Source organism: Coturnix japonica, chromosome 9 (assembly GCF_001577835.2).
Source record: "Coturnix japonica isolate 7356 chromosome 9, Coturnix japonica 2.1, whole genome shotgun sequence".
Classification (NCBI taxonomy): Eukaryota; Metazoa; Chordata; class Aves; order Galliformes; family Phasianidae; genus Coturnix; species Coturnix japonica.
In genome coordinates this window covers 18,766,133-18,838,221 of record NC_029524.1, presented here as the reverse complement: position 1 = coordinate 18,838,221, position 72,089 = coordinate 18,766,133, and the positions used below count along the sequence as shown (strand labels likewise).

At 37.9% G+C, this 72,089-nt stretch overlaps 1 protein-coding gene across 1 annotated transcript; it reads right to left on the bottom strand.

The window, feature by feature from the left end:
* Nucleotides 1–27,957: 27,957 nt before the first annotated feature.
* Nucleotides 27,958–70,966, bottom strand: SI (sucrase-isomaltase). Its single transcript, XM_015872037.2, has 48 exons — nucleotides 70,871–70,966; nucleotides 69,075–69,198; nucleotides 67,974–68,047; nucleotides 64,219–64,339; nucleotides 64,020–64,129; nucleotides 63,597–63,748; nucleotides 61,417–61,588; nucleotides 60,633–60,732; nucleotides 59,837–59,949; nucleotides 59,025–59,150; nucleotides 58,135–58,266; nucleotides 57,838–57,957; nucleotides 57,075–57,188; nucleotides 56,148–56,232; nucleotides 54,901–55,018; nucleotides 54,359–54,530; nucleotides 53,561–53,677; nucleotides 52,730–52,884; nucleotides 52,076–52,160; nucleotides 51,149–51,205; nucleotides 50,385–50,509; nucleotides 49,911–49,999; nucleotides 47,060–47,109; nucleotides 46,395–46,565; nucleotides 45,913–46,062; nucleotides 44,260–44,469; nucleotides 43,218–43,372; nucleotides 42,761–42,929; nucleotides 41,823–41,919; nucleotides 41,598–41,710; nucleotides 41,389–41,514; nucleotides 40,978–41,106; nucleotides 40,759–40,866; nucleotides 40,391–40,453; nucleotides 40,005–40,139; nucleotides 39,429–39,513; nucleotides 38,943–39,081; nucleotides 36,220–36,353; nucleotides 35,744–35,778; nucleotides 35,536–35,652; nucleotides 34,290–34,438; nucleotides 33,127–33,211; nucleotides 32,976–33,032; nucleotides 32,070–32,194; nucleotides 31,723–31,811; nucleotides 30,683–30,732; nucleotides 29,105–29,275; nucleotides 27,958–28,788 (listed from the first exon to the last, which is right to left on the bottom strand). The coding sequence occupies exons 2-48, from the start codon at nucleotides 69,196–69,198 to the stop codon at nucleotides 28,726–28,728; spliced, it is 5,436 nt and encodes a 1,811-aa protein (XP_015727523.1). The 5' UTR covers nucleotides 70,871–70,966; the 3' UTR covers nucleotides 27,958–28,725.
* Nucleotides 70,967–72,089: the final 1,123 nt, after the last annotated feature.

Sequence of the window (72,089 nt, the reverse complement as noted above, 5' to 3'; positions counted from 1 at the left end):
GCATTTTATAGTTTATATAATACCTGGTTTAAAACATGTGCCTAAGGACACTGCTCACACACTGTTTGCTTGGTGTTCATATAAATGAATGTACTCAGTTTTGCTCTTGGTTACATCCTCCTAAACCCCCCAGTACGCTTGCAGTTATTGTAAGCTATTGTTAGCTTTGCAGTACTGGGATGGGGAGCTCAGTTTGAGTTACTGTGCCCTAACATCCTTTCTGGTTGTGGTGGGCAATGTTGTGAAATGACATTGACTTCATCCTGGTTTCTGGAGGTGTATATGACAGTGAGCTCCATCTTTTTGTGTCAGTTTACATGTTTGGTAACTCCCTGCTTTTATAATCTCTATCAATCTTACCTCAAATTAAGAAAGAGATAATGCTATTAGTTTTATAAAAATAGAAATCCATGTAGAGATGTGAGGCCCCTTTATATATCCCACTGTTATAAAGGCTGTGGTTGCACTCACCTTTTATTGTTTATCAGGTAACTTACACGAGACATCATCTTCAAACGTAATGCTTATGAAATTAGTTCACGTTACTTCAGCTTCTCACGTGGCTCCTTGTTTTATGATTCCCTTCATCACTTGGTTTATAAAAAAGATAATAAGAAAAAACAAATAAGCAAGCTAAAGGTTTTCCATGGGCACATTATTCTGAGATATTTGACATACATCCTCAACTATTTTGGATCCTTTTCATTAACTTCAGTAATAATTCAATTTTTGTTAGAGCCTACAGACTTCTAGGAGGATTTTGGTGCTAATACCCTCTGAATTCAACTGAATTTGGCTAGGGAATTCTGAAGATTACAAACCCAGTGTTAGTCTCCTGGAACTCATTCTGTTCTCACTGTTGTCACAAGATGTTTTTTACGTTACCATTATATAACTTAAATGAAGAACATAGATCTAGTCATAGTCATAATCAATTTTCTGATTATGCAGAGAAGGAAAAAATGCTGGAGCATTAAAAATTTTTTAAAGTACATTTAAATCATTATTCATTTATAGGGTTGCATTAATTTCTGAATAATGCAGCATTGCAGATGGATGATTCACAGCGATGTAAAGTCTTTTGTAGTCATTTAGAGCCTCATTATATGAATATATCACTCACTGTTTCCACCCACAGACACTTCATGAAGTGATGAGGCAAAATCATTATCATGCAGATGAAAGGGAGTGCCTACCAAAACAAATAAAACAACAATTTTAATTAGGCTAATGCATTTAAATTCCCACAAGGATATAAAAGCACACTTCCAGCCTATTCTAACACAAATGAATCAGGGCTCAATTCTACCCAATTTGAAAAAGGGAATACATCCAACTGCAGCCCCAACAACAATCACGGTTCTCCTTAATATGAGTCTCCGGTAAGTCAGCTGCAAGAAAACAGCGTATCCAAGATGACTGAAGAATATGCAGATTTAGCAACCTAAGACTTATTTTGGCATATAAATTTCATTAAGAAGCAAAACAAAATCCAAAGAGAACAGTAATGACAAAGAGTAAAAACCTTGCAGACCCAATTAAACACAAAGGAATGGAGATTTGACTCCCAGTTGCTGACTCTTGTGTTGTCTTGCTTTATTTCCATTTGATTAGTGGAGGGATTACTTCTCTTTACTTTTTGCACTGATTTCTTTCACCTTTGTTTTCTCTTTGGAAAAAGCAATAATCTTTTGAGATAGGAGCATGTTCTTAATGGAAGGATTTACCTTTTGGGAGAGGCTAAAAGGCTTCATGAACCTGAAGCAATACATGTGGTTTTGTGAACATCCCCAAGGATAAGATGAGAGATGAGCAGATCCAGGTGAATTACAACAGGCTTTGAGCAAAAGAAAGAAAAAAGTGGTAAATTTCATATGAACCTTTTTTAGATCTTTGAGTTATTACATGAACCATTTGTTGTTGTATTTTAATATTTTTGTGTGTGTGCAGTTAATCATTTTTCACACTGAAACTATGAAAAATAGGAATCTCCATGTGTTACCTTTGGCGACACTTGCTTGAAAGAAATTTTATGGTTCAAGCAGATTTTGTTCAACTGTATAAATTTTCTGAAGAGATGAAGCATTTAATTCCTTTATTTTTAGCGAACAGTTCACCATGTCTTCCTGTCACAAAGGTACTTGAATTGTAAAAAAGCTTGTTGCTCAGAATCTGTCATTGTCTCTTCTTTCATGGCTATATTTAATCTGACACAAAACCTGTATTTACCTGTATCGAGTATTCAAGAGGCTGGATTCTGCCACTGGATACAAGGGTGAAACCATGTTTGTTTGCTGAAGGTACTACAATAATCCTGAACATAAATGCTCCTGCTCTTATTAGTTTGGTATGAATGCAAATTGGGTCTCATTTGGAAAGTGTGCATCTAGCAAAAGCTGTTCTGGCCATTAAGGGCACCATTAAGGGAAATGTAATATTCCATGTTCTAAACCATTTTCTATAGCAGGAAGTGAACTAGAAATTATTTAATTTAGATAGTCCATTAATTATGCTGTGAACTAGCTTTCACAGCCCCAATTTCTCTCTGGATTGTCCTTTGCTAGGCAGAAGGTCCATTACTACTCCACACTTCCACTTCTCCCACCCTTCAAAGCCCAGTGTGGAGCCATGGCTTCTTGCATGAAAAGTCTCGTGCTGCAGAAGTTGTTTCCTCTGAATTAAAAGAACTTGGTGCAATTTTTGGTCCCTCCTGATGATTAGAATATCACCTGATGAGCCATTATTTCAATATGCCTAGGTACCTGCTTTCTGCTGGCATGCAGCAGCTGCAGAAAAGGCTGCTTCCAGGTCCACACTCATGAAAGGCAATCAAGACTTTACACAGGTGATTGATGTTAAGGGGCAAAGCTCTTAAGGGTATTCCTGATAAGGTAACATTTGAAGATCAGGAAAGATCAAATCTATGCTATTACTGTAAAGCATGTTAAAAGCAAATAACGCAGGCTTACTGGAAATAGCTATTGATACACTTGTTCTGAACATAAAAATACGTAGAAGAGCTTCATACTGTTTATTTGCCCTAGGTAACTGGGCACAGATATGCAAGTGGCATAGACCAGATCCCATTGGTGGTAGTGCCGTCCTCAGACAGAGCTTCCTGCATACAATGATCACTATGGAGAGATCTGGCCCCAGTAATCCCAACTCTGCTACCACTTGTCCCACAGTGCAGGAGGAACAGCGTATCAGCTCAAGACTCTTCCTTCTCAAGAGATTGCACACTGATCTCTCACAATGCTCACTTCTTCCTCATGCTTTACCCCCAAATGGTCCCTGGATGCTATAGCCTTCACATTCTCAGAGAGATCAAGGGATAGGGAGGAATTTGCAAGTAACTGCTCCAACCGTCTCCCATGTAGCGGTCAACTCAAACATATCTTTCAGAGTATTTTAAGAGATCATATAACAAGATGGCATGGCTGACATGGTCTCTGTGGTGTTAGCACCAGCTACCTCAGATCACTGAATCTGGAAAATCTCAGTTGCTGCATAAACAAAATTATTATTGCTCCTCCAAAATTAATCAAGTGTGCACAAATCAGAAGTGATACATGAAAATGTAAATGATGCAGAAGGCCACTAATAGTATAAAATTTTGCAGCTTAGTGCTTTGCTTGGAAACCACAGCCAAACAGACAGCAGATTCATCTCCCCAAGGAAAGGCACGTTACAAAGAAGTTATATTTCTATTACACAGCATTTGCATGGAAATGATTGCTTCCTATGGGGCTTGATGCAGAAAGACCAGAAGAGAAAGAGGAGCTGCAACTCTAAAACACCATGATACCATCATTATTTTTTTAAGCACAGAAAGGGGAACTTGTTATACCCGTATGCAGTGTTAACAGTGGTGTCAGTATGAAGATAAGCTCAGATGTAATCACCTGGAACTAACACATGTTCATCACTTGTTGCTTAAAAAAAACTAATAATGGTTGGTGATGTATTCAGGAGAAAAAGGGGGGGGGGGGGGGGAAGTGTATTTTTCAATTCTTAAGGAAATCTGAACTTGTTTTTACATCCTTAATGAAATATGCAGTAGACAAGCCAGGAACAGAACACGATGCTTTCACACTCGCTTATCTCCTAGGCATATTTTAGGCACATGAGCAAGAAAACACTAGAAAGCTTCAAAAATGCTGCTCATGAAGAATTAAAATCATTAGGCACATTTCTGACAGGGTTCATTAAGTATAGAAATGCTCTCTGGGAACAAAGAATTCCTTAACGGAGTTCACTGACATCTGTGCAAGGAGGCTGAAAAAGTCCCATTGAGGTGAGTGGCAGTGGGATGGTACCAGTGTCCTAGCACAGCCTAGAACAGCCAGGACATCATTGCAGCTTCAAGGGGATGGATAAAACAGCAAGCTCCAAGCATCTTTGTCCAAGAAAAGGCTGTTTTTTGGAATATTACAGAGGAAAAAATAAAATGAGATGGTTTTGCTAATGGACACGCTTTTCATAGGGGATTTAAAATCTTGTAGTCTAGACAGGTTTGCTTATCTTTTATTTGTGATTGAACAGCATTTCTTTCCTAATTGCTCATTGCCTACTGGAGAATACAGCTATGTGTTTTATAAACCAAATGGGAAGCAGCAGTCATGACAGAGCAGCTTGAAGGCAGGCCAGGTGATTCGATGATTCAGCACAGTCACTTTTCTAATGGAGAGCTGATGGGCAGAGTGATCGATGTGTGAATTTCTTGAGAAGCATGATTTGCTGGCACAAGATGAATACTTTATGGACCTGAGACAGAAGCATATTTCCCCTCACTGAGGAGATTTTAAAGATGAGGAGAATATTCTCGTTGCAATTTTTGTTGTCAGGACAGATAACTTTCTCTTTTTCAATCCTCATTAAAAACTCTATCAAAAAGAAGCAGCTTGGAATGTGAAGGCACATTTCTTACAATTCACTGTGTTTAGGGTGTAAGAATCTGATATTTTTTCTACTGCTCTGTGATTTGGCTGACTGACTACTATTTCTTCAAGTCACCATTCATTTCTCCACATTGCAAAGAGATGTAATTGAGAAAGAATTACATTTACTCATCAGTTCTTTTAGCAGTACAGGTCAGACGTGTCCTACTGTACCACTGTAGTTAAGTAGTATTAATCATAGAATTGCTCAGCTTGGAAAAGACCTTAAAGACCAACAAGTCCAACCACAACCTAGTCATCCTACCCTAACTCTAACAACCCACAGCTATTAATCACTAAGTGAACCTACAAAGCAACCATTTCTTTTTTAGGTGTTTATTTTTTTTCAAGTTCATGATAATGAACAATGCAAGGTTGATTTCAGACATGAAAACTAGTGATTGAGGCAGAAACTCACCGCAGAGGAGGCTTTGCAAGACACCCAAGTGTTGGCTGCAATTTTAAAACAGCTGTTTTCAACAACTAAATGGTCTTTCCACTCCAACAGCATCCTTCTCTTTGCTGAATATCCCAGATAAATTTAATGAATTCTATAAACACTTTCTGACATACTTTTCAATTTCTTAGCGTTGCTTTTCATAATTCTCATAATTTATGCGGCCATTGTGCAGAGTGCAAAGTATATAACCATTAGCAAAGTAACTCTGGTGACATATTGTCCTAACCTCCGAGTATTGCCAAGATGAAATCCTCTCCCTAGCTGACATTTATATTAAACTATTTGTGGTATTTATTCGTGAATATAAGTACTGAATAAAATCAATTCCAGTTTAGCTATACAGCTTCTGCCTTGGAAGCCACAATATCCTGATAAAAACATATATCCAGGGAGAAGATTATAGATTACATGCACCTGTTTGTGAGCTTGCCGGGTTTGTCAGATCCAAGCACTGTAAGTTAATGTAAAATACTACCAGCATCCTGCGTGGATGGAATTTTTATTAATAGCATAGAAGAAATGCTGTGAAGCTTAGTTTATCTTACAACAATCTGGTATGTCCTCTCCCCAGTGCTTATGGTTTGGCAGAAAAAATACTTGTTTTAGAGGGGTTCTCCAGGTGTGAACAGACTGCTTTTTGGATTTCACTGGCCAAAGACACTTTAAGTTCTTACTCTTGTTGATGCTGTAATACTAACACTTCTGTGTAATAAAGAGAGAACAACATAGGCAGAACTGCTACCTCTGGTATCAGGAAGAGGAAAGCAGAGTTTGCTGTCCAGTATTGAGTCTGGCCTGGAGACCAGTCCCCACTAGTAGTTGAATGGGAAGTTTGCTGTGTGGACTGGTAGACACTCAAAGGTCTGAAGCCATTTCTGGAGGTGGTTTTCCTGGTTCCTACTTTGGGTTAAAGTTCCAGCATGGTGCAGGAAAGGCAGAATAAACTGCGTCCAGAGACATCAGCTCCACACTGGGAGCACATGCAGCCACAGTCACACCACAGAGTTATTCCTGCTGTTGCTCACCAGTTTTACAGACTATATTTGGCGTAGAGGGAAGGGAAACTTTATTCCATAGGTGGACTTAATTCTCTACAGCTCTGCCTGCAGCTTCTTGAAAGAGGCATTTATTCACATTTAAACAGATGAATGATCTCAAACATTCCCACACAGTCTTTTCCTAATTGTCCAACAGCAGATCCTCTGAGCCATACCTGCAGGAGGACAGGCTTTGCTGCACCATGCCCAGCAGTCACAGCTGATGCATTGGTCTCCTGAGGACTGATACCAGTGCTGGCACTGGCCAGTCTGTACTCAGGGATAGTTTATTGTCTGTTACACCGTCCATTAGCACAAATAGGAAAAATCTACAGCTTTACTACTATAGGATACTGTGGGCTTGTCAAGGTATGCTAATTCCAAGGCTATGTTGCAAAACACCTCAGAAAGCTATGGTTATGATGTAACATTTTTTTTTTCTATTGATAGCTGCTACTATGTACACAGAAGTGCTCCCTCTACAGAGTCAGCCACAAGGAAACACACCCAAGAATCTGGTGACAGTATTACAGCCAAAAAGTTCAATGAAACACACATCAGGTGCTTACTTAAAAGAAAAAAAAAATGAATTGAATAACCATTATAGCTAATAGACCAAATTCCTGGATGTGTCTGTAACATAATAAAAAATAAACAGTGACAGCAGAGCAAGAAGACCCCAGGACACAGAAAGCAAGGACTTGCTCAAATGCAACAGCAGCAGGTAAAGAAATAAAAGGGGAGAAAAAAAAGCAAACTACTTATCTTCAGAAGGCCTCAGGCACATGGAGATCTCCAAAAAAATACACCCTTACCTCCACTGCCAACCCTTAAATGAGATCTGGGGAGGGGTGCATCCTGGCTCCACCTCTTCCAGTCACTCAGGTTCATTGCATTGAATGCATCTGAGCTCTTCTGTGTTGGCCCTGCCTTCCTACCAGGTGCTCAAGCACTGCTTCAAGCCCTGGCTTAGCATTTCCACTAGTGTCCACATTCAGAGGGAATCTGAACACAGTATCTTGTAACTCATACCTTCCCCTTGGCGTCTCCATGCAAACGTGATGTCAGCTTTGAGTTTTGAATGTCCTGGTGAGCTCTCTCTCACCAACTAGTAGCCAGCCATGTTGTACCCCTATGCTAAAAGTCAATCTATTCCTGCATATGAAAGAAGCATTTAACCCTCATTTGGCATGAGGGTTAAACGTTTTGCAAGTTGAAATTGGTGATTTTTCATGTACCTTAAACACCACTCTGTGACATGAGCCCCATGGCACTTTAGCACCTGCCTAATGCTCTCATCCCCTCAGTTACAGTTAGTGATAAAGGTGAAGTGTTGTAATTTAGCCTTAAATCTCAAAGTTTATAATTTCAACCGCTTCATCTTCTGAATTTATTTCCCGCTATAAATTCTCTTCAGAATTCATTGAGGAAGCTCTGAGGCAGATAACAAGAATGATCCATCAGTTTTTCAGGCTCGGAAACAACATTCTGTTTGGGAGGTGAAGTCGCCATGTATGTCGTCTAACAAATTAGAAATTATTCAGTGAGCTCAGAGAGTTTAGTTATTGAAACAGAGTGTTTTGGAGGGACCGCCTTCTGCAGGCACATGGTTGTGAAAGCTTCTTTTTGTTCCCCTGCTCCAATAGATTAGGGGAAAAATGAATGAAAGAGGTTTTTGGATGAGACATTCAGGGTAGGAGGTGTGGCAGTGGACAGATGGGAGAGCACTTGACTTCTCCACAGGGGTAGAAGTTTGGGCTGGTTTAGACATACTGGTGGTCCTGAGTGGCCTGAACCATCTTCTACCTGGTATCAGCAAAAATCCTTAAGGAATCAGTGTTTCCAACCAATCTGTATTTGCCTAACACTTACTTTTCTCTTGGATGGATTAATGAATCTGCTTTTTTCATTGCCCTGATTGTTTGAAGCAGTCATAGTGAAACTGAGTGCCTAAAAAGACTTAAAATCCAGAGTGTCAGGCGAAGCAAAGCATGAATCCAGACCTGGAAATGAAAGATGGGCAAATGGAGTATCAGAAACATCTGAAGTGGTTAAACATTTTTGTAAGATGAGGTACAATATGCACAGTTCAATTCCCGCAGTAGCTTTCTGAAAAGTGAAATAAGATTTAATGTTTTCATTTGTTTACTTACATGCTTAAAGCAGTTTATTTTTAAAGTGGCTGTAGCACACATCGCTGCTTGCTGATGTAATTTTCTTAAATTGCTGGCTGGTTTTGCAAGCCTCTGTCTTCATATTTTTCTTTCAACTCTACATTTCAAGTCTGTGTAGAAAATTGCCCACAAACTGAAGATATCTTCTCTGGAACTTACAACTTTTCTGTGTCTTCACTCTGGCAAAGAACAGCAAAGACTTTTTCCCTTATAAATGAATGAGAGAAGTCATCACAAAAGATTTATTTCTGCGGCCCCATTTTTCTTATTTACTCCTAACATTCTACCCATTTGCCATGAGCTTCTTCACATTTACAAAACAGCCAGTCTTCTGCAAGGACAAATTGTGCTATTTACTTCTGTTCTTGGAGGAAACTAATGGTGCAGTGGGTGAAATGTCCAGGACAATAAGGAGAACTGGTTCTGTGTATCCCCAGCTGGAGAAATATATCTTAAGTAAATTGCTCTCAGCTGAAATCATGGGATGTCGTGAAAGCAGAAAGTGATTTGTATTCTGCTCTTTGTGTTTCTTCAGCTCAGAGCCTGCCCGTGGGGAGGAAAAGGAAGGCCTGGGCATCACTATGTAAATCACTCGCTTTTGCAGGGGGGAATGGCAAATGGCAAATGGATTTCTATTGTATTTTTCAAATGCAGTGTTTACTCTTTGTCTTTAATATATTTCTGTGTTTAAAGTCATGTTTAAAGTCAAGAAGGGAACAGCAAATTATAAAGAAAAAAAAATTTAAATCGTTTGAAATTGCAAGTATATCTGTGCTGTCAACAGCTTAGCTCCCTGATTTGGTCCAATCCCCAGTCCTCCATGCTTATCGGTAATATTTTTGGGCTTGCTTGGTAAGGTTTGGCTTGCTTCAGAGTACAGCAAAATCCAGGATTTTTTTTCTTCACTTTATTGGCTGACTCTGCATTGTCCAGCACTGTCCCAATGCTCCTGTTGGTACACTTCTGGTTTACACCTGTTCTGAGCTCCTCAGCTAAGTCCCTGCATTTCAGATGTTCTCCAGGCTGAAAACTCACCGTCTCCAATTCATAGAAACACAGAGAGGAGATCTAGAAGATGCCTAGCCTAGAAGGGGCCCAGGTCAGAGTCTATGACATGGTGGCTCCAAGTGGCCAACTCCAAACCACAGCAAGGATACAGACCAGGAAACAAGGACACCAGTAGCCAGCACTAAGTGGGGTCACAGATGGATTTGTTTAAATGCCAGTTCTACTCCTTACTGGGCCAGGTCTGAAGCACACTGAAGTCAAAGAACATCTCCAGCAAATGCTCCTGCAGTCTCCAATATGCAGAGGTGATGTTGCTGTGTGGAGCCTGCCTGGTTCATTCTGCAGCTTTGAAAAGGTATTTTTAGATTTGAAGATAGAAACATAAAACGGTAATTTCAAAGGTGCGTAGGTGCAGTGAGGCTCTTCCTGCAGTGTTTCAGCAGTGCTGAAAAGTCATTTTCAAAAACCTCATTAGGTACCTCCACACCTTTGAAATTCAGGCTTTTAGTGTTGCTATGTGTACTTAACACGATTAGAAACGTCTCCCAAATGATCTTTTCCTACACTTCCTTTGCACATTGCATAATTTCATTTGACATTTTGTTGACAGTCACTGGTATATTCTTATGTTGAGTCTGGCAGCAGGTGAATCTTGATTAGGAATTTGCCATTTCCTTTGCAAATACTTACATCTGTATGCTAACATAATACGACTCTTGATGTCTCTGATATATAAAGAGTTTAATAAACAGGAAAGCTATTTCCATCATGAACATGGTTATTATCAGAATCTTTTTTTTTTTTTTTTTTCTTTTTTAATTGTAGGAATGAGCTGTGGCTGTAAGATTTCAATTGAACCATTTCTGTTTTCTGTTTCCTTCCAATGTTCCTTCCAAGATGAATAAGTTGTGTAGTAAGAATAAGACATACTTTCCACAGAGCAGATGCTCCCTAAGCCTAGTGTGGATTGCCAGGATTTGAGCGCAGGCCAGGCAAAATTCATTTCCTAAATCCAAATAGAATTCTGGATGACTTATAGTATCAGGATGTATCTTCGAGAGAAGTTTAAAAGTTGAGGAGCTCGAGTTTTGCTTGAAAAAAGAAAACCTGAATCAACAGCTTTTCTGGGTAGATACTGAGAAGGGAAAAACTCGAATTTCTGAAGGCCACATTTCTGCTTGCCCCATCTAGGATTTGGGGCACATTAGGGCAGCTGGAACCTGGAGTTTGCTGAGTTCTCTGCCTCTCTTGGGCTCAAACACACAACTGCAATGTGTCAGCAATTAGTTCTCTGTTATTTAATGATTTTCTTCACCTAACTCTATGTAAGTAACTGTAAGAAAGAGAAAAGGAACGCTACACTGGGTGTAGCGTTCAACACAGAAAATGGCATCTTTCATTGAATAAGAAACTTCTTTTGCAACTTCTAGGATAAGAATATAGCAATTCCTATTTTTTCACATGTCTTCTGTTCAAATTATTTACTATTTGGAACAAAGGCTGTCATTTGTTATGCATTTGAACAGTTATTCCTGTAATTGAGTCTTTGAATAGTTTAGGGGGTTATTTAGAACATAAATCATAACTACGCATTCGGCAGAGGGAAGAAAAGGTTTTATTTAATTTTGCATACCCACAGACCTGTAAAATTAAACAAATTGCAGAAGAAAACCAGTACAGTCCTCCTTCTGATATTACAGTGCAACAAACATGCCATCTGTTACCAGCGCTCTTCTTATCCTCTGATGAGTCCCAGAGTACATAAGAAAAATGGTCTTTGTGAAACCCTCTGAGAAATGTGTACCACCAACTTGAGAAATTGAATCAGGATAATATTAGAATGTGAAGATTCTGCCATGGAAATCCAGTTATAATCTCTTACAGGATTTATTATTGTTGCCTTGAGAACTTAGTGTGGAAGCAAGCCCTTCCCAAAGAGCTCAGTTAGCTTGGTTGCTGGTCTTAATGCAAACACTATGAGAAATGCACTCTTATTACTTCTGTTTCTTCCTTTCCTTTTGTAGTATTGCTCTTCCTAGTGAGCTTTATGGAACTCTCCATAAAAATGTAGCAGATCTTGCTGACCCTGACATCTCAGTGGGAGCATTTAACCGTATGACATCAGAATATTGTGCTCATGGAGTTGACTTGCATTATTTGATATCAGCTCTTCAAAAGTAAGGGCAATGAAACTCTGTGCTTTGAGGAATGGAGATCAACTTTTTAGCATTTCTGTGTATGTACAGACCTCCTCCTTGCACATTATATGATGAGACATATGATTGAACTTTACTTATCAAGAGGTAGGATATAGTTTCTTCTAATGTCTACTTTCATTTGAAGTTACAAAGTGATAAGCTCAACTGATACTTGTGTTGCTAGGTAAGCCCAAACCACCCCAGACAGCTAGTGCCTGGCTTCATGTTAATCTAAACCTATTTTCATTAGCTTTTCTAACAAAGCAAAGATCTTAAAAACATCTTCATGTTTTACTATTTAAAAAGAAGTACTTTGAAATGAAGCAGTGGGAAGTAAAAAATAGAAACAAATTTGTTTTCAAATGTCGAAACAAAATAAATAAAACACTTTGATGTCTCCTAAAACTTTTTTCCTTAGAGGAGCCAATCTTTTGAATTGTATACAAATAGTTCATTTGGCCTGAATCTGCATTTTTCAACAGATGCATTCTTAGACCAGCCAATAGTAAACACACACATTTAGGTGGTCTGTTTGAGCTATGGAGAACGCTGCATTTATTGTGTTGGTTTTCTTTAATGTTAAAAACAAATGTACAGGTGTTTTGCTATAAGCAAGCTTTCACATTGTTCTGCAGAAGAAATTGCTGCGTAGAGTACTTGGGTATATACCACAAACTCTTCTGACAGATCCTCTGTAGTTCTGGAAAATCCTGTACATACACCTCTAAATAAAGACATACATGCCAGGATAAAAGAATCATTTGTATTTATGTATATGAAAGCAAACCTCTTTTTTCAAAGCAAGATACTTGTGTACTTTCTATTTTTTGTTTTATTTACTTTCTTCTATTTTTAATATCCTTTTCTTTAGGTTTTATATAACGTATGTATTTGACAACATAGTCTGGCTGAGACTAATTTAATGGGAAAGGCAGACATTCTTATTTTTAGATACGTGATCTAAGTAAATGTTGAAAAATGTACAGTAAAGCAAAGTTTTCTCTTACAGCATTTCTATTCTCATGCTATTTCACAAGGTTTCTTGTTTTCCTGCTTGTGAAGCCAACACTTCTTGACATGTTGACAGCTTATTTTATTGTTAAGGGGGACACCTAAAGACAAAAATACACACGCCGATGTATCTTCTTATCACTCTCTCTTAGCCTCACAAAGCTTATTATTAATTTGTCACTGCCTGTAAAAGATTGTGATCTGCTGGATCTTTTTCTATATATGCAAAATAATGTTTAAAAATATTCATTAAAAACCATGCATAGCTATGCATGAAAGCCTTGATCTGAACTGACAAAACGCGAGGGATCCCGGTTAAAGCAGCTACAGATTTTCCCATTTTGTAGCACATCTGTTTCTGTAGCCAACACACATTTCTGGCCCCATAATACCTGTCCTAAATTGGATAAACATAAGGTACACTGACAGTTTTGCATAAATGACTCCAAATAGCACAATGTTAGTTCAGCTGAGGCCACATCTTGCAGCACTACTACAGGGTCCCAATTTTTTTGAATCCAAAGTACAGAACCCAAATAATGGAGCTGTATAAAAATATTCTAAGTCCAAAATTAACATTGTATACATATATGCACATATACAATATCATGCTACTTCTTGCTTTTATTTGTGCAGGTACTGAGTGCATGAATTAAATAATCTTTTCATATGACCCATCTAATGACCCGTCTAATCTAAGAATTTAATATCACAAACTCCTACTGAACAAACTGCTGTCATGTGGTTTTAAATTCCTTGAGATGCTCTTTTTTCCTAATGGCAAGAACACTCTAAAATGTTTATGAGGTCTTATTCTTTTCCCCGAGAAACTCAACGTGTAATTATATTTCATAATTATCTACCATTGCCTCTAACATCACTGTTCACCCTCTGGACCTGTTGTTCTGTTGCTGTTCTACCTAGCACAGTGAAATTCTCTTCAGCTTATTTAAACAATATTAATCCCATAAAAAGTGACTCAGATAATGCCACCAGCAAAGACACAGCATTCTCATAATATCTTGCTTATGCTGTGGCATAATGTCCTCTTGGGTGTAATTAAGTTATGTCATGAGGATTGTCAATCTGTGGCTGGAAGCACAGGAGTCAGGTATGAGGTTGTTACATTTGTTCCTTGGATACCAGTTCAGATGAGCATTCACCCTCACTGTGCTTCAAGGAGTATTTTGGGAGCACCTTCCTGTCCCTGTGTGGGTGCTGAGCACCAGGCTGGGCCTGCATGGTCTGTGGGAGGTTTGCCTATGAGGCACTGGCTGTCCTGCCCCTTCAACCACATACCCTGCATGAAGAACAGAAGTACTGTTCTGGCTTGTATTTGGCTCTCAGGGTCCAAAATTTGCTTGTAATTTACAGGAGTAGTGCCACTAATCATATGTGGAATATCACCCACTGAAACCAGTGTTGGGAGTAAAAATGATTCAATTTGGTCATCTGTTAGTTCTACTAGAGTACCGAACCTGTGATTCATGTAGCACAGAGTGCTTTAAATGCCAGATTTAGTAGTTCATTGTCTACTTAAGACTCAAAGTGAACTATTATATTCACTGTATTCTCTTCTTCAAATTGTAATTATTACTTTTGTAGCTGGCAAGAGCTTTGGATGTGCTGTACCACATCCTTTATTAGTGGTAATTCTTTATCTTATGTAGCCATCTACTTCTTTCAAAATGGCAAAGTACTAACACAGGTGATCACAATTCCTAAAGATTCAGGAATTTAAACCAAAATATTTTACAAAGATCATTTTAACACAATCTTTGCCTTTTTCCTGGAGTCAACTTCTGAGTTGAAGCATTTCGGAAAACAAGATGCTTGTGCATTTATGAGGAGTTGAGTCTGTTTAAATTTCAGCTACATTGTAAATTAAAGGTCTTATGTCTGTTGTCTTTAGATACATCCAATTAAAAAAGAAAAGAGGCTGTGAAATTGAGGTGAAATGTAGAGTTCCAGAATTTGAGGTGAATCTGAAGGTTGTCTTCCTTCTTGTCTATGCTGTAGTCTTTGTAAATAAAATGACTTTTTATTCCACGTCTTCACTTTCTGAAAGCCAGTCCTGGTTTCTGTTTTAAGAACAAGCTTAGGAATTGGCAGTGAATGCAAATTAAGGTTCTTGGTACTGGATGTACTGTCCATCTCCTTTTTCAAACAGAAGTCTTTTCTTTGTGAGAAGTATTTAAGATCTACATGAAATTCTGTGGGTGGCATTTAAAAACAATGTACTCCAAACTGAAGTTAGCTTTCATTATTGTTAACTGCCTCCCACAGAAGTTCAAGTGGATTTTGAATTGAGGAAGGTACAAGAATATCTGAAGTGTTCTGGTATTTAAAAAAAAAAAATTAAAATGATTGACAAATTGCACTTGTACATCAAAAGCCCTAACATGTCTTTATTAATCGTGTAAACTACATTGTGCTTTTCAGAAATAAAACTTCATTTCTGAGTGTTACCTTATTTAATCACATAAGACAATGATAATTCTTCCCTTTCAGAATATTTTATTAAGATGTTGGAAAACAGTCAAACACCTAGCATATTTTGACTGTGAATAGGGAAAAACTATTAATATTTGATGATAATATTTTTGTTGTACACCAAACAAAATTCTCTGCAGAGTGAAATAAAATGCACAGTAGCTGAACCTGCAGAGGAAATGCCTTGAAAACAGTATGAAATATTCTCATTTTTAATAATGTGAAAAATCATGTGACTACTATAGCAAATAATGTACATAGTGGACTTGAATTTTCCATACATCATTTTTAGTTTCAAAATGATCTGTAGGCAGAAGGGGAAGATGGAAAATAACCAGAGAAGGGCTGGAAGGGCAAAAAGTATCTTCTGCCGCAGCAGTGATGCCATATACAACAAAGCCATCAAATCTACTCAGTCTGTCTGTGATCTATAGAGATTACAACCACAGAAAGAACATGTCAGCTTTCCCACAAACAAGGTATATTTTGTAGCACTTCTAACATAGCCAAAAGGGTGGATTTTAACTTGAAACTTGGCACTAGAGTTTCCACCAGTGCATTTTGCTTTCTATGTTGTTATACAAACATAGGTTCATGTAAGACTTTTAAAAATTGTTTTATTTTATTTTGTGGTAGAAAGAAATAGAAGTGTGGGGAAAAGGTCACCAGATCATGCAGAGTTTTTAGGAGCTCTCTCAATACAGATTGAAATGGTGTTAGTGTTAAATATAAGGAATGCAAGTAGAAAAGCACAAGCACGCTTGCTTAAAAGATGATATTGTGCATGTCTGTCTCTTTAAAAGTTTGAAGGGAGAAAAACGTGAAAAATTAAAGCATAAAGTACAGCTGCATTGTGTTGGGAAGTATCATCACCCAGTGTGTGGGTATTTGCAAGTCAAGGACTTCTCACCTGTGGATTTTCTGCTTCAAATTAATAAATGGTGCACCTTTCTCCAGGATGAGTTATTTCAACTATAAGCATAGATTCAGTTTCTCAGATGGGCTCAAGATACCATTGTAGGAACACAGTGTGTCTTCACAAAGCTGTTTGGAGATATATATTGTCCATATAAGTTCTGTAACATGGATAAAATTTCAAATTTACTTGTAAAGAAGTGATGATTTCTCCCTAGGTTTATTTTCCCCAGGAAATCCTCTCTTCTGTCACTTTTTATTATTTAAGATATTCCAAACTATTTTAGTCTGTTTTTTAATCATTTTAGCCAAAATTCCTAGTGCTGCTTATCTGTGTAAAACCCACGGATGTTTCATGGTTGCATCGGGAATTCATAAAATTCCCACTGTTCTTCAGATGTCATATCATTTTCAGGAGAAGAACTCCGGCAGCTCTAACAGGGAAATGATTAAAGAGCTCCACAGCAAGCATATAAAATAATTGCTGATTTCACAATACTGAGGAGAAAAAAAAAAAAAAGTAATAGAATCCCACAATATTTAGCAGAAAGGCAATTGGATTTATTACTCCCAAAACCACTGAGTCAGCACAGTAAGCCTGCACATATCTCTTGATCACATAACCTCACATTCCTATAAGTAAATGTGCATTCTGAGCTCTCCGTTTCTTCTCTTAATACTGCTTCTAACTGCAGGTTCAAACCTTCAGTGAGACTGAGTATTGGTTTGTATTACTAATTTGCTTACCAATTTTCTAGCCTGTTCAAACCATCTGTTGCTGCCCTGCACCCCACCAAGAAGCCATGAAAGCTGTTCAGTCCTCAGTACCAGTGACCACCCAAGAAACCTCTCTGCAAGATTTACAGGAAGATTTGCAGGGAACTGACAGAGGATCCTCGACACAATAAATGATGTTTCTCTCAATATTCACTCGTGTGCATTCAAAGTGCCTGAGGACAGCCAGGATGTGTGATGGATTTTGCTATAGGGGCTGAGCTCTGGTCCTCACTTGTGTGCATAAGCAGAAGCAGTGAGAAAACAGCAGATGTTTGGTGGTGTTTGGTAGACTTATCTGCGGCTTTTTTTTTTCTTTGTTAAAAAAAGAAATAAAATCAGAAAGGACTGGAAGTATCTCACAGCCAGCCACTGTTCAAGAGCTAGTAAGGAAACGCGGTGAAAGGATTTACTTTTGCTTTCTCCTCATCAGTAGCAAATACCGTTAAACCAAAAATTCCCAAAGAAACAGAGAAGGAAGGGAGTTGTTTGGAAAAGGCTGTCAGAGAAGGACTGCTGGGCTGTGCACATCTTGAGGAGCAAACCAACTTGGTGCCATTGAGTGTACAGGGTTTTCATTCACTGCAGTGGAAAGCTTTGTGTCTGTCATGCCATTCCCTCCATCCATCACTTAGCCTCTTCACCATGGGCTAATAGAATAGCCTTGTTTGGGAAGTCAGTGTGTAACTTGCACAGGGAAAAAACTGCTGCAGTTCAGCAGTACATCAGAATGCTCGAAACCGATTTCTGTTGTCTGTTTGAACACATCATCAAGAAATAAGAATAAAAAGCCATTTTGCTCTTTACTTCCTCAAGCATCTCTGTATTTGCACCACAGGTCTCTGTAGTAGGTTTCTGAAAGCCCAGTGGTTAATGAAATTAAATGTTAGGAGTGATTTTGACCTCATGATGAATGCCTCAGAGTCTGCTTATCGACTTCTTTGGAGGAGGTCATAAAGCTGTTAGGCCATGCATGAAGTTAAAATCTCCCATTTTCTGCTCTTTGCACTTTAAAGAGGTTTTATTATATTCTTTCATTTTTCTCCCCCCATTTCTGTTTTGTAATAATACTTTGTCTGTTTCACTAATACGTTCTGGCATGTCAAATTTATTACATTCTTCCCATTTTTTCCCAACTCTCTCATTTTATTCTTAAAAAATGGGTGGAGTGGGAGGACTTTCAGAGCTCGCAGATGTTCTGACGAGACAACTGCTAACAGTAAATGTGTTTGCAGGGTCTAGCAACTTCCAGAATGCAAAGCCTTAGTGGGTAGTGGTAGGCTTGCATCTAATGTGGGCCATTCCAATGGGAAGCTCTTCCTCCTGCTGCTGGATGACGTTGGGAGAATCCAAGGTGATGGAGTGGTGTTTGCAGGATTGGTCTGAGCCAAGGGGCTGAGTCCTCACCATATCAATCTAGAGCAGATGACTTCCACTTTGGTGAGAAGGGAACGTGGTTCCACACAGCTTGACTAGATCTAAAATAGCTGACATGAGGTGCTGGATTTCTGGATATTCTCCTCCAAACCCAACTCTTGGTGAAAGTTCCAGTGCCAAATGATGCTGACCTGAAAGCAGAGCCATTCTAAGTAACACATTAATCTCCCAGCTTCCCATCCTGAGGTTATTTCTAACCCTTTTCTGCAATGTATGCAGCCTAGCTAAGCTATTAAATAAGGAAGAAGCTGCAGAGCACTAAAAATATTTAAATTGCTGCCTTTTCACATTCTGTCACTGCTGTCTAATGGGCCTTCAGAAGCAGGTTCATTGTTTCCTCAGCACATTGTGCTGCGAGGCCTTGCAGGTAGATTTCTTTTGCCCCCAAAAGTCCTATCTGTGTCCCGTCGGGGATCGAAATGAATGCTGATTTCAGACTAATAAGCAGGCTGCATTTTCTGACAGCCCATTCACTGCAGTAATAACATCACCTATTTCTTTGGATGGGTTTGTTTCCTGAGTTGTCAATTAGCTGAAGAGAAACTGCCACTCTCCCACCATCTTTATTTCTGTGGCCAGATCCTTTTGGGTATGTCATTTGTCAACATGTCAGTGATGTGAGCTTGCTGGGGGTTTTTATGAGCCTGAAAATATTCTTAAAAGATGTTCTTTCACTATTGAGTGCAGGTTAAACCAAGTGCTTTTGAAGTAACGCTGTTAGGCTTTGGAAACTTCTGAAGTTGACAACAAAGACGACGACTTGGAAGTTGAAATTCTTTTGTTTCAGCAATAATGCTGCTTTTTTTTTTTCTCATGTTGTCAAAATGCGCAACTTGAAATTAAAAAAAAAAAAAAATTGGTCTTCGTCTGTTTTTCTGCAGGAACAAAACTCCTTTCCCACTGACAGATACTGGGGTGCAATGCGGTAAAGCTCCGGTCCCAGGCAGTGTGGTTTTGGGATGCTCTCCTTTGGTTGACTGTCCTCCTCTCATATATTTTCCTGTCTCTCTGGCAGCATGGCAGTAAAAACTTTAATTGTACCTGAAAGTTAAACCAAGTAACAGCTCGGTCATCTTGCAGTAAAATCTCACTTTATTCCATGGATCCTGTTCAAATTAAATATTTATAAGGTACCTATAAAGTAAATAAGAATAAAAGCAAGGTATGTGCAGTAAAGGGACCAAGGGACTAAAGTTTCTCAGCAGCATTTTCTCACTGCTTACAGCCTTTCTTTGCTGTTTGAAAACTGCTGCAGGTTTGGTATGGAAGAGCACTATTTTCCTCTACAACAGATATCGAGCAGTATCTCCAGTGAGCATCTCAGCGTGAGGATGATGCTCTCATGCACATCTTCTGATAAGTGCATAGCTGCTACTTTCTATTTTATGTAACAGTGAAACAAATGCAAGGATTATATGTGTGTATATATATATATATATATATATATACACATACACACACACACAAGAAATTGAAAATGACTTAAAAATCATAAAATATTGGTCTGTGGGAATTACTCATTTTATCATTGTTATTGAAGGTAATTACAAAAACACTGAGACTATACAACTTTAAGCTTTGCATTACAGAGGAACAGAGGCATTAAATTCCTCGATAATTTTAAACAAACTCCAAAGGACGTGGAACGTACACATACACCTGCACAACCAATCAGGGCACTGGAAAGTTATCCATACTGCCACATGGCATGCAGATAACTGTTTCATTCTAAGCATAAACGTCCACAAAAAAACAAATATCCTCAATCCCTAAACATGTTAGCTTCTTACAGACTCACCATTATACGAAAATAGTGTTGTTCGTAACACTACAATAAGTTATTATCTGCATTATGCATATGCAGAGGGAGAGAGAAATGGCATCTTTTGTCTGGCAACTAAATGTTTCCCAATGGACACCATCAGTTTTCTGGAATATGCAAATAGATGTCTCTGTGAGTAAATATTTAACATCACAGACAATTTTTGTAAAGGTATATGCTACACATGAATATGCAATCCACATTTCTAGCAGTTGGAAATACTCCCTCTCTGGGGCCTTGCTGCCACACGATTTAAAAAATGAAATAATCAAAAACAAACCCCAGGACATTATGATTCATTACACAATGTGTAAAGGAACTTTCACACTACCTAAGTTGGAAATGCATAACTTAAAATTTTGACATTTTCAGTGTCCAGCCATTAAAAGAAAAGCTCATTTTGATTTTCTTTCTTTTGATTACGGAAAAATGATTTCCTTTTTCACCCATATATTTATGTGTGTTCTCATAAATATGCATTATGGTTTGCTGGAAAGGATATTTGCTATCTAACATCTATTAGTAATAAATAAATAAAAGTCTCAAAGGAATTATCTAGCAGTAGGTGGATAATTCTAACTTTTGTTCTTCCCTTGTAAGAAATTACTGAATAGAAGGAAAGTATGAATTACCTTTTCAGGACTGCAATGCAAGGCTCGATAAGAAATGCATTAAAATGTATTATGAGAGGCAAAAACCTAACCCAAAATTCTTCTCATAAGATATTAATGTGCGGTTCTATTTATATATAATATATCATCTGTTTAGAACAAGCCTGGCTGAATCAAGTTTATAAGTATATCTTCAGGTGTAAAAATCTGTGGTGCATTCAGCATACCTTTTGAACTGAAACATTCAGCCTTGTCTGTCAGATGTTCAATGACAAAATGCACTGAGACTTCAGTTGACAGTTCAGTTTCACATCATCCCATCCTTCTGGGTCTGCTGTTCTTATGTGCAGCTCCATCATTTGATCTTCTGAGAAACCATTCTCTCCATGGAAAAAAAACATAAACAATTTTATAAGCAGAACTATGTTTATTTTTACATGCATATTAGGTAAGGAAACAGTCTTCACATAGGAGATGATAGTGGAAGAACTGGGGTGGGATATGTGATGAGAATATTTTGCTTGTATTATTTGCGTAACCACATGTTCTTTGGAGTAGTACTACTAAACCAGTTGTTTAAGGGAAGACTTGATGATACATTGGCAGGAATGTTTTCTAATAGATAAAGAATATTTACTATTCATTAATAGATCCTTTCTGTAAATAATAGGTAATTAGGGATTGGTACCTACCTAAGTAACACAGCTGGTTGCATGCCACAGTACTCTGGCTGCTCAGTGTGAGCAATTTAAGAGCTGTTTTCCCATACAGCCCCTTTTTGCATTAGCAGTCATCCAGACACTTGTCACCAGGAGAAGCACGCTTCAGATTTGTATATAAAGGCTTCTGAAACCCAGAACAACCCAGGTGTCACTTTTCCCCCTCTTACATCACCAGAGATTGTTTGCAGGATCAGAGGGAGGCAGAAGAGACAGACACAAGCAGGTGTAAATCTGAAAAAAGTGCCAGTCACAATAAGCAGTTTGTCATCGTTTTCTTTTAGCTTTTATTGCTGATTTAGTCATCTTGAGTTTTCTGAGTCCCAGCAGAAAAGTGGAACATCTTTAATGGTGTCTGTCACCCAGAGGGAGTAACCTAGAAGCACATAAGGAAGTGGGGTGTTTCATCCCTCTGCTCCCACTGGAAAGAATGATCCCTCTAGCCCCTCTCCCTGCATTCTGTCCATGCAGAATGAATTTTCTGAGTGGAGCAGGCGTGTAAATCTAGTAATAGACGTAGCTCTTTGCTGACAGGCAGTGCCAGCTGGACCTCTGATTTAATCAGTGGGATCAAGTGAAAGCTCTGGGCAAGCTGACCACAGCCTGTGGAGTATGTAGGCCCAAGTCCATCCCTGGATGGGTCAGGCAGTTAGATTTGATGATCTTTGTAGATCCCTTCTAACAAAACTATTCTGGTCTATTCTACTCCATTCCATTCATTAGTATTATACCCAATATTTCTTCAGTAGTAATATTCAATAACTAAAGAAAAAACAAGGTGAATAAGACTATCCTTATGGGGAAAACAAAAAAAGAAGTTATTTCACATAATATATAAGGTGTAGTTATGCAAGAGTTACAGGAGAAATAGGACAAGGATACAAGAATGGAGTAGCTATCCAAGAGTTCAAAGGTAGACAGCTGATCAAAGGTTAAATACAAAAAGGAATTACTGTATTCAAGTTGAAGATAGAACGCGTTAACCTAAATAGATGTTTGGCTTCAATTAAAACTCTTGGAAAAAGCTTTTGTGCTGTGGGTAAGTTCTGAAAGTCAAGCAAACTTTTTTATGACTTGAAATGTTATATGGAAAGAGAGCTAGAGATTAGGCTATCAGTAAAGGATGGGATATCTCAATTTTCATTTGAAAACGCTTTGAGTTATAAAAGGTAGAGGGCAGAACTGATTAGATCCATTTAAAATTGCAGTGTGTAGAGGTGGCATGAAAATATTTCCTTTTCTTAAGTTAGAGGTGGAATAGGTAGAACTCTTAAAAGCATTTTCTCAAGACTGATAGCAGCATAGAGCGAACAGAAGGCAAAGGCTTGCAGTGAAAATGAGAAAAGGAGGAGCTGAGGGAGAGATTAGCTCAATTGTGAGAGGAATTTCATTAAAGGAATCAGATGAAAACTTGTAGAGAAAACAAGAGCTGCCTGGTATGAAAAATAACAAAACATGCTTCCTAAGCATCACTGCTTGCTTTAAAAGAAAATGATTCTGAGAATATCAAATAGCAACAAATTAATCTGAGATTTTGTATATACAGTGCAGGATGTTCTATTTTCTTTTCATTCATTATTGAATATTGGGGGGAAAAAAAGAATTTTGAAGAGTCAGAAAAGCCTGTGATTGGCCCTGCTGGAAGAAAGTAAGTAATTCAGGTTAAGCCTTCAGACATCATCTTGATGCAAGGGCAACCCACAAATACAAGGAATTGGAAGGACGTTGTTGCATCATCAGTTGTACTCCCATCTTGCATGTCTAGTCTATGACTACCCCTAGGTCTGGATGTTCAAACTTATGTAACACTTGAGCATTTTCTATATTACAGGAAAAAAATGTTAAATTCTTATAAAACTGTATGAAAATATGAATAGTATTGCCCCTCACTGGAGCTGGGAGAAGCTTTAGATCATCCAAGCAAGCTGTGTTTTTCAGCACCTCACAATGCATCAAACACAAGGAGGTGGAAAGTGATAACTCCACCTTCCAAAAGAGAGGTAGAGATCAGCAGCTTGTGCCAGAGCAGAGCAGAGGTCTGAATGATGGAATGGCAGTCATGTCCACAAGCAGACCATGCACATGCTGTATTTCTGAATGTCACTTTACAGCTGCTACTTCCCAACACCAAGGAAAAATCCAATGAACTGCGTGTGCATGTTGCAACCTCATTGGGATCAGGCCCAGCCAAGTGTGCATTAGTTGTCTCTAGTTTTTTAGCAGCACAATTGCTTCTACTGAAATAAGATAATTTCATGGATGTAGAACTGATACCAGAGGTAGTGCAAATGAGAGCAAGAGAATTGCTTGTGGTAAAGTGCCAGAGCTCACAGCCTCTCATCAGCTTCAGCGGGATTTTCTGTGGCAAACTGACCTGAATGCCTCAGGGTGCCTCCAGGCTGCAGCTTGTTCCTCCCTTCCCTTCCTGCACTCGGTACATTGCTACTGATATCCTTTGGCTGCACCACACAGCAGGATAAAGGATGATAATTCAGCAACACCTTTCAAAAGGACAAAATATATAAATAAATAAAAGCACCTTGAGTACACGCTAGTCCACAAGAACCAGAAGCATTTATAAAAGCCATTGTTTAGGCAGCACATGCAGTTACAGAGCAGTAGCTGTAGCATCTGTCACCTCCCCAAACAGCAATAATGTCAGGTGTGACATTGCAGGAATTGACCCTGCAGCCTGGAGGCTGAGATTCTGACCCCCAAGTATCCTGGTAAGACAGCTATTTTGCTGCTGTGTCCATAGGTTTTAAGTCAGAATGTGTTTAAGGTAACTTACCCTGTGTTTATTGCTGGGCGTCCTCTGAAAACATCCTCCAGCCACTTGTCTGGCAAGGATGTAATTTACAGACCCGTCACCTCAATAGCACTCATCACGTTATGGTTTCTAGGAAGAAAGCTCCAAGCTATTTCCAAGCTTGTACTTCATGTGTTTTATTGCTGAGGAATCCTTGGATTCTTCCACTCTCAAAGTATTGGAAAGGTAATTAACTCTGAATATCAGTCATTGCTACAGCCATGTAACCATACTTAAAATATAAACTCCTAAGAGATGAGTGCACACAGGTGCAGTACACTTCCTGTTTCAGAAGCAGGCAGGAAAAAAGCTAAAATGAATACACGCTTCTGCCATTTCTCTGCTTTTAAAGACTATAAGCAGTGATTTCTTAGTGGGACAGAAGGGAACCCCAACAAAAGCCCTACCTTGGCCTAGCACATGAACAACAGGACTTTACAGTGTTTGGAAAACCATAGGAAAGGTATTTAAAGGGCAATTCCAGGTAGGCCAGACAGGGTGGGCAGTCTTGTCATCATCTCCTTCCTGCCAGGTGGAGGGATTGGTATTGTGTCCAAAACATGCAGTACTGAGGGTCGTGCTGCCCACCATTGTAGAGGTGACACTCCCTCCATCAGTGAAGTAGCTATGAACCTGGCCTCCATCAGTCTTGTGATGGCTGGCCCATGCTCATAGGGGGAAATTTAAGCTTTAGAATTTGTTCCCTTTAAGGTAGTCACCAGTACCAGAAAAGCCAAGGGATACTCTCTGGGCATTTTCTCAGTATCCACTGCTCCCTTGTAGAGATAATACAATTGTTCATCTTTCAGAATAGTATGACCTTAATCTGGACAGAACTGTATAACCACCATTAAGAACAGTTGTGGTACTTAGCTAACTTTTTTCCTCATCCTCTCTCCTGTTTCCAAACACACCTTGTGCCAAGAATAATTTTTAGTGCAAGCTGTCTCCATCCTGTCTGTTGATCCTCTGCTAAGGGCTCTGACCATTAGGCTGAACGGTTATAATGACTCTGCATCCACCTTTAATGTGCAGAGATAAAGCAACACAGAAAATATAAAGACAAGAGAATGTAGCAGGGGGAGGACTGAATTTTTTGTGAAACACCTGTGTTTTTAAAGAAGTCTGTAAAGAGAAAATTCCCTGTAAGAGGTAATCTTTCTATGTAGCTGTTAGCTCTTTCATCCCATGTCTGAAAGCTTTTAACACTGTTAATATTGCGAATGTGGTAGAGAAATGAATTCCGGTGCAGGGGATCAAAGGTACCAATGCATGAGCTTTTGCTTGAAGATACCTAAAAAAAACCAGTAGACAGAAAAGGGAGACGTGGACTTGTAGTCACTATGATTAATCTTTGGGCTTTATGTTCTGGACCGATGTGACATTCAGTACAGGAGGTGGGTACTAGCATGTACCTGAAAGGCCCTGTTCTGATCTTACTATCTTCTGTTGTAGCCCCCATGATACCAGAAAGTTCCTAAACAAAAAGAACCCAAGCAAAAATAAACAAGAAAGAACTCACTAATGAGGATCTCCACTTATTAACAATGAAATAAAAGATAAACATGTAAATATATATGTTTATATGTGCATATATGCATATCATTACATATAGAGAGAGCTCTTTATAAAAATATAGACATGTGTATACGTATAGATTGAATTACATATGTTGCTATTAGGATGCGCACACACACACACACATATATATATACATGTAATTATCTGTATGCATACTCTCTTGATATCAGATATCAAAGTTCAGTTATGCATATGACACCAAGACCTCTATTAAAATGCTCAGTGTTCGACCTCCAGGCTGATAACGAATTAAAAATGCCTCATTAAGAAGTTAACTCTCTTCTTGTCCACCTATACAATGGTGTAGATAACTAAACTAGGTACTATTCTAGAGCACAGAGCCATGTTTGCCCAGTATCCCATTTCTGGCCTGGTTTCTGACCAGGATGCATGTCAAGTGGTGTTTTGAATATACCTACCCAATTTCCAGCAGTCTGTTGGGTCTTCAGTGCTATTAATCTCTTGGAAGTCAGAAGCTAGTCTTCCTACACTCTTCATAAAATAGTCTTGATACTTTAATACTAGGAAAAATTGTGCTGAAAATTTGAATATACCAAACATATTTATGGCTTCTTTCAAGCATAGTTTCCTCTGATTTGTTTATTTTTTTAAAGCATGCCCAGAACAGTAGCCAATAAAGTTAGGCAAGATTTTTAAAGGAAGAACTTCATATCTTTCTGGGAAGATGCTGTGCCTTCAGTAAGAATTTTCTAGCAGAATGTACTGCAACTGACAGCAGGATTACATCAAAACTCAGGATGTTGCTATGGTATTCTACAAGTAATTTTTTAGTTTTTTTTAAGTGCCAGAAAGTCAAACTGCTCAGGGAAAGAGTCAAAAATTGATCTGCTGGGAGAAGAGATAGGAAAAAAATATATTCTTTGTTAACTTCATTGTTAGGGACCAGTAGTGGCACATGAGCTTACCCAGTCTGGAATTATTTTGCTATATAATTTGATGATTAATTCCAGAAATCTCAGCTTGCCAAAGAAGAAGAAATTTATGACTCTTCTGCTTAAGCAGAAACAGCTCTTCTTTATCCATGATTGTTGTTCAGGTGCAGGGAAAGCTGATGGCAGATAACCAGTTCTAAATTACCAAAAAAGGGTGATAGTCATAATCCAGATAAAGAAAGAAAGATTTTCTCACCTATTCCAAGGACCCAGGCTTGCTGAATACTTCAAAAGGAAGAATCTCCAGGTAGGGAGCCTTGTGGCAGCCAACCCTTAAATGAGACTCGGAGAGAGGTGAAAGCTGGTTCTACCTCTTCTAGTCATATAGGTGAATTGCTTTCACCAGTGCTCCCAGGGCTGACTGTGTCCCTTCACCAAGTACTTGATCATTGGTTGAGGCCATGACTTAGCAATTCCAGTACACCAGGGTTCATTTCTTACCCAGGAGCTGTACCTGGAAGGGTTTTGAAGACTGGGTGCAGTGCATTCATTCTCTGAACCACCGTGCTTCTAAGATGCATAGAAAGGGCAGATTCGGCCAACTACTATTCGACTCATTGTGCATTGGCAGTCCTCTGTCACTAATTCCTGTTTAACTAACAAAAAAAATCCAAACAAATGCAATGGAAGGCAGGCAGACTCTTCTTGCTCTGCATCCTATGCATGTCAAAGGCTGGGTAACTTTGATGTCCCCTTTCTGAAGCAATGGGAGTTGTTCTTGCTTACTTATGTAGCTGGTCATCACAAGATCAAGAGAGAGTGGAGTTTGTTCTTTTGGACAAAAATATTTATTAAAATGGTGAATTTGGACTTGGGGAGTTTTTCTTTTATTTTGCATTTCCAATTTCGTTACTTCAAAGGGAAGTTCCATTAAATTCAGTCCCGTAAGTACACAGATCATCTTATAAGATGTTGGCTACTTGGCTGTATTATCACAGAATTTCAAAGCAAAGAGCAGCTTTTAGATGATTTTTTAAGCACAGTCACTAGAGATTACTACTACCTCTGACAGCAGTTTATTCCCATCAAATTTAATTGTAAACATGCTGTACCAATCTGTGTAGATCATATGCTGCACTCTTGGGATACAGAAAGCTGTTAACATGAATCGCTATTATAGTAAACATACAGCATTAACTTCAGTGAAACAAATCTCAGAGTCTGATGTCTGTTAGCTAACCTTGAAACTTCAAGTTTAATTCTGCAACTTCAGCACCAGGGAACACAAATGTCCATCTGAAGTAATACAAAATATTGGAATGACTGTCACAGTTCCTCAGTACCTCATAGATCAGCAACTGGCAACACTTCCAAACTAAAACCAACATCTGAATGCATTTACTTTGTCTGCCCTTAAATACATCTCAATAGTTGTGCTTACATGGGTGGAGTTAAAATCAAGGGGATGGAGGAATGGATAGAGTTATGCCCCAGCTGCATGCAGAATGCTAATGGGGAACTATATTTGTTCACAAAATTGAGAAAGCATGAAGTCAGCCAGAAATTCTTAAACAAAACACAGAATTTTATGTTCAGATTTCCGTTTTGAAAGAGGACACATTGACATTCTATACTGTTTAAAACATAAATTTTTAATTATATGGAGAGCTTATACTTAGTTTTCAACAATACTAAACCATAATACCTTGATAAGAACTGAATACAATATATTTTTAAAGTACAATGTATTTTAAGATGCCTAAGTGGCAGGATAAAAACTGAAAGCCAGTTCTAAAACAACAACAAAATTCAGCAGTGTGGCTGAAGCTATTGTGCAGGCTTTTTAACTCCATTGCACTGTGTAGCTTTGTCCTAAATGAAGTTGAAGCTGGGTGATTCTCAAGACCTGAAAAGGAAAAGAAACAACCCCAAATTAGTAATTATACCTTGATGGTATAGCCATTGGGTGTTGGTTTTTTTCAGTATTTGTCAGAATACAGTGGGTTTTCAATAAAGATTACAAGAATTTATTCTTCCTTTTTTGTGTGCACGTGTGTGTTTGTGTCATTGGTCATTTTAAACAGCATACATTTCATATTTCTGATTCTGATATGAATATTCACATATAAATAATGTATATTTGAACGGCAGCTAAATCTCCAGAAGTTTAAATGCACACACACAGTTGTGAAGGTGTTGCTACCCCAAAACCAGCATCTCACCTGCTTGATGCTGTCATATGACGCAATGTGAGGTGATGGAATTATCACACCATTCTGCGTTACATTCACCTGCTGAACATTGGTGGGCACACCCAGGACTTTAATTTCAGTAAACATCAGGTTGTTTGGATCACTGTAGCCATGATGCTCAACCTTGATCTCTAAAACATTCTGAAAGGAAAAAAGAACCAAATAGGATGTGGTCATTAAGCTGGTACAAGTTCACCTGAGTCAATTGCCTTCCTCCCTTTCCATGTGCACAACGACAGCTGTACAGACAAATCTGTCCTCTGTTGTCACAGAGACCTCTTCTCTCAGCCTCTGCTACACCTGATCCAGGATTAAAAGACATTATTTCATCATTCTGCATGCCACCATTTGATACTTTCTATTGAGCTGACTGGTTCTGAGTAGGGCCCAAACCTCTCAGATCCAGTGGAAAGAATTCTCTGTTTCTACAGACTGTTGCTCATGGGAGCCCCTCTGGTTCCCCGTTGGAAATATGTCTTCAGGGGAAGAAAGGAATGTGGAAAGGGGGAGAAATTTGTATCAGCAAATACAAAAATAGAAGTCTCTTAATGTTTCAGAGATGTTTAGATGTCTTTTTGTTCATCTTTTTTTTTTTTTCTTTTTTTTTTTAACTGCCTTTCTTAATGCAAAAATATTGGGGATGGATTGCAAATCATTTCAGACCTCATGATATACAAGTGTGAAATGGGAGCAACATTTCCTAGATCAGTTGCTGTAATTTTAGGTAGATTATGGGCACACATTTTCTATAGAGTCTTCTCAGTTCCACCACTGAGTCTCCAAAGGTCATGTTAAGCTGCTCAGAGAGGGTTTCAGCTGGTTCACAGCCCTTGTGTGGGCCCATGAAAATGTGCTGTGATACACTTATGTATATTTAATGCATTCGTGGTGAGGCTATTTATTTTAGTGTGAGCATTTCTTGTTGTTGTTCGATTCAGGTTCTCTTTAATTAGGCATTTTCTTACCAGCTTTCTGCAAGAGCAGGAAAAGGTGCATTTATTTTATAATCTCTTTGCAGCTACAAATAGTAACTATTAGCAAAACTCACTTCTGTTCCTTGCCAATTAACATCCAATTACATGATAAAGACAGAATTAAATCAGAAAGAACAGCTGGCATAAAATAATCAGGCATTTTAGCACCCTGGTAGACGAATGAAATAAAGTCTGTTTTCTATTACAATATTGGGAAAAAAGAAGAAAAATAGTCCACATAATTCCTGATATTCAGCCAGTTATAATAAATATTGAAAACCAACTACTCTTCATGAGGATTTACAACATGGCAAAACTCACTGTCCCCTATAGAAAACCAAGAAGTTTCCGTAGTATGGGTTGAATGGAATCAGTGCAGTCATCCTAGGGTGCCTGCCTAGGATTTTATTACAATCCCATTTTTACCCTACTGAATAAGAGTTAGTCTGTCGTCTAATATTAACGTTAGGGAAAGATATCTAAACTTCAGATACTGATGAAGAAAATATCGACAGTGAGAATCATAATAATCACTTAGCATAACTATTTCGAACTTGGAGCTAACATTACCTACCTGCTGAGCACTGAACGATGTGAGTAGGTATGCACCGTTTTCATATGCATCTGACAAAAAGAAATAATAAAATAAAATGTATTCACATTTCTACTTAGTTATGTATTGTAATAAATTCAAGAAGTGCACTTATATACTTCTATCTGTGTATCTTTGTATATATATTTGTATACAAAGGAAGCAGAACCGTATTTGCACAATAGATGCTTCTAGATTGGAAATACTTTCTTGTTGTCTGTGTGTGGACAGTCACACACAGATTGAATGAGGACCAAGGTAAGACAAAAAAAGGCAAACAAACACCATTAGGAGGAGGCTGAGACTGGTAAGAGAGTTTGTTTCTCACTGAAGGTGGCATGGGTGTCATTTCCCAGCTCCATCTCCAGACACTGTCTAATTACATATGATCAAGACAGATGATCACATTGATGCTTCCTTGAAATCACTGTTGTATATCTTATCAAGCCTGTTGTTATTTAGCACTAAATGAACTCAGTGTAGTGCTGGTGATAATAGGCAGTGCAGATTCTGCCTTGCCAAACTACAGCAAAGAGATCACAGAGATCCATAATATTCTGTGTTACTTCTTGTAATTTCAGGTAACAGCTTATTGTTATTATAGGGGTAATAGGCTCTGCATAGACAGGATAAACAACATGTAAATATCTCTTACCTGAAGACAATTTAGATTTAAAAATACTGAGGAAACTAATTAAAGCTTTCCACATTGCCTATTACGGTGCTTGTAGACTTGAGAATAAATCTTCATTATAATGTGCATCCCTAGGCTCAGGAAACTATTTCATTTATAGAAAATATTAATTCTATAAATGATAGCATTCTGTGGTTTCAACCAGGAACAAAATCAGTTTGCTAATTAATGCCAAGGTGGAGCTTTAATTTGAGTTTTGTCTCTGAAGGCACTCTCAGATAGGGCCTCCAGAAATGGGATTGCTTTGGCCAGCAGCATCTGGGCATCCTGTCACACCACCCTCACACCTGGGAAGGGTTTTTATGATGGCAAGAAACATCATACATACCAATGCGAACCCCATCATCCCAGTACAGCTGTCCTTCTGCAAGCAGGCTGTCATTCAAAGCAGCAGTAAGTCCCATTGGGTTTCGCCGGCTGTGAAGAACAGAATAGTTTTTCCTCAGTTCTATCAGTTATTCCCATTTCTTCTCTCAAGTATTAGAAATAATGCCTGCCATTGGACTGGTCTCTAATACTCATATTTTTGATCCCGTTGTATTAAAAATAAATCATTGGGATGAAAATGAAGAGAGAAAGCATCCATAAAGCTTACATAGCTTCTTTAATCTATAATAATAATGATACAAAACAGCACAAAATTGTATTTCAGTTTTCCAGTTAACCCTATCATACCTGAAATAGGTTGTATTAGCAGGTTCTTGCCAAGCCAGGATGTAACCACCTCGGATATGAAGATTGATATGTTCCAAAGGAGCTGGTAAAATTCTGTATTCTCCCCTAGCATTAATAACTTCATCCTATTCATGAGAAAATAATAGAAGACATCCTCTATTGAATTACTTGTTTTAAAGGTTTTTTTTTGAATGAAATAATGTTTTGTTGCTGGTGGTTTTTTTGTTTGTTTGTTTGTTTTACTCCAGATGATAGTAGGTGAACAAAGGTGACTGTTCAAATGAAATAGAAACTTCAGTTTAAGCTGGGGAAAAGAAGGAAGAAAGGGCACATTCGGAGTTACAGCATTTGTCTTCCCAAGAAACCATTAGGAATGACAGAACCCTGCCTTCCTGGAAGAGGTTAAACATCTATTTTCGAATTCGCAGTACTGGACAAATTCCTTATTTTGCTCTGCTTGCATATGCAACTTTTGCTTTGTATATTTAACTGCTCATATAGAGCTCAGCCCATGAGTTCTCTTACATTTTGTATTGTCTTCCCACCCTACTGGGAGGAAGAAGGGAGCAGATCTGTGGTGCTTAGTTGCCTCTCAGGGTTAAGAAGTTGTGCACATCATTCAGGGGTTAAAACTGAGTGTATAGAAGAACTAAAGGCATTATTTCCATCTTTTTTTTTTTTTTCTTGTTCTTTTTTTTTTTTTCTTTCCCTAACTTTGGTCATGTTAAGCATTGCAACACAAGAAACAGTGGGCTGTTATAAGAAATTAGCTTAAGAAGGTGTAGCTGTTATATTACCAGGAAGTGATACTAAACACAACTTTGTAAAGGGGAAATAGAGGCTTCAGACCCCACTGTTACCTGAAGAGCATGGTAAAAAATGCATGAAATTTTGAAGATTACTTACTGTGTGGTAATCATACCAGCGGGCATTGGGTATGTAAGCATTCACTGTTACAGCACCCTGGAATTAAAGAGACATATTTTAGGGAAGTTAAAGCAAAAAGGAAGCTTAGCTAAAGAGACTTTAAAATTTTCATATGCACTTCATGACATACCGGAGTCATTACAGGGCTGATGAGCAGTGCAGGTCCCCAGAGGAATTGCTCAAATATATCCCAGGTTGTTCTTTCTTGTGTAAACCTGCAAATTAGCAGAGCCATGATTAGACACTGGGCGCTGAACTCTTCCAAAGTGTTCCCTCTTCAAGACATTTATTCTGCTAATTTAATTTACTATTCTCAGTACCTACTATTTCCTCATCTGTATTTATTGTGGTATTAATGGTAACTGAGGGGTGATTAAATATGTATTATTTATTTATCTATTTCCTTTTAAATACATAATTAATCTTTGCCAAGTATGCATAAAGATCCTAATGTGAAAATCATTAGAGAAGTGCAGGCTACTACTTAGCTTATTTCTTTTTTCCCCATTAGCTTGGCAAATAGATTTTTCATTCTATCTAGATCACAACATTTAGAAGATCAGTATTGCTGAGGAGGTATAAGCAACAACAAGCAGACTGGAAACCACTTTCAGATTTGTAACACCTTCACCTTGGCCATGTGGTTTGGAAAAAATCAAGACAATGCATGTAAACCAACTTGATGTTTCTCAGCCAAGAGTAGCAAACGTATACTAGACCACATCTAGTATGTGTAGTGCAGAGTTGGACCTTTACAGGCACTTCTCATCCTGATCAGAAACAAAGAAAGTTTTGTGCCTAATAATATATCTTTTCTGAATCACTCTATCTCTTCGGACAGCAAAAATAAATAAATAAATAAAAGCTTTTGCATGCATACCTCTGGCTTATAGCAAAAGTCTCTCTGTATACTTAAAGTTATTGTCCAGGTTTTATTTTACGTATATGTTCACCATCAGCTAAAAATTTGTTATTGCTTTTTGCTCAGGAGGCTAGGGTTCAGCCTTAAGAGGTACAGAATCATAGAATCGCCAAGGTTGGAAAAGACCTAGTCCAACCATAATGAATTCCTCCTAAACAAATAAATGATTTTGCATGGCTTAAAACTGAGAAATACTTGTGTTCAAGTGACACTCAACAATAAAAGCTCAATCACATTATGTACATTTTTAGGGGGGGGTTGGGGGGTGGGGGGGAAGGGCTTTAACTAACGGAAAACTGCCATTAAGAGGACTATAGTCCAGAAATTGTAGAGGAAATTCCTGATAAGGAGGGCAAAGGAGCTGCACTTACTCATGGAGCACGGGGCGGACCACGGTACTGCCATGGACATGGGCTTCATGCAGTAAGGTGTACAAATAGGGCAACAGAGTGTATCTGATATTCATCACATGCCGGGTAATGTTCACAAATGTTGAGTTCCAGGAAGCAGGATCTTGCCTCTAAAAGAGAGGAAACTATTGTTATTCAGAGTGGACTGTTGTGTTTAGAACAGCTATTAAAAAAAAAAAAAAAAGGAGAAAAAAGGAGCTATTAAAAAAAAAAAAGGATTTGTTTACATAAATGGACTTTATGTAAACCTTTTCCATTTTTCTACACTCATGACTTCATATAACCTATTAGTAGCAGTTGTAATTACCAAGGATGTGTCAAAATCAGCATAGCGAGATAGAGATAAGGAAATCCTAGAGGTCTTTGTGAATTCCTCTGTCTCAGAAATAGAGCACCTCCATTTATTTGCTCTTCATTAAGGGCTACACGAAAGCAAGAGCAGTAGGTATGACTGTCATCTCAAAGAGGGAAAACTGGAAGGGAGGAAGATGAGAAAAACCTGTGGGGAGCATTGGAGAAAACGTTTCATGCAAGTTGTCCTGAAGGCACAACACATCCTGTGTGCGTAATTCATTACCCCTCTCTTCTGCAGGGCAGCACTCAGAACTTGCAGAAAGAGACCCAGGCACTAATGACTGATGTCAGAGAGCACTTCCAATCTTTACTTGACGTACTGAACAATACCCTGGCAAATTGGGTAAGACTGGAAGCAACATGATAACCCAGAATCTGCATTTTTAAAGGCTTTAAAATCCAATTGAAAGGTGTGCTGCAGCAAGATAAAGAACATAGTTTTTGAAAAGGAGACTTTAATTCATTAGACACGTGCCATAAAAATAGCTCTACTCTGCTAGACCTGGAGCTTGAACTGAAATCTACGTACTGTTTCAATTTTTATTTTTCTACTTATCTAGTTTTACAGCTTTCTACAGTACTTCCCTCAGCCAGCACAGGCCTACATTTAGACAACTATTTTTATTTTTTTTTTCTTGAAGAAATAAAGTATCTGATGGTGGCAAATGCATAAAATATCTAAATTCCTGACTTCTACTCCATGGTTGTTTTTATTGTTTGTTTGTTTGTTTGTTTCATTTCTGTTTTGCTTGGAATGTATTTTTTCAAGGCTGGATGGATTATGTAACATTCATGCTGATTTCTACATTTGCACTGCCCAGCCATCAACTGCCATTAAGAATTTGCAACTCACCCTCGTTCCCTTCTCATTGTGGTTCCTTGAATATGGGTAGAACGAACCCAGCTGCATCCAACGAAGACACAACTCATACTCTGAGTCATTAAAGAAGCCACAGATATCAGCTCCTGTCTGAAAGTTGACAAATAATCCAGTTGGAATGCCATAAATTCTTATATGTTATCAGGAAAATTAAATATTAGGTAATAACTCCTTAGCTTACATATGATATTCCAAAGAGACTGAACTCCATCATACCTGAAAGGAAAAGTAATTCAATGTTACCAGCTGTTTTTCTTTCCCCTTTCATATGCTAATAGCTGTGCTAGATAATATATAATATAATGCTGAATGAGAAACAAACAAACAAAAGGTTTCACTGTTTCTCTGATGTTTCATTTTTTTTTTATTTCTACATAAAGATATGGGAGCTGATTTGTCAGAAGCAGCCAGAGGTGTTGGGCAGCAGCACCAGGAGGCAACAAGAAAGGAGGTGGCACAACACAGAGCAGGAAGATGATGGAGGAATAAAGGAGATCTCAACACCCAGTGGAGAAGCAAAGAGGTCAACAAGGAACTGATGGCTAAACAGAAGAGCTTATTTCAACTAAAATCAGTGGGTCCTAAAAGTAAGTAAATCAAGGAAAAGGAATTACTGTACTGCATAAACTGACTGCAGATCCTCTTCCTTCTACATACCAATAATCGACTTTGACAACTGATCCCAAGCTGCAGCATTATCACCCAGCCAATGTCCTGCCCATCTTCCACTGCTGGGATATGTTGAACGAGTGATGACAATCCCACGTTCCCTCGTGACACTCTGCAATGCTCTGACATTGAAAATAGATGAAGAAATAAATTATCTGAGAATTTATTACATAAGATCTTCTTTGAAAATAAACATAGGGGCTTATATTTTCAAAGTACATGAATATGTATGCATCCAATCCAGATGTGCTTTTTATGACGAATCACTGAGATTTAGATATATGTAAAAAATCGATGCAAGCGTCAAACAATCTATGGTTAGTGAGCAAACCAGCAAAACAGAGAGGTACTAAAATGCAGATTTTCATTTGAAGATAATTACTCTGTGGGAAAACACAAGTGTAGCCTAATTTGCACATGTAATAGGTCTACAAGATGTGGTATATAGGACACATCATTAATTTATTGCAGAACCTGAAAACTTGCAGCACTGGTTGAAAATAATCTTAAGAAAAATACAACCAGGAAGATAAAAAGGGATTTAGAATACTAAATGTGGTGGCATAGGTTCACTTTCCAAAAAGTTAGCAGAACAAAATACAAGCGATAGAGTTCTGATCACATCAGAAACACCAAGATGCCTTCAAAGACTGATGTGAAATGAGCAACATGGACTTGTCCAGAAGCAGATATATTAAAGCAGTCTTTTTCATCTCACGACAGGTACGGGGGCCTCACAGTGCAAGCAGGACCATTGGAGGAGCCTGCCTTGATATTAGGTGACCTCTCAATCTGGCCTGATCTGGCTTTCTCGTAAATAGAAGAGATTTAAATTGAGGATTTACATTAGTTTCCTTCCGAAGACGGTGAAACTTGTTCTTCTCTCCCAAAACAAAAGCAAGACATAATCAGGAATGGATCACGCCTTGGATTGCTAGTGACTAAAGAGAGAAGCAGTACTGGGTCCCCCAGAGTTTGATTGCCAGTCAGCAGGATGGGAAACTGATTCACCAGCCAGAACAATTTCTCAAACAACATAAAGAAAAAATTATTCAGACTCTTAAATAATGCCATTCCAAAATGTGCCATTGCCACAAAATACCACCAAATGTAACCAAGTGGCTTTATGGAAATAATAACAACGACAACCACAACAAAAAATTTAGCTGGGCTGAGATGAATTCACTCTTCTTAACTGCTTCACCAAGGATACCAAGTAATGCCTTTCCCTGCAGCACACGCTGCTAGTCTGCATGGGGATGCAGAGCTGCTCGTATCTCCTAAAGGAGCTCCTTTGCAGCCATGCACTCCTACTGTGAATCGTTATCACAAAATGCTGAACTGAAATAGTAGTTAGCAAGCCACACTAATTGAATTGCACTGCTCTCCAATGCTAGCTCCACAATAACTGTCTCAACAGCTGCTTTCAATAAGGCACTATTTATTTTTCTTCGGGATTTGCAGCTTTAGTGATGCTGTAATTACAGCAAAAAAAAAATTAAAAAAAATACACAAGTCACTTAAATGACTGTAATAATTAAACTAGACTAATTTGCTGTAATTACTTCTTCCAAGACAAACAGTAAGTTTTCTGGTACCTTTTATTTCTCTGTAATATATTATCAAACACTTTGAGTTTGGTCTACCTTGCTTCAACAATGCTCTGGGACATGTAACTCAAATTTAGCATGTAAAGAAAGTGTATGCCATGCACAGAGTTGCTCAAGGATGAGTGTTTTGCTGACTCAGCTCTCTGTTTCAGGACTGAACCAAAACTGTATTCCTGAAAAGTAATTCCTCATGTTACTAAGCCTTAGTTAGACCTCAAAGTGGTTACTGGATTCACCAATAAAGGTTCTGGTTTTTATGTCTTTGCAAAAGCCTCAGTACGAAGAACAGCCTTGAGTTAAAATGCAGGAAATTTATCTAACTATTTAACTAAACTAAATTATTTAATCTAACTAAACTAAACCATAAAATATAATAAATTATATTATTAAGTAACAATCTGTTGCTTGTTTTTACATTACAGGCCTTTGAAGGCTTTTAGATGCAAGAAGCCTTCCTGTTAAGATGGCATAGTATTAAGGTAAACTATTATTACCATATATATTCAGTGTCACAGTTATTACTTTGGTAAGCACCAAAGAATAAATCAGGAAATGAAACCCTTCTTTTTTTCTTTTTAATCATTTTATGTAAGTTTCAAATGTGAAAATACTGATACAAGATGTGTCATTTATGGTAGCCATCTCTCTTAAACAATAACGCTCATAACAGAAGAAAGTAAAGCTATCACACTCAGAATGAAGCCATGTTGAGACAGCGAGTGATGCGCTGCAGGTGTAGACATACTTGAGTTACATTTTTCTAACTGGTTCCAATAGCAGAATGCCTTTACATACCAAAACTATGGGAGCATGGCCTCAGCTCGTAGCTGTGAAGGCACACCTTGCCTTCTCCTGCACATCCTTTCCAGCAGCTCAGGTTTCTCCCACCATTCTTACCAACTAACAGGAATAAATAAGCTGAAACTTTAATCACCAAACTCCACTTTGAACTCAAGTGAAGAACCAAAGCTATATGGATACAAAGAAAGATTTCTTGGACATAGTAAACTCATGAAAATTTGGGGTATAAGAATGAAGTCACTCATTATTCACTTACAACATATTTTGGAAATAGCAAGGAAGTGTGCAAATCTCACTTACTCAAGGGTTGGTCTTGTTTGAGCCCATCCATAAAGGCTGTGAATATCATAGTGTCTAACCGGGGTTCCATCTGGGAGGTATTGCTGACCTTCCATGCATGGACTTTTGTAAGTTAAGCCTTGTGATCGGTATCCCAAATCTAATAGAAAGGGAACAAAAATACTTGCCTTTTAATGAGGAAGACTCAATAACAAATTGTGTTACTTTTTGTTAGTTCTCATGATCTCTCTGTTGTGTTTACTCCCTTTCAGGCATCTATACCGATGTCTCTTGCTTCTTACATAAGAGCATTTCCATTTTCATGAAATAGGATATCTCCAATCTTTCTGCGTAGGCATCAGGGTCAGCAAGTGTGTTAATAGCTGGAAAGGCTCAAAGAGTGGTTTTATATACCTAATGTCAAACATTTACACAGCATATATCACATTAGAAATTTCACATTAGTCAGAATGTCCTCAAACTGTTTTAAGGAATGGTCAGACTTACGAGGCATATACGGTGGGTTATTTAGGATCTCATTTCTACAGCCACCAAATGCAGCGTTCATAAAAGTTGCCGGTTCATTCATGTCCTAAAAAATGTAGAGCAAAAACTTGATTGTATTTGCTTCCATCATACAAAACACAGTAAATTCTAAATTACAACAAGCAGAACTGTGGGTGCCCTAGGGAACCTTGCAGCTGCAATCTCAGTCTGCATCTCCACACTTGCTTGACACATATTCACACCAGGCACAGCACAAGGACAGGGAGCAGCAAAGCGTAAGAAGAAAAGCCAGTCTGAGTTTGGTTGCATCCATTCAGTGTCAGAGCAAAAGAAAGAAGTCATGACTGAAGCACTGCAAATGCACAGCCCAGAGCTAAACTGGTGCCTTCAGCTGGAAGCTCAAGTTCTGCCTGGAACTCCGCTTCCTGCCCCTCCAGCCTAGTTCTTTATTTTATTTAATGGCAATTTAGCACCAGGTACTTTCTGAACATGAACACACACTGTGAAACATGCTGATTTCTGCTAGTGTCTGGCAGACCAAAAAAAGAGAGAAATAAAGTGTATTTCTCCACTTACAATCCACAGGCCATCAAACTTAATACTTTTTGAGGGATCAGTGGGATTGTCGTAGAACTCCGTGATTTCTCTCTTCCACCACTGTACTGTGGAATTCCGGAAGAAGTCTGGGAAGGCTGCATGTGCTCCATAGAGCTGTAAAAATAGTAGGAAAATAGAAGAGATACAGAAGTGAAAGCATCCCACTGTTGTGATACCAAAACTTTTGTTGAAACACAAAATAATCACTTGTTTACCTTTTTTTGTCTCTAACAGAGAACTAGCCACTTTCTGCATCTTATTCCAGACAGGATTTTATCAACTACTTTGCTGCCATTTTTCTTAAATAATGTGCTTTACTTCTCCCTCTATATTTGAGTCAATAGTCAAACTGTACCAATATTTACCTGTATTTGGGTTTGCTCAGGCAGTGACTCATTGACTGTCACATTGGGAAGAAACGGCCAGACCTACAGGACAAAGGATATTTTGAAACAATCCGAACACCAGCATATGAACTGAGCACCAGCATCAGAGAGAGAAAACCATTCTTCACGGCTATATCTATGAATGACAATGCAAGATGAAAATAATTCAACTTACAATATGTGTTTGATGCATCATTTACATTCAGGAATTAATGTAGTGAGCAATTACATGATTCTATGACTAGCAGACTGCACTGTGCCTATGGATAGCAATGAATTCCAGGCTGGCACAGTGCTCAAATGGATGTGATATATCTTTACTGTTGTACAATTTTTAAGAACAGTACCCTGGAATATATAATGTCGTTGCTGTTTGGCCACTTCATGAAGACATCATCAGCCACACCTCTTGAGAAGGTAGGATAATTAGTTTCATTTCCAGAGATGGTTGGATCCTAAAATTCAATGCAATAACCCTTTAATTTGTGGTCAAACAGGATTAGAAATACTGTTAAATACGTCCCACATTGATAATAAGCAATTGAAAGCCATTATTCAAAACTAACCAGTATAATGATAAATCTCATTCCTTCTCCTTTTATTTTGTTAATAAGATCCGGTAACCCAGAAAAGCGTGCACTAAGAGTGAAATCCAGTTGCCGTTCCATATGGTCAATATCTACATATTGGACATCCTGCAATTCAAAAAACAACGAATAGAAGTTTCAGTTTCAAAATACGTATTTACAGATCATCTGCCCGAGAGTCACTTTCATTTTAAACTGCCTGGACAGAATAATGCTGGACATGGGTACAGCCTAGAAGATGAGATGCTGAAGAGCAGCTCAGCAGAAAGAGATCTACCATGGCAGTGGGATACAGGTGTTTTTTGCTTCACTTTTTGTTTTTAGATGGTCTTAATACTCTGAAGCCAGGAGTGCAGCCATGAGCTCAAACATTAAACGCAACCAGCTTACATAGGGAATTTGAGTTGCCTTCATCTCCTCCACCAGCTGGGCAACTTCAGAATCATTCCTGTATCCATAGCGGCACAATTGGAATCCCAAGGACCAGTAGGGTGGCATCACTGGTCGTCCAATTAGCTGAAAATGAGAGGGTATTTGTGGTGAATAGGTGAAAACCAAAAAACCAAGGAGAGCAAAGTGGCAATGGGTAAGAATCCTACTTCAGTGTACTCCTGAACAACAAGTTCTGGTGTTGGGCCCAAAACCATGTAGAAGTCAAGAATTCCTCCAATGGTGCGGTACGTCAGGGCAGGGGTTGGCTGAAGAGTCACATCTGGAAATGGGGAAAGTGAAATGAGAAACGGATGCCTACATTAACACTTACTGCAAAGCACTGAATGTAAAAATAAAATGCACTGAGGAAAAAAAAAAAAGTGTTTTCTCACCCATTGCATTGCTGTTAAGCAAGAGAACTCCATGGGCATTGCTATCTTCTTCAAGAGCCATGTAAAAGGGGTGATAACCATAGGAATTCAAATGGTCCTGCAAAACGAAAATAAAATGCTGTCTACAGCGGAAACTGCATAAGCAATGACCTATTTACATCCATTAATAAATTAAATAAAAGATGAGACACATAACTGCCAAACCTACAACAAATAAGCTTCAAAATTATATACTAACAACCTACATGCCCAGAAAATACACCTACTTTCAGCTTGACATTTGGAGCCAGTCTTATTAAGAGTAACCAAATAGGTAGGAAATCTTTAAAATTTGCAAATAAGAGCTTCTCCAAGGCAGAATTTACTTATTTCCCTCTTCCCCCTGCAACAGTAGAGGGTATCTACATGATCAGAAGATGCTAGTGATGTTCTACTGTTGTTCCAGTGTATTTCAATATTCTGAAACCTACACAAGAAGTCATAGATGTAATAAACAACCATGGGTCATTCTCTGAAAACTGCAAACATTGTATATGCATAGACATAAGGTTTCTGATAAGGTTTCTGATTTATCTCTCCAAGTACTCATTGAATCACTAAGTAGTGTGAGCCTCTGACTCATACCTAACTTTCAGAGTAGCTCATTGAGAAGCACAAAAAAAAAAAAAAAAAAAAAAAAAGGAGCAATGGACTGTAATTTAAAAGCCATTGGTTATCACCTGCTGTATAACTCAGAGTCTGAGTACCACACAATTTGTTTTGCTGGTCACAAACAAAATATAGGCTTAGAGAAAACCATTGCCATTGAGATGCCATTCAAATAATAAACTTCAATAAATATGATCAGAGTCAGTAAGTGCCTAGAGCCAGCAGCAGAAGTCTTCTGGACTATCAAGTCCTACTCAACAATTCTATGCATTAGATTCATTTCTTCTTACAGCAGGAGACTGATCCCTTGTGAACATTCCCCAGGTGTTCCAGTTCATGTTACGTCGATATGTAGTGTGCTCAGTTTCCCCAAATCCATATATGTACTGGGATGGCAAGCGGGTAGTTATCTGGATGAACATGTCGCTGAAGGTGAAGGTGGGAAGAACCGAGTCCCAGCTGAAACAGAAGTTAAAGCATATTTATCACTGAGGGCACTGTCCAAATGTCTCTTGAACTCTGAAAGCCCTGGGGCACCAACACCCTCACTAGGAAGACTGTTCCAGTGTTTGACTATTTTCACAGTAAAGTAAACAGATCCTCTTGGATTCCTGAATTACTGCTTTACCAAAATCCAACTGCAAAAGTTGCTGAAACTTTGTTTTTTTTTCTCCTTCTTTCCTACACTGTTTCCAAGACCCCCAAGGCGGGGGGGGAGGAAGGGGGTGGTGGTGGTGTATAACTTACACAACTGTCCCCGTGCTTTTGCGTCGAATCTGTATGCCAAATGGTTTTTTCTGAACTGACACGTCATAGAGCCGCCCCTCAGAGGTACATGTTGGTGAGGTTGGGAGATTTAATTCTATAGGAACCTCATATCGTGCATTCTGGTAATCATAAATCTATGGAAAAATAAAACAATAACAGACAAATCATGTCAAGGAAATGTTTGAAAACTTATCTATTGTGTCAGAAACTAGAAATAGTTAAAATGAAATGAACCGATGAATATTTTTGCTCACATGAATATTTTCTTCCAGTACATATCTCTTCTCCAATTCTATCACAGTACTTGGGCTGGGAAATAACCCTTAAAGATGTAGATATGAATCAGAAATGACCTGTTTAATTATTCAAGTATGTGAATTCAAAGTATGTACCTATATTTGAAATTTCATAAATATTTTGCACTTTTTAAAATGCAGATATATGCACGTGTGTTAAATACCTTTCTGATTAATCTTGTAGTCAGCTCTTATATATATATATATATATATATTTTGTTGAGTTGTCTATTTTAAGTTTTCACCATCCTTCAAGCTGACATGGATTAGTTCTTGATACCTGACTCTCTGTGCATCTTATCACATTCATCTCAGGCTTATCAAATGCACAGTGATAAATGATGGTCTAACCAATGGTGTATTCAAATTCTAGAATACAGGCAGATTGGTTAGTGGAAAAATAAACATTACAATCATGATAATGCTTACAGCACAATTTACTTGTACACCAAGAAAGTATCTTTAGCTCCAGTGTTTCTAGGTGATGTTACACATATACATTGGCAATGTACCTCTGATATGTATAATTTCATTGTAAATGTAGTACAAATTAGGGCAAAAAAACCCCCACAGATGTGGCCTAAAGGAAATATCAACTGTGTGATTAAAAGAAAACAGTGATATTGTTCATACGATACAAAGTTGTCTACAAAAACTGAAAATTACACTAATAGAACCATTTTTAACAACAGGATACTACAAACTACTGTTTTCAATAACGTTACCTTAAATTGCAGCATGTTGTTGGTATGATATTTAACCTCCAATCGTAGCGTACTAATTGGTGCGGTGTAATTGTCATTAGCTCTGGTATTGGCACTGTTTAAGATCAGGTTGGCTGCCAAACCCGATGAGGAGTATTCTACTGATTCAACAGAATATATGTTGTCGGAGGTGAAATAGCAGGATGGATGATTCGAGTTTGACGGTGCCTGCTGTAAATTGAAATAGATTGCAAAGTAGAGAGCTATGCTGGGAAGCTGTATTTAATGCTAGTAGCATGAAATCCAAAGCTCCCATTTTATCTAATGGCTATCACATGTTGAATGTTGGGAAACACTTAAGGCAATTAGTGAACAACAAAAATAGCTATGCAGATCCCAGAGATCTCTATACTAAAATTCAGTTACATAAAATTTGATCAAGACTGTGCCAGTAGTTCAGTCAGGAAATCAACAAGTGGCACAACAACGATGGATTTAAATTCCCTTTATCTGTCATCTTCAACTCAATACAGAACACAGCTGAGTTTTTGCTGAACTCCACAGAATTTAATTCCTTCCTAATCCTGTTCTCCTCCATCTGCCTTCAGGAATATATACCAAAACTCAAGAGATATTCAAGGCAAACCCAGACTAGTCCTTTCAATTAGCTTGAAAATGTTCTTATTCATAAGATTTACCCTTAAAATACCTACTGAGAATTACATCTCATTTATCTAATATCTCCTGAGAATAAGATCAGAATTATATAGTTTCCTGCTATAGTTCTACTTAAACTAGTTATTCCAAGATTAGATTAGCTGATGTAGCTTAATGGATTAGTCTGCCTTCCAACTTGGTATACCATCAGTCCTGCCTAGTTTTTCAGACTCAACTATTGTGTGCTCCTCACATCTGAGCTGCTAATGAACATTAATTTATCTGTTGTCATCAAAATTAAAGCATCTTTAAACTTGAGCCAACATTTAAGACGTACTCAGTCCATAACAGGACCAGAGTTTGTTTCTCCATGAAAAGACAAGCCCAAAGATCCAAGATCACACCAAATATTCTTAATTGTGGAACAAATTCAGTGAAGTCCATTCAGTATTTTGAATGCTGCTGTCTCAGGGTAGCTAATAGAGATTATTTTTTGTTCATATTTGGGACACACATCCCAGTACTATCAATTGGATATGCAGCTATCAATAGAGAGGAATAATTTAGTTTGTGCATGAGACGATTTCCAAAGGATTTGGGCATTACTTCTCAAGAAGCAATCCAAAGGAGTTAGTTTGACTTAAATTGTGCTTCTGTGACTATGAAGGCGGGGGTTAAGCCTTTAAGGCTGAGGTACCTTCAAAGCACAAGAGGCAGTTGAAGATGCTGATCAACTCTATTCTACTTTTCCCAGTTCTGTTATTATTTCCTACTACCTTGCAAAGAATACCATGTTTGTCCTCAGTTTCTGGAAGAACACGCTGTTAGCAACTACCTTAGTTTCAATGAAGTAAATAAAATCTGCTAGTACAGGTCAGCTGATTGGCTGCACCCCCAAGTGAATTAAGTCTGACCAATCTGCCTGGCTACTTCTTCCTCTGTACTCAGTGTAGAAGGAAAACTATGGTTCTGGAAATGTTCCAGTCATGTCAGTTTAGGAAAATAATTGTTGCTTACATCCCAGACACAGCCAAGTTGTTCACATTTTTCTCTTGTTGGATCTATGCCGGGATAACAATCAAACCTTTCGTTGACACTCTGTTGTTGAGTCCACTCAATCGTGTAAGATCTTCCCAGTTCCAGCTGAAGCCCTGTTATATGAGCAACCTACAAATAATAAACAATTTGCTAATAAATCCAACACCACATAACTGCATGGAAGCACACAAGGCACAGAGCACAAGTGGTCAGAAGAAGTTATACATTTTGATTTTGAGCCTGTAACTGAGATAATCAGATGCTTATAATTAAAGAGAGTGTACATTCTTAACAAGTTCAAAACAGCCTCTGTGATATCTTTAGAGTGGGAAAGCATTTCCTTCAATACTTCCCTTTAGCAGCAGCGTGTAATATATTTAATGTATTTGCACTTTCTTTTCAATGTATAAAACCAAGGTGGGATGATTTCAAGGAATCACATTTGCCTGTTACTAACTTACCTTCTCTGTAGGATAGTAGGTGATATTAGGTGAAGGGGTTTGCACTGCATTGTTCAGGTAGACAGTAACATCTGTTATTTCCTGGAGCACTCCCAGGATTTTGATTTCTTCAAATCTTAAGTTGTTTGGATCAACATAACTGCTGCTAATGGCATTCATTTGTAGACGGTTCTGAAAAATAAGGTTATCATCTCACTTGCAGTCTTTGTCATATGGTGGACAGCACACAGCAGAAAATGAATCATGAAGCAGATGCTGTGGGTTCAAACATGTTGTAGGTCTTCCACTCCCTCTGTGGAGACAGTTTTTCAGTTCAAGTACAAGAAGTTTTTTCAGTTTAACAATTTCTTCAGACTAACAAACACTACACCCACCTTCTTTCTGGCGCTATAAAGATTCTGATGCTTTATACTAATCTCACTCAATGAACATTGCAGCTAAGTTTATGAAGTGTTCTTTAGATGCTACAATTAATTAAGGGAAGACAAATAAAAGACTTTCATCCCACTTAAATGACAGCATTTTGAAAATGCCTTCTCTTGACAATATTAAACACTTTGCTCCTCAGTAAATAGTGGAGGAAAATAAGGAGGAAGAAAAGAATGCTCTTTTATTATATATTTGATAAAACCTGAGAATAAGATCATTTAAAAGAGAATACTTACATTGGAAACTGTAAACTCATAGTAAGTGTAGTTGTTTCTCTCAATTGTTCCTATAAGGTAAAGAAAGAATTTAAATTTGCAGTACAGAAAGGAACAAATAAAACCCAGGACTTTGTCACCAAGCAACTACTTATCATTATCTTTATACCATTCGGAAGCTGCACTGAGCAGATTGTGCACAAACTACTGGTGGTCTCAACTTTTATTTTGTATTCTTCTTAAAGACCATGTAGAGCTCAGAGTTTGAGATTACCTGAATGCTTATCTTAATGCTTGCTGTAGAGGACTTCCCATTTCTAAAAGGAAGCAATTAAACAATTCTCTAACTGGACATGTCGAAGGTTATTTGCCATTGAAACAGTATTTTTGGACTGTGTGCACACACATATATTTGTGTGCCCCGGTGGCGCAAGTGGTAGGAATGCCACGTTGCAACACCGGTGGCCCTGGGTTTGAATCCCCCCTGTGGCGCAAGTGGTAGAAGTGCCGCTCTGCTACACAGAGGCTCGAATCCCGGGGGGTTGGACTCGATGATCTCTAAGGTCCCTTCCAACCCGCACTAGACTATGAGACTTTCAAATACCAGTAATATTTCCTCTTATTTTTTCCATTTAGACCACACAACTTTTCCCCAAGAGACGTAATAACTGCAAGACCTGTAACCGATCTCTACAACATCTTCTGGTCTTATTTATCTATATTCATCCAGAGGAGTGAAATTTTGAGGCAGGCTGAGCTTTCTAACTGAGGCCCAGCAAAGTTAAGAGGAGTGATTATTCACAGCATTTCTGCTATAACCTTAAGAACTGGTATCCTGGCCAGCAATATGCTTTCTGCACAAATGAAGGAATGTAAACTAGATGTAAATTAACATAGATGAAGGTTAAATATATTCCAAAGTGACATGATGCGCTCTGCTCTCTCCATATGTTTTCACTTTGCAGGTAAAAAAACAAGCTTATGAGTTAGACAGGTTAAGTAATCACTATAATTTCCATCAGAGAGGTTTATATTTTACTCTTACCATCTTCTCTTTGAAGATTAGAAAGTTCTCCTTAACTACTTTCTTCATAAGGGCAAAAATGTTCCAAAATTACTTAAAATTACAGAACATTATTTAAATTACTCTTCCTAAAATCCAGGGTATTCTTTTTTTCTTACGTTCTCCTTGATCCTCTAGAATGTAGATATATAATTCAAAGCCAGATCTTCTAAATAATCAAAATAAGAGATTCAAAAAGAAAATGTACAAAAAGAAGAAGAGATACAAAAATTGACTGCACTTGTCATTTGTTTTTCCTTCAAATAAAAGAAAAAATTATTTTGTTGCAACCAAACTGTAAACTACTTCTCTAAAAAGACAGCAACCTGTAAATCTGTGCCAGGAAATAAAATCACTACATGTTTTATTGTTTTGTTACTCAGCAGAAGTGAGTACAATAAGAGCTGAGATATTTTAGGTCTTGACAAAGCAGTACATACAGCTGTCATACCAGCAGCCACCCAAGGCCTTCAATACTTATTGCTGCAGTAATCAGCCAAACCACTGCTCTATTTCTTCAGAGCATCCCAAAATTTGGTAAAAGTTTTTTTAAAAGTTGAGGCTTCCAAATTTTTTTTCCTGTGAGTTGTAATCTATAGAGTTAAAATAACAGAAGCGAGTCCTACAGGTCAAATGCATAAAATCTTCCAAGTTATTCTCTTTCCAATGAATCTTTGGGCATTTTCTGCAGCTGTCCTCCTGTCAGACTGCACAAAATGCTCCACCAACATCTCCTGCAGCATCAGGGTGCAGAAACCCATCAAACTACAGAATTGTGAGCTAGGATTTCTGATGTGCATGTCCTAGTAGGAGATATCTGACTGGGAGTTCTCCACTTCAAGGGGACTAAAGGCTCTGACAGAGGTCAGCAGGGCAGCGCTGCTTCCTGGCCTTGCTCCCTGCAGCAGCCCATCCCAGCCTCTCCAGAGTGAAACCTGACAGCGTCAGCTGAGCACAGGGAAGGGAATATGATCGCAGCTTCCCTCCAGCTGCTGGTCTTGCAAACTTGCTGACCTCTGTCACAGGGCAAAGTAAATATCAAATTAGGTAAAGGGGATGCAGTTCTTGACACCAACTACTGACAGGATAGGACATGAATTAGAGAAGACATATTTTCAAGCTTCTTGCTGATTTCTCTGTTATATATAATACAGGACAAATACTGCAAAAACAGCCTAAGGAACTGAAGTACTTCAAGTAATTTTAATTTCATGGAAACTGGACACTCATCTAAATCTTCAGAAATACTATTGAGTCTGGCAACATGACAAGTATGGCCTATACATGCCTACTCGTGTGCTTATGCACCAGATGGCAAGGCAAATTTTGGCTTTCGTACAGTACCTTTGAGTTAAGAAAACTGCTACTGTTTTTACAAGCAATTTAAATAATTCCAGATAGTTAATAAAAGTGCTACTTTTTCATTTTCTGCCTATTCTTGGTGTCCAACACTAATTATATGCATTCTTGCACCCGTTGAAATTAATTTGGATCTATACCAGAATATATATCAATCTTGACACTATGGTTTAACAGTCAGCATGCTAATGTGCCAAAGCTGTACATGCTGAAGGTTATGTTGCAACATGAACACACAGAAAAAAAAAGAAAACAAAAAGAGAAGCAGGCAAGGTAAATAACATTTACTCTTTTATACATATAAATGATGAACAACCAATGACTTAAGAGTCACTATTAATTGTTTGTTACCTTGTCCTCAATGGCTCATTCTTACTCTTATGAAATTAACTGGAGAATAGAAGTCTGTAAGTATACTCTTGTTTATTTATTTCACCAGTAATAACTCACCCGTAGATTCTCCATCATCCCAGAATAACTCCCCAGCAGCTGTATTGTTCTCATTCAGGGCAATTATAAGTCCCAGTGGATTCAAGCGGCTATCAAAAGAAAGTCATTGTCTTACATATATAACCAGTTGCTAGACAGTTTTAACAAATCCTTCTTGTTCGTGTTAAGAATGACACTCTGCAGGGTTGCAAAACTTTGTCTTAGATTAGTCCTTTGCTGTCATTCATTTTCATGCAAATGTATTAAAATACATGGCAAACTGACAAAATGCTATGCAAATAAACTTTTAATTAATTGCTACATATTTAATGTAAATAGAAGCAGAAGGGAGTTGTGGTTTACAATTATTCCCAAGTCTCAAAACGAAAGCATTAAATTTGATGGGCTACCACTGATTTGCAACCTAGCAGCCCTAAGCCTGTTCTTGAATTTACACTAACCTAGTCATAAAAGCATTTGGTTTGGAAAGCATACCTTTCAACTGTTGTAGTAGCTGGTTGTTGAATAGGGTAAATGTAGCCTCCTCTCAAGTGGAGCCCCAGTTTGTCAGCTGGCAGGTACATCCTGGTCCATTGTTTTCTCTCTGAGATTCTTGCCCCCTTGTTGACAGCCATGTAAAAGAGAATGGGTTTGTTGTGTTAACCACTGCTGTGAAACTTGGGATTTAAGACATTCTTCTCAAATCATACTTTTAGAGGAGATGTTCAAACTTGGAAAATATCTGTGCAGCAGTGGGCACAAAAAATAGCACATAAATTTATTAGTATACTATAATGTTATAAATCAACAAATTTCAGTGTTGTGTTTTGCTCAGTCAACATAGAGTGCACGTCCTGTTGGGATACCAAATAAGAGCAGTGTCTTTTCACATCCATCAAAAGATCATCACAATAATGGGAAACTTCTTTGCAGAAACAAGACTAGTAAAAGTTAATTGCACATGCACATGTATTGTTATATTTGACCTTTCTTCACATGTGAGCATTCCTAAAGTTTCAATTCAATCCATCTTCCCATCTCACACACTATATTTCACATCTCCATCTCCTTTTCTTGAGGCTATGACTCATTTACCCTACCACCCTCCCATCTCGCCATTTCCATCCTTTAGGCTTTGCTTTAGGTCTCTGCCATTGAAGCATGACTGACAACCTTGTTTTTTTGTTTTTTTTTTTCTCCCCCCTCCATCACAAAGATCATTAGAAAAACACTCCCTAGTAATCTATGCATTTACTTACAGTTTCATACTCATACCATACTGCATCAGGAATATAAGCATCAATTACATCCACACCCTAAAAGGAGAACAAAAATCAGTGTTTGAAAGCAAGGCAATTAATAAACAACATTTGCTTGTTCTGTCATAGGCAAGCTAAAATAGCATGAGAGATTCTGGATGACATTCTGAGATGATAAAAAGATGAGCTGAATCGGAATATCAGATCAGATTGCTTTGGTTCTGTAGAGGTCTGGAAAATAGGAGTTGTATTTAATAGCACTAAGTGCAATACTTCCCATATTGACAGTGACCAAAACATGTTGTGTTCTCTCTCACTGAAAGGAATAAGTGAAGACTGGGATAAAAAACTAAATCTAGTATTTTAAGGAGCCCAAAGAGAGGTCATTGGTCACCAATGATACGAATCAATGAAAAATAAGTAAAATCTGACAAAATCTAGCAAAAAACGTACTACCTTTGGAGAAAGAACTGTGCTAATGCTAGTAGGTAAGGTCACTTGCATTCTCTTTGCCAAATGACCTTGCTTAACACCTGCTCAGGACAGAAGAGCCCAGACTAGAATAGGATGAGAATAAATTTCCTGCAGTCCTCCAGGAATGAATGAGCCTATTTTTGTGATTCAGATTTTTCAGTATTAAAAGGGAGAGGGAATGTGATTTCAGATGGAAATATATATATATATATATATATATATATAGTAAAGATGCCCTAACCTTCAAGCTTAATAACAAAATTGTCACATGAATAAGAAAAACTGAAAGGTACTTTCTAACCAGAAGAATAAAGGAGAGATATCAATAGTGCATTTAGGGATTTTATGCTGCAGTTTCCCACCTGTAGAGAAAAGAGCAGGAACTGGTGACTTCAGGTGTCTCTTTTCCCCAGTAAGCCTTTTTGAGACAGACATGAAAATAGCCAAGCCTACCTGATCAATTACAGCAGAAATAAGCAGCCCAGGACCCCACAGGAACTGCCTATCAATTCCCCATGTCCCTTCATCAGTGTAGAACCTGGAGAAAGGACGAAGTAGTAATGGCTTTGAAGAGCTATACCATCATCATTAATCCAAGTATTTCCAAGAACTGATTGCCTAGAATTGTGACTGAAAAGTGTCATGCAAAAATATTTAATTATTTTTTAAAATCTGAGGCCATCTGAAGGTTGGAAGCTAAGTTCTTCTTAGCTTAGTATTGATTATTTATATATGAAAGCGTGTGTATTCACACACATGCACATGTTCTCAGCATACTTGTTTTCAAAAATAAGGAAGGAATGAAATGTATATTTTAATATACACATCAATGCACGGTGTAATTTGATTAGCTGACAAAACTATTTCATACCAGCTCTTCAGAGTGACTGGCAATAATGCATGCAGATATACAGAAATTACAGACAGTTTCTGATTACTCTTCTGATTACATCAAAATAGTATTTCATGAATTCTGATGTTGTCTCCACATGTACTCCAATATGCATTTTCAGAAATTAGATACCTATTTAGATAGTCCCTAACTACATTCAACCTGTATTATTTATTCCTAACAAGATTATCACAAAGGCCATCTGGTACACTTACTCATGCAAAACTGGACGCACAACTGTATCCCCTCGAGTGTGAGCTCTATAAAAGAGCGTGTATAAGTATGGCAGCAGAGTGTAGCGAATGGTCAGGTAGTGCTTGGAGGTCTGCACCAAAACTGAATCAGCTCCAAACACAGCTGGATCTTGAGGCTGAAAGTAAATATTGCAAGATGATTTTCATGGTGCAGGAAATACCCCAACAATTATGAAAACTGACTGTTGGCTCAGAGCTGGGGGTGGATGGAGGGAGAACACCACTAGGGCAACTGATCTAAATTGATCAAGAGGATATTCCATGTTATATGGTAGCATGCTAAACAAGAAAATACAATGAAGTGGAATAAACAGTGGGACATTTGTTATGAGAGCATCTGACTTTTCCAACCAACTACTACAAGTGTTGAGGCTCTCCTTCTCAAGATGCGGCTAAACATCACTTGGTGACACAGAGACAAATGTTCAGAGTTTTCTCTCCCTGTTCCTACATGGCCTTTTTTGTTAAATTTTTTTTCCTCTCTGTTTTCATTTCATTAGACTGCCCTATAAGTCTATTGTTTTTTTTCTTGCTATCATACTTCCTCCTAATTTTTTGAGGAGAGGGAGTGAACATGCAGTCTTGTGCAGATTAGCTATCAATGTGAAAACACCACACCCCTGAGAGCTGAAAATCTTGTAGATAAATTTTCATAAAGAGATCTCAAGTTTCTTCCATATTCAAACTGGTCAGCTATCTAATTGTTGGTGATAGTAATGTTTATTAGTGATACTATAAAAGGAATTATGGTTGCTGAAACTGAAACAGTTTGTAAGAGAAGGAACAACTTACTATGTATCCTTCAGCATTGTGATTCCGGGAAAATGGATAAAATGCTCCTACTTGCATCCATCGTCTGCAAAGTTCTTCTGTTGTGTCAAAAACGAAGCCACAGATATCTGCTCCAATCTTCAAATAAAAGCAGAATGTGTTGGACAGACCTCATACGGCACCACTAATCTCTACACAAAATCTGAAGTTTAAGGGATGTATCAATTCATCTTTCATTTCTCGCTAGGGTGGCAAAGTCATTCAATACATTTTCTTCTTTCAACTAGATGCTATACAAATAAATAAATAAATAAATAAAAGAAGCCAACTGCTTCCCATGGCTGCCTATCATCCTTTTTCTTCCAAACATATTCCTTCCTTTTTGGTGCTAGTAGTCCAACACTAGGAAAACAGCTCAAACTCATACAAATATAAATATTGAAGAGGAATCTGGTTATATCATTTACAAATGGATTTTCCTATTACATGTGAAAATAAATAGGAAAACCCCAGTGTATTTCACATTCATTGCTAATGAATAAAATAGTACTAGAGGCTTGGCATAAATAAGATGTTTGTTGCCCATGTGTCTCATCATAAACATGCAGTAACAGAAACCAAAACAAATTTTATAATTTAAAAAAAAAAATCATTAGGAAAAATGTTAAAATCAGATCACTGAAGGGACTTAACTTAGAATTGAAAAGATAAGATGGTTATATAGACCATGTTTGATTAGGTAACCCATTATCACAGAGGTTAAAAAGGCAATGTTTGTCTGCTTGTTCTGAATGGAAGTAAAAACCTATTATTTCATACATAAGGAAATCCAAAGAGGCTGAATTCCAGCATTCCAGGTATTGCCCATCTTAGCTGTTCCCATGTTGCTGCATTATCTCCCAGCCAGTGTCCTGTGTGCTTTCCTGATCCAACAAAAGTAGACCTTGAAAGAAGGAAGCTTCTTTTTCCTGGAAACACTGTTTCGATGGCTCTGAAAACAAAACGAGACTGGAACTATGCCATAGAAAAATGATCACTCACACGTCAATAGTTCTATACACAGCACAATTATACTGACTCATTTTCAACAGTTGATTATCCACAAGACCTGGGCTCCTTCACAGTTAAACAGGTGTCTTTTAGAGAAGTTCAAGGCATTTACTTTAAACAACCTTAGCATAAATCTGTGATTGACAGTGTCTGACCTAGAATTTAGTAGATTTTGTTTTTGCTATATTAGCTTACATGCAATATAACATTGTCTAGAAAATAGGTTTGTTTAGAAGTGAAATCTAGTGGCTGTTTTGAAAAAGGTACTCTTCTAAAAACTTTCTGTAAAGATATTAGGATGACTTCCTTACTGTCTTGTTGCTATGGCCATGGAATATCCATAAAGACTGTGGACATCGTAGTGTTTGCCCCATTTCTGCACTGCATCCATACAGAGCGTCTTGGAAAACATGAGTTTGTCAACAATATCTTCAATAAAGAAACACAGACATTAGTTTTCAAGTGCATTTTGATTCTGAATACTTCCAATCTTTTTTTTTATATTGTACATTCCTGACATTCAAGTACTCTTCCCACTTTAATGCTTACATTAAAAGCCACTGTCACTACTACAAGAATGAAATGCTTCCCTTGGCTGCTAGCTTTATTCATCTCTGCTCCATCTGTGCTATTTTCTGCTCTTGAGCTTTGGATATCTCATGACAATCAACACACAAATATCAAAATAATCCATTCATCACTGCTAACAGTGCTATAAATGCAGCTTTGTTAAGACAGCGGAATTTAGTCAACTGATGGAGAATTTGTGTCAGTTTCTTCAGTGCATAACATAAAATGGTTAACTCAAATACTCTATCCTTGCCTAGGTGTGATAAAGTGGTAATCAGGCTCCATTCAGTTCCAATGCTATGTCGTACCTCTCTTATTAAACCTTAGCACAAATGTACTCACTGTCAGCTTTATCACAAGAACAAGCATAATCTTGGAAGCACAAGATAGTGTAGGAAGAATATCCTTTCTTTATATTGGTTACTTGATTTACTGTAAAGTTGCAGACTAAGCATGTAAGGTCTCCAATGAGCCATGTTTCCTCAGTGGAGCTAACTAATGGCCCATTAAGGCTGAGAAAGCCCCCAAAGCTAACTCATTGTTTAAAGTTGTACTTTTCAGGCAAATAATAGATAATCCTTTCCTAACTTTCCCTCCTAAATGTAGAACTGGATGGAAACTTTTTTAAAATTTAATTTGAAACCTTCATCTGTGCTTGAGATCAGAGGAAATAATTTTACTTCCAAGTCTGACATTAAAACAACACACTAAGTACTGGCTGTAAGTGACTGCATTTCAACTGCAGGCCAGCTGGATTTCTTCTGCAAGCAACTGTTCATGCATGCAAGGAAGCACTGTACACCTATAGTCTAATTTCTGAATCATTTTTGGACAACATGTTGGCAAAGGTTTCTTAAAGTCAGTACTTAATATTCAAATCTCATCCGTGAGAACAACAGGAAATTCACTTTGCATCCTTGTAGACAATGGTACAATAATTAATGTGCTTTCTGATAATTTGTTCCATGGTTAAAGGAGGTGGACTTACTGGGAGTGAATGGAGGATAGTTTAAGTCATTCTGTTGACAGCCTTTATTTGAACCTTGAACAAAGTTGGACACTTCGTTCATATCCTGAAAAGGCAAGATACAGACAGTGAGATGTAGATTATAATAAAACTTCTAACCCAATCTTGTGTTCTATTCTATTACCCTTTAAGAAGCATTTACTAAGAGCTAGCACTATACTTTTAGGTGTGAATAATACCACTTAGACACAGACCTGGTCCATTCCTGTATTAATACATGCCTCTGTTTTGGACAGACTTCAGTACACAGATGAGCATAACATTAATAGTTACACCTTCTCCCTTCAGAGACTGAAGCTGCAGGAGGTGCTTGTGTATATATGCTGTAGTTACCCATGATTAGCTCCTGACATATCTCAAGAGAAGACCCTGAGCAGGGAGCTTGTGTTTAGAGAGAAATGTGGAACCAGCAAGATGTGCTGTGGCTTCTGCCTAGTCTTATTTTTCCATATCCTAACCTGGGACAATGATTGCCAATGTACTACCTTGAAATCCATGAGCTACCTGACACATTGATTTATAGCTGTGATGCATTATATCCTGTGTTCAGGACCTGTTTAAGACTCATTTTCTGCCACTACGTGCAGGTTTCCAAATACTGCCATTCTGAGTCCAGGAGTGTGAATGTATTTGTGTTTATCAAAGGTTTATCTACTAAAGCATTTCAGACCACAACAGATCATGCAGCAAACACCACACTGAGCATTTGAACGCCACAATTCTAATTCAAATTTAAAGTTGAAATCCAAATTTGAATTGTAAATCCAACAGCAAATGGCGAGTACATCCTGCACTGATTTCAAGTAACTAATAATTATAAACAACCCTTTCATATGCAATGTTAATTGAATTTAATAAACACGTCAATTTTCTTCCCAAATCACTTACAATCCAGATCCCATCGTACGCCACTACGCCATGAAACTTTTCGCATTCTTCCACCCACCAACTGGTGCACTCTGGGTTGGTGAAGTCTGGGAACACAGCTTCCCCCGGCCATACCTAGAGCATTCATAGGGAAAAAATGGAATATGCTAATTACATTGGAATAAGATGAGAATGTATTATATGTGTTCCACTGGTGGCTTTTTTGCCCTAAATAATGATCTGAATCAAGTCCATTGCCCTCTTGACCACTAAGTTCTGCTACTGGCCCATACTGACACTATTGTCAGCCACCACCTCCAGATCCCAGATTTACTTTCACTGAAGTTCATAATTTTGTTCAAAAACTCTGAAATCTTCTGATCAGTGTGAATCATCAAAAGCAACAGTGGCATAGCAGAGTATCATTTTTCTAGCATCAGCTTCCAATGGATGAGAAGGCATGAAGGTATTCTTCTTATTCATCTACTATATGAAACATCTACATTTACATTTCCATAAAACTTGCATTAATATCAAACAGGATTTTACAAAAATAAATAAATAAATAAAATAGAAACATATAGTGCAAAAATGCAAAAATAGAAACATACAATGCAAAAGAAAAACATCAAAGACTGAAACATATCACATGCTAAATGAGACCTCTCAGTTCTCACTGGCTAGTACTGGAAGAAACGACTTAGAAAACGAGAGTTTAAAAAAAGCCCATCAAAATAAATTGAACCAAACCAACCACATTTAAACTTCACAGAAATGTGTTTACCTCTCCAACTAATGTTGTTACTCCATCTGATTCATTGACCCAGACTTTCCTGCTCTCCCCCCTGACGTAGCTGCCATATTGATTACCATCAACTAGAGGTTGTGTGCTAATAGCAGGATCCTAAAACATTTAAAAGAATAAAAAATACAAAATAGTTAGAAACCAGGAAACACTCCATCGGTTTTTACAGACTACTGGAATGTTAAGCAGGAAGTGTAATAATTATATTCAAAAATGCACAAGATAATTATGAAAAGTTATAATGATAGCATTTACAAGGCAAAAAGAATTACTTACCAATATGATAATATATTTTTGATTTTTTTGATGCATATAACTTGCAAAATTAGGAAGATCACTAAACAGCACTTTGTCATACGTAAAATCCTTCTTTTCCTCCATGTAATCAATGTCAGTGATCTGAGCATCCTGAAAGACATGAGTTAACAGCTTAAACATGAGAAGCCATATGTAAAGATTTTGTATATTTTTCAAATGCAATTTCTTATGACAACTCCTGTTTGTCCTTACTATCTAAATGAATTATAATGAAATATCTTTTGTACCAAAAAGGAACATTTTGCATTAGCAGAACCCATATGAATGTGTGTATTGGCATTCTTTTTATTAGATCCTGCACACGTGTTTGTTTCTTTGTAGCTGCCCAACTTCTAAAAACACACATTTAAATACGAATACTCCTTCATCAACACTTAGCATAAAATCAGGGTATATACTTTTTAAGCTACTTCTCTAAGGCCATATGAAGTCTATTTAAAAATTATGTGTAATTTACCTTTGCTTATCAATTAAGAATAATCTGTGGTTCCACAACTGCCCACATGACACTGAAAAAATATTTCAGTGGACTAGGCAGCACTAGAAAGATAAATCAATATAGTTGGAAAGTATAACTGAAAAATTATTACAATAAATCGGGCAAGTAAAACTTGTTGTAAATAAGCCTCCCTTGGTGTCTGATGTCATTCTGACAATGGCACTGCATTAAAAGGTGCAAAACCTTCTTACACTAGAAAGCCATGCATAATAATTTATTAGAAATTCACTATTTGAAACTGATGTGAAATGAGTGAGGATTGTCAAATCACAGCCATGATATTTGGGTTGTTTCTCCCACAGGACTCTGCCTTGATGGGGTTGTTGCCCTCCTCAAACCCTGAACTTACATAAGGGAGTTCAATCAGACGGTTCCTTTCCACAACAGCCTTCACTTCATCCAGAGAGCCATAATTCCAACGGCTGAGCTGGAAGCCCAGACTCCAGTAGGAAGGCATCATTGGGAGTCCCACAAACTGTATGTTGAGGGCAGAAATAATTAGTGGTACTAATAGTGGATGCTGTGTATGTTACCTCAGTGCTCATTCTTTCCTTCAAGGTCTGACTGACAGCTGATCAGACAAGTATAAAAATAACATATAAATAGTAAATAAAAGAAGTACAAACAATATCTGTGACAGCTTACAACTGGAATCATGACATATCAGTAATATTGCTCACTATAATATTACCATATGAACATATAATATTTATGGGCATCTATTTGGGCATATACATAATATCGTGTATAACATTGCTACATGAATAAGAATTTGTCCATATATTAAGAGCAAAGAAGCAAAAGTCATTCTGCTTAGATCATCTCTAGCTCATGTCAGGGTGTACAGACTGAGAACTCAGTCAGGGTGTACAGACTCAGAACTGTTGCATCCTCTCTGCACGTGCATCTCCAGCAAAACTAGTGCTCGAGGTGATGCTGCCTGTAGCAGGCCAGATAAAAACATCTACGCCCCAACTTAATCCCAGCGAGCCATTATATTGGCAACACTTGAGATAACAATTGTTCTTAGATGAACACTTAGCGACTCACCTAGATAGCATAACAAAGACACATTGTAATGTAAAGAAGGAAACGAAATTAAAAAGAAAACGAGTGCCTTTAAGGATCTGCTCAACGTGTGGTCTCTTAAAATAAAGGTACCTGTAAATACTCTTGAACTACTTGCTCTGGACTGTTCCCCAAGAGGACATAGAAATCAAGGATACCGCCAATAGTTCTGTAGGTCACTGCTGGAGCAGGCTGCACTGCAAACTCTGTCAGACAAAGCACATATGAGAGCAATTCTGAATATTAGCTAAATCTAAAGTAACTTTGTCATACTGATATTGAAAAGTAGAAAATTTATTTTAAGGAAAAAGAACCAACACAAACCAGAAATATCCAGGGAACACATAACCATTATTTAAATTTGCAATGAAGGAGAAATGTATTGACACGATTCTTTCAAATGTCCATATTTGCATTTCTTTACATCCAGCAAAGACAAGAGAATCAGAGCAAATCCAGTGACATAACCTTTTCTCTTCACATTTTCAGTGAAACTTTCCAGACTCAAGAGAAATGAATAGCATACAATAGCATATGTATAGGTAGGCCTATAACCAGAGACCAAAGGGCATTTACTTTCAAGTGATGATCAGTCCAAATTTATACTTTGACTGCTGTCCTACACATCTGCACAGGGCCGCACAAGGCTTCCAATGCACACAACCTGCATGTTAATTCTGAGCCACACACTGCTTACATTGCATACTTACAGTGCTACTAAATGCTTACAACGACTGCCATCAGATAACTGAAGGTGGTGTTAAGACTTTATACGCAGTAGTATTTAAAAATAGAAATTCACATTACCCCAGTTTTGATCTCAGTCCCACAGATCATTTTAAAAGATATTTAGTTGCAATAACTGGAGACACAGAGAAAGTTTCCTTACCCATGGCATTGCTATTCATCAGGAAAACACCAAAAGATGCTCCACTGCTGTCTTCCAAACACATGAAGAAAGTCTGAACTCCATATAAGTTGTGCATTTGCTTCAAGACAAAAAAGAAAGAGCAGTTAAAATCTGCTAGCAGTATGTGTTTGGGGGGTATTTCAATCATATGCAGAGTTGCTTTCTTACACTGACGTAACACTGACAAACAGGACCTCATTAGCTGGTTATAAATAAAGTACATTAGGAACAACAGTAATTTTTTAAAATCACATTAAAAAGCATTCCTTCACTCATGCACTGTACTGTTTAATTTCTCCTCGATATCCATGATCATGGAATGGCTTATGCGTTGATTCTGTACTAGACAGGTAGGGTTTTAAATATGCTGGGCTTTTGGTTTTTTTTGTTTATAGCATTAGGTCAACTGAGTGCTGACAAGCTTTAGCAAATATTTCCCTAGTCAAAGCAAAGGATATTAATGAACACAGAAATAACATTTGATTGTTTACATCCCCGAGGTACAAAGAAGGACTGTCTGAGGACAGTGAAGTTGGAAGTAGCAGCCTGTTCAAGCACCTCACTACTCTCTTTGTGAAGAACTTCCCCGACACCCACTCTAAACCTTCCCTTCTTGAGCTTAGAACCTTTCCCCCTTTGCCCTATCATTATCTACCTAAGTGCTATCCCAAGTAGTGGATGCTATTAATGCACAACTGCATAATAGGTTTGGATTCCAGAATTTGTCTGCAAAGAATAAGACACAGAAGAAATAGGTCCTTACTTCAGAGGGACCAACATCCCTGCTGAACAGAGGCCAGGTTTTCCAGTTGAGATCATGTCGGTACTGCTTATGCACATGCTCTCCCACACCATAAATGTTGCTGCTAGGTAGTTTGATTGATAGCTGTAAAAACTGGTCAGAATACTGCAGTGGTCCTATGGTAGTATCAAAACTGAAAGAAAAATAAGAAAAATAAATAAATAAATAAATAAATAAATAAATAAATAAATAAATAAATAAATAAATAAGGGATTACAACAGGAATTGTTGCAGTGATTATTTCTACTCTTTTTAGCTAAGCTGGATAGCAGGGTCAGGTCTCCATCTAGAGAGCTGAAGGGAGGGATGCAAAGGAGGATGTTGTGTAGCTGCAGTAGATAGAGAGGCCATTGCATGGATTAGGAGACAGGCAATACCTCTCAGTGCCATAGAAACTTTGCACATAAATGGCCTCTGCTTTCAGGGTTAGGTTCACAATCACCTCTTCCTGCAAAGCTTCCCACCTAAGCACCTGTGGCACTGGGTAGTAAATCCATGCAGTAAAAGTCCACTTCACAATTGAAGTTTCTTCTGTTAATTTCATTTTGTACATTTCCCCAATCTTTCATCATAAACTGTGTGTCTCCTAAACAAGGATTAGGGGAGATTTAGAGACTGAATCTAAAGCTAAGTTCGTTCCCTGTTTGCTCACGTGGGACTCAGGCAATTGGGAGGAAATCTGAGTAGTGCTGAGGCAGCAGGGTAATTCCTACTGCCAGACAGTGGTCCTTTAATCAGTCAAAAGACTTAAGTTCATTAATATTGATCTTAATCATATTCATTTCCCTATTTTATTGCAGAGACTTTCAACATTTCCACACGGTAAATGCATGAAATTTGGCCCCACCCAGAAGTAGCTTTACTTTCCATCAGTCGTTTTTGTTTGTTTTTTTTCTTAAACGAAACAGTCGCAACAAGAAAGTAATTATGAGTTAAACCAGATTTAAATCACAAAGCAATTGGAATGAAGCTGATCCCGAGATCTGAAGGTTACTTTCAGCTTTATTAAAACAAGAGCTTACAAGGATCAGCAGAAACTCAGTCTTTCACCAAAAGCAGAGAAAATGGCTTACTTTGAGATAGACAACCCCACCAGTATGTTTTAAGATCATGCACAGTTTCAAAGCAATAACCATTGATCTATTCACTTTGTACAGTTTTAATTACAAACTTTCAAAGATTGTATTTTTGTGGGAAATTGTGGTATTTACCAGTCATTATATTCATATGAAAGAGAGTGATATGGCTCTCTTTTCAGCCTTCCAGAGCACTGCTTCAGCATGGATCTATTGAACTAGATTGTTTATTCTCATCTTCATATGCCTGTTTAATCAGTCATGGATTACCGAATAATAAGTCCATCTTTTGTGTTCTCTCTAATTGCAAATCAATCATTACAGAGGATTCTAAGTAAGAAACCAATGTTAGCAACAGTATGAAAATAATAGCTATTAGGCTTGAAGCATTGATAATGCAACTGTCCTAGAACTCTGACAGGTGATCATTCTTTGATTTGATAAGTATGTTCATCCTGACACTTCCTCCTTTTTAATGGCTCTCAAAGATAGGCAGCTACTTCAAATCTGTTTGTTTTTTACTTTTAGGGAAAAAAACTGGATGAAAACATTCAATATAAATCCTTCAAATATTTTAGAGGACGACACAACCAGCTTATCGCTGGCTTGCAACAATTACACCTCTATCATAGGTCTAAAGAACAATCTGGGTTTGGTGATTCAGAGCTAAGGTGTGATTGTAACAGCTAAGATAAAAGATGGAATGAAGAGTATTTGTGATTTGAAGCACTGGGAAGGTCTTCAGATAACAAATATTCCTTGAACAAAGTGGACATAAAGATTTTGCTGATGCTGGAGGAAAGAGAAGGGACAGCCAAATCTAAAGCCTTTACAATGCCTCTTCATATAGCAGCGGTTCAAAAGGCTTCACAAGAGTACTTGCAGAACATCCATCAGTCAAAAGACCAGAAGTAGGTAACATATCCAAGACTGTACCTCACATGTTCCATCTTAGGCATATCTTATTCACACAGCAAAAGATTTTCTGTTTGGCAACATAGGCCTTCAGAGAAAATCAGTAACATCAGTGTCCATCAGAAAAAGAAACCCACCAGCATTACTTACAGCACTTTCCCGTTGCTCACTCTGGTCACCACAATACCAAAGGGATTTGACCTCACTTCCACTCGGTAGTTTAAATTGGAGGCTGCAGGTCCATTGAAAGGGCCCACATGCTCATGGGGGACTTCAAATCTTTGTGTCGCAGGATCAGTAATCTGCACATATTTAAAAACATTTGAAAACATTGAAACATTTTTTAGTATTAACAGATAGATCTGATTTAGCATCTTCCTGTTCCTATCACAGTCTCCTCCCATTTTCATTATCATTCTCTTTCCATTTTCATCACTTGTTTTCAGCTATTTCCCTACGTGATGGTGCAGCTGAAGGATTAATGGAGCCCTTCTAAACTCACTGAACATAAATGGCCAGCCTAAAACCATGTACAGAACATAAACCTTAATACAACAGATTTAAAAGATTAACCTTGAACCGGAAGCGATTTGCTGTCTGGTACTCTCCTGTGAGGAGGACAGTGTTGATATCTTTTCCAAAGAGAGAAGGCGATGACAGCCTTGTTAGCGTGGCCTCAAATCCTAAAGAAAACACACAAATGGAAACATTACTGTTTCAAATCAGACATCTAGATGTGCATTAAAACCAGGTTCCTCAGCACCCAACTTACCTGTTTGAGTTGATCTTGTTGATCCATCCACTTTGTACCCATGGTTTTTAGGGAAAAAACACCAGGGTACACTGGTATCACTCTGGGGACTCCAACAGCAGCCACGCAAGTCACAGACGCTCTGATTAAAGGACAGAAGGGGCTCACATTAATTGATTTTACACAATAAACATACTACACTGCAACGACTGAAACGTGCACAAAGTATTTTTACCCCAAACGCCAGAAAACGTAGCAATGCTTGCTATCAGATGAACTCTGAAAAGGTATTTAATCAATACGAATATAAACAACAAGGTGTTTTTGTTTGTTTGTTTGTTTTTTTCTTGATTCAGAGTAAACATGTAGACAATGATTTTTTCCTAAAACCTGAAGATTCACAGGAAGAATGAACCCTTAAAAAATTAAAGAATCATTTGTGTTGTGACAGATGCATTAGAGACTAACCAACGCTCACACACTGGAGACTGGATAACATTTATGGTTGGCTTAACATCTAGTAAACATCTGGCTGGAAAACATCACATATGCATCATTTATCATTATGTATGGGAACTACATTTCAATGTCATTTCCTAGTATCAGAAATGCTAAGTTTGCTTCTACAGAACCTTAGTTTCAGATAATTATTTTTTCTATATAAAACAAACAAACACCACCCAAGCAATTAAACCCACTGTTCAAAGCATATAACTCAGTGCATCAACCTTTAATCTACGTCTCAATATTCCAATAAACAGGAATATGTTTGCCTTACTGTTAGAAATTAACTTATTCACAAGTTGTCTGCTCAAGTTCTATGCCTGAAGATAACACTTGCATAACACACCACTGTAAATGCCCACAAATTTTCCCATGTTAAAAACCAATTACTTGGGAACAAAGGGCAGTAGTGATACAGGAAGAACCGCTGAGGGCAAAAGGCTACGATCTCAGTGATCACGGGCACCCAAATCCAATACACAGATCTTCAAGACCTCTCCTTCCACCTGCATGCTAGTAGAAGCTCTTCATGCTCCAATATTTTTGTTGTTTGTGCCATCTTTATTTAAAACAATCCACAGGTATAGATGAAGACAGGCCAAAATCCACTGCTACTGGTGCAGGTTATAGAGTCCAAACTAGAAAGTTCAGATCAAACACTTGCCTCGTTCTCTGAACAGAGAAAGCTCTGACCCAGAAATAGTATATGTGCCAAAGGAGGACACAGAGGAAATTCACATAAGCCATTAGCTCAAGATATTTTCATGCATTTATTCTGTAGTGATTGGGCCAAGCACAGCAAGTAAACTATGCATCAACAATTGTTACGACCTCAATCTTCTTATCCCTTCCTAAAGAAGTGACTAACCCAACAGCTTGAACAACAGTTTATCCTAACGTCTAACACTTCAAACATCTCCTTTCCCAACTTCATAAACATCTTTTTCCAAGCTACTTCTCATGTATGCTTGTTGAATATTTTCACCAATTACTTTACAGGGCAGCGATACTCTTCAGGATAAATGTTATTCTAGTGGATTTATAAACTGTAGATCTGTATTTTTTGTGGCACGTGGAGCTTGCTGCATGAGGAACTAAGTGCACAAGTCCAAGATCGGTTATGCATGACACCAAAAAGAGCAGAGTTCATTCAAAGGTATTGTCAAGGCTGTTACAGAAGTTATCATTTAGTGCAAATAAAGGTAGGAGGTGGTCACAGCCTCTGACTGTTAAAGTAACGTAATAGATAACAACACACAGCAAAGTCAAAGAAAGTGTCAAAGCTGAAGAAAGCTTCATTAGAAATAATACTGGAAATACGAAAGCAGTGTACGGTGGGATACAAAATGAGGTAGCTTCTGAACACTGAACTCAGTACCAAGGACTGAAAGCATTGCTTGGATATGTGTCAAACTGCAATGTTTCTCTTCTTAGCATCAAAACAAACTTTTGCCAACAAGATATTTTCAAAAACTATGACAACTAAACGACAAATAAAATCTCCCCCCTTGAGGAAGAGCTTTCTGAATCCTGAAAAGCACTAGCTCTGCTCACAGTAGTTTAGTTTTTACTAGTGTATTCTTCTTGTCTTACAAAACCAAACAACTTTCCACGGCAGTGACTAGTTAATAAAAGCCTGCTCTCTCTCAGGATTTTTATCTCTGGCAATCCTGTGATTGCTTAATGAATACCTCTTTGCTTTCTGTGCTTCTATTCTCTGCAAGCCCAGATTTCACCTAGAACACTTCAACAAATTAAGACATCAAGAGAGACACTAAGTTGCTGCCTGAGCTCAGGCAAAACATCATGCTCCCAGATGCTTTTTATTCTGAAAACCACTATTGGAAACCACTACAGAGTTCTTTCCTTATCAAATACCTGTAGTTTTAGACCTCTGCCAGATGTAATATTAGAATAAACCTGGAAAAAGGCAACAAAATTGCTTGCAGAAGAAAACAGGATTCTGGATTGTGAGATGCATGCACCTGGCAGCTTTCTTCAGGGCAAAGATTAAGGGTGATGTTTATCACTAATATCCTGAAATCTGCTGCCCAGAATTCACTAAGGAAAGAGCAGATTTAGGAATCTTGTTTTTGGGTTTGTTTTTTTTTTTTTTTAATTGTGTCTTTATTTTGATTGCTTTTAATTCTTCTTGATCACAAAGGGTAAAATGGAAGAGCAGATTTACAGTACAGCTTGCAGTTGCAACCAGAGTAGAACTATTTTCTTCACTTGGGGTAAGTACAGTACTTAGCGTGGGGTGGCTAATCCCAAAGTAGTAATTAAAGATTGATGTGATCTGCATGACACCTATCATGGTGTGCTCATTCCTGGAGAAAGGAACCAAAGAGAAGAGAAACACACTGTGAGTTGAGCCTTTACTACTCTGTTAACCTGCAAGACTATATTGAACTATATATCATAATACAACTCATGGCATGACAGCATCATGAACAAGTGTCACTTCTGCAATTAGATTGGAAATTCACAGGGAGATAGAAAAGGTTGGTTAATCATTTTTATATCTCTGTGAATGGCATTAACATCACACATCATAATATACTCCCTATCTTTTCTCTCAAGCTGCACCCCACTAAGAAAAAAAGGGCCAGGCACCCATTAGCTTCCATCAGAAAATGAACGCATCCATTATTAAAATGAAAATTAACGATTATTAGAAAAATAACAAAAATAACCTTTCTCTAGCAACCACCATAAGAATGCTCTGTGCTTGCTCAAATAAGAGACAACGATCAAGAAAGAGAGTAGGTGAGATAGTGAGATTCAGATCAGTTGAGAGAGGAAACTGACAGCATTCATTGCAATCTCATGCACTTGAGCAAAATGAATCTCAATATGCTATTTCTAAAATATGCTTTGTTGTAAATACCAACAGTTAGCCATCAGACAAAAAGAAATTGCTTAGGCAAAGTTGTTAAAAACAGTATGTATTTCTAACCACTCCTTGTCTGTTTAGTTTTGTTCTCTCTTACCAACAAGCCAAGATGCTGGGGAGTATATTGGCAGGGGTCTTCAACACTTGACAATAAACTGCTGCAGTGGCTAGAAAAAAGTCTGGCCTTCTGACAATGCACTAAAATTGGTTGTACAGGAGTTCTATTATTCTGGTAAATATTCAGGCATTCGCAGACAAATAAAAGTTATGAGAACCATCAATATGTTACAGAAAAAGGTAGGTTTTCATAATTAAACATAAGATTTTATGTGAAAAAGCCTATTTTCTAATTGTTTTTACTATAAAGTTCTCAGACCTTTGTTGCCGTTTGATCTGGGATGCAGTCAATTCTCTCCACTGTTAATATGTTCGGACATTGTGGTGTAAATTCTGTTAGAGAAGTAAATTAATGGGTTATTTCCAAAATATATTAATATCTGGATTATCATTAACTGGTTCTGTTGACTCTTTCTTACCACCTTGATCCTCTAACCATGAATACAGTCTCAAATGAGTTTAAACTATTGCTCCTGTGATTTACCTTATCTTTAAAAAGCTGCAGAGAACTATTCCAGATAAAGGTTGGAGAGCTTCACTTTTGATTATTTTATTTTTTTTTTGCACAAATGAGTGACATAAATTGTTCTAATTGTGAAGATATATAGTAATTCAGTTTTCAGTAAGTGTTGTAACCCAGTCTGTGCTACTTCTTTAAAAATTTATGCTGAATAAAAATCAGAAGGGCTTTCTTTCATCTGAATAGTGCTGTGTAACTGCTCTTATGGGCACTCCTTCCCATGAAATACTGCTCATCCAAAGGAGCTTAAGTTAGAGCATCAGATAAACACACCTTAAGGTTCATTTAAGAGTATAAATGGGAAGGGAATGACTGTTTACATGGTTTGATAGTGATAGTACAAGGGGGAATGGTTTTAAATGGCATTAGGAGGAGATTTTTCACCCAGAGGGTGGTGATGCACTGGAACAGGTTGCCCAGGGAGGCTGTGGATGCCTCATCCCTGCAGGCATTCAAGACCAGGCTGGATGTGGCTCTGGGCAGCCTGGTCCGGCGGTTGGTGACCCTGCACATAACAGGGGGGTTGAAACCAGATGATGATTGTGGTTCTTTTCAACCCAGGCCATTCCATTAGATAAATGTAACACTTAAAGTAATAGGAAATAATTGGATATAAAAATAAATAAATAAATAAATAAAAACACTGCAGAGAAATGCTCGCTCTTTTTTTCATCCCCACCTGAACATTCATATTCTTTGAAAAGTCCTTCAGTGACTTAAATCATGCCAACAGGCAGTTCCAACAGGAGCACTATGGGACTTGAGAACATCTCAGCAAGCAGAGCTGAGCAGTCCTCATTGAGGGTTTTGCCTCTGGTCCTGGAAGTGGGAAGTACTTACCTGTAGTTTTGAATGGAGATACTCCTGTTGCTAAAAGCACAACGAGGATAATGGCCACCACAACCACGATGCAGAAGAGGGCAATAAGAGTGGCTTCCAGGCCACTGAACTTCCTCTTGCCCATCTAGGTCAGGAGGAAACCATTGGCATGAGGAAAGCAAAAGAAATAGCTTGGAAAACTCTCTATAAGTTACAGTATTTGTTTTCAGTTTTTATATTTTCATACATTATTTAGGTTTTAAAACATATCCCCTAATCCTAGGATTAAAAATAAATCTCCTATTCCAGATAATTCACACAGATTACTGGATTATTGCACTCATGGTCAACCACTGAGAAATAGCGTTTTGTTCCCACTAAACCACTTCTAAATACGCAAATAAGAATTTTTTCCTGAGGTTATCTATTAAGTTTCTTACATTTTACAGAAATACCAGAAAGAACAACACAGGACCATTAATGTTGAGCTTCACACCAGCAGTAAAACTAATTAAAACTGATCTCCATCATGCAGATCGATATACATTGGCAGCAGCAACTGCATTTCACATTTGGTTAAGAATATTTAGCCTTATAAAGCAGCATTAAATACAGAGGAACTGCTTCTTTTTAGTCCAAGTAAGATAACACAGCAATGTGTGCATATTGCACTAGCCCACAGTCTCAACTGTTTCAATGAGCCGAAAGGAAAAATACTTCAGAAAAAACTTTTGGAGTTCCTTTGTTGCTGACCGCTCCTACAAGTATATTTCATTACCCAAACTTCATCTCCTATTCCTGGAAATCTTACAGCCACCAGAATGAATAGAGAATAAAAGCAATAATGAAACGCCGGCAACCCCCAGAACAGTAAAGATAAATGTACCCTCCTGTATGGAGGGCCACAAAGATGCTCAGAGGTCTACAGCATCTCTCCTATGAAGCCAAGCTGAGAGTCTGGTTTGTTCTGCTTGGGGACACCATATTGCAGCCTTCTAGTCTTTAAAAGAGGGCCTACAGTAATGCTGGAGTGGGATTTTTTACAAAAGCATGTAGTGATGGGGCAAAGGGTAATTTGCTTTAAGCTAAAAGTGGTTACAGATATTAGGAAAAATGAATCTTTATTACGAGGGCAGTAAGGCCCTGGCACTGGTGCCGAGAGAGCTGCGGGTGTGCTCAGGTCCAGCACAGATGGGGCCCTGGGCAGGCTGAGCTGCTGGGAGGTGTCATTGCCCATGGCAGAGTTTGAAACTGGATGGGCTTTAAGATCCCTTACAACCCAAACCCATCTATAATTCTACAGTGATTATTATCTAAGCTTTTAAAAATAACATAGTGCTATTCATATTTTCTCCATTAATATCAAAATTAGTAGCTATTTTTACGATTATAGTTACCTCCTAAGGGAAGTAACACATTTAAAACCTACCACTACGCTGTATATTTAAAAGCACATATTTAAGGCCTGTTTCTACAATGAGGAAATTATATTCCAGCAGTTCCTCCTCTAAGCTTCCTGTAGCATTGTCAGAATACTCATCAGCTGGGAGCCTTAATAAGTAACATTTATTTTTCTGAAAACTAAAATATTAAGAAGAAGAATATTAAAATTCTTTTTGTCCAACTCTCCCCACCGCCCTGCAAACATCCATAGCATTGTATTGCAGCTTTTTCATTCTCAAGGTCTCCTCCACAAACTGAGACTTCTAAAACAAGGAGTTATAATTTATAATTCATAAATACAACTTCTGTGACTTGGGCTCAGCAGCAAAGAGAAGGTCTGCAGTAACACAGATGGAATAAATGGGATGACTTACCTTAAAGCCCCTCTGCTACCTTCATCTGCTGATCCTGGTTGTAAAGCTCAGTCTCAAAACCAATGTTTTATTCTCTGCTGTTATCAGCTCATTGCATTGTTTGCTAACCAATCTACCAATGGCAGGCACATACATAATTACAGGCAGGTTGCAGAAACTTTCTGAGCTAAAATTAGTTACTGTGGTTATTGTAGCCAAGGAATGGCTGGTTAATTAATAATATTTTGGTTCTGTATCACTCAGCAGGTTCTGTAACTGAAAGAAAAGCAGCAATAAAATGCCAATAAGTTTGACCATATTGCATGATTTAATGGCTTTACTGTTCTTTTTCCATATCATTGTTACTAGACACTTCATGCAACCTTCACATTCCTTGTCTATCATTTCTGCTTTAATCACTGTACGAAGTCACTAAAGGTTCTCAAATAAGGAAAAATTTTTACTAAAATAATTGTTAATAGATAATCAAATTTATGATCATTTAACTTTTTCAGCAATGAACAACGAATTATTAATGCTAATATTAATTTAAACAGATTTGATGGGATCATAGCAGTAAACATCAAAAGTACAACAGAAAGATGAAAGAATAGCACAGAAGAGAGTTTACAGGGAAGAATCTTCAATCACAGTATGCAGCCTTAATACTAAACTGAACTCTGACTTTTTGTTACAGCAGATATAATTATGACATTAAATCTCTACTTTCCAAACTAAAACTTTTGTTTCATACTGTTAAGAGTACTTAGAAATTATTTTTTCAATGAAATGGAGGTGGATGAGATAGATTTGAATTGTTCACAAATTGTGATGGATGCCCTCAACTCCTGCATTTCACCTAAGACTTGCTCAGGCTTGTGAACCAAGTTGGTTCTTGAAAGGCTCAGAATCAATCATACACACACACTACTATGATTCTCCTGGAATCATTCGTCTCCACACAGACAAATTCCATCACTCTCAATGACTGTTTTTGAAGCGCAGACTGGTATTTAGGTATCTTACCCTCTCCATTCCACTGTAGCAACATCATACATGTCTGATGTTGTAATGTAATTCTATTGTATTCTAAATGTAATTCTAACATTCCTCTTAATATTGCAAGATATACTGCCTTATGAGTACACGCTGAGACACAACAGTGTCACATGGATTAGGAAGACAGCAATGATTCTGGAGGTTTTGTTTGCTCATCTCTGTTTTCCAAGTTGAATTTAGT

Coding starts and splice junctions, on each gene's coding strand:
- SI (XM_015872037.2), bottom strand. CDS start 69,198: ATGGGCAAGAGGAAGTTCAGTGGCCTGGAAGCCACTCTTATTGCCCTC. Junction 57,958..58,134: donor AAAAATATATTATCATATTG/GTAAGTAATTCT, acceptor TAAATGTTTTAG/GATCCTGCTATTAGCACACA. Junction 41,107..41,388: donor AGGCAACTCAAATTCCCTAT/GTAAGCTGGTTG, acceptor TTTGAATTGCAG/GATGTCCAATATGTAGATAT.